Source organism: Xyrauchen texanus, chromosome 11, assembly GCF_025860055.1.
Source record: "Xyrauchen texanus isolate HMW12.3.18 chromosome 11, RBS_HiC_50CHRs, whole genome shotgun sequence".
NCBI classification, from domain to species: Eukaryota; Metazoa; Chordata; class Actinopteri; order Cypriniformes; family Catostomidae; genus Xyrauchen; species Xyrauchen texanus.
Window position 1 is genome coordinate 44,055,562 of NC_068286.1, and position 72,089 is coordinate 44,127,650.

The 72,089-nt window shown below is 38.0% G+C and overlaps 1 protein-coding gene across 1 annotated transcript; it reads right to left on the reverse strand.

The window, feature by feature from the left end:
• Positions 1–22,467: 22,467 nt before the first annotated feature.
• Positions 22,468–56,222, reverse strand: ugt8 (UDP glycosyltransferase 8). The gene is made up of 6 exons (XM_052137396.1): positions 56,083–56,222; positions 46,334–47,160; positions 42,007–42,149; positions 37,234–37,310; positions 30,678–30,897; positions 22,468–26,915 (listed from the first exon to the last, which is right to left on the reverse strand). The coding sequence occupies exons 2-6, from the start codon at positions 47,156–47,158 to the stop codon at positions 26,555–26,557; spliced, it is 1,626 nt and encodes a 541-aa protein (XP_051993356.1). The 5' UTR covers positions 47,159–47,160; positions 56,083–56,222; the 3' UTR covers positions 22,468–26,554.
• Between the last annotated feature and the right edge of the window lie 15,867 nt (positions 56,223–72,089).

The following is a 72,089-nucleotide window of genomic DNA, read 5'->3' on the forward strand; positions in this document are numbered from 1 at the left end:
GTTAAATTGGGATTTCGGAGGTGGAGGAATCCTGGTGGTGTTGCATCAAACCCAACTTGACTTCCATGATCCAGAGACCGGACCATTTTGTAGTACAGAAGCAGAACACGCACCTATATGCTGGGGCGCGTGCAATTTTGTGCTGCTCTCGAATCTGCTGCCTCTATCAGCTTCCACAACAGACTAGAGTGAAGCATAATGAACTTTAAATATTTTTGAGCAAGAATACTCGCTAAATATAAATGGATGTGTCATATGGATAAAAAAAAAAACATTGGAGATTACAAGAAACGAAACGGAATGGATTGACAAACAAGGATTTATATACAGTATATATATATAATATAAAAGGTGCCGGAACACTGTTCAAGATCTTTTCGGCCGAATATAACCCCTGGACATTACACCTGAAAAATGGCACTCAAGTGTGCCCAATGTGGCCAACAGCATTTACCACTTTGGCCACTGGGGGCAGTGTTTCGATTTCAGCTAAATTTCTAGCCTACTGTTTCCGATTTCACTGTGAGATCCTGTGTGATGGAGGTTGATGGGTTGAGGGGGATGGGTGTGTGTGTGTGTGTGTGTGTGTGTGTGTGTGTGTGTGTGTTGAGGGCGTTTCCCTACTAATGTTCACATTAAATCTACAACCACTGGTATAATGGCAGGTTCCATTGTGACAACCTGCAACATGTGATAACATGCAACGTGTGTTCAATGAACAGTAACTTTTTTCCTGGTCAAGGAAATGTGCAGAAATTGACTTTCAAAAAGAAACCTACTGTGAGAAATAGGCTATTCAATGGAGTAAAACCTGGCAACTATTCCAGGTGTCACCTGTATGTAGCCCATGGGTTGAAAATAATCACCACAGGATACAAAAATATCTTTTGGGGTTTTATTCTGACCACTGTTAAACAAAGAAGAAGAAAAACAGCAGTCTGTGTTTTTGCTGGGTGGAGGGCGGGACCGGGTCGTGATTCCGCACACCCGGCCCCTAATCAGGCTAATCAAGCCTCAGAGAGGGATAAAGGCCGTCTGGAGATTGCAGTGCGACAGAGAGAGAGATTTACGGACAGCTGTCCGAAACATTTGTGTGTTTGTCTTTTTGTTTAATTTTCTTATTAAAATATTATTTATATTGTCAAGCCGGTTCTCGCCTCCTCCTTTCCATCAATCACTTTACACTTGTGCCAAAACCTGGGAAGGAGGAGGAATGCGCCGTAGTGGAGTTCTCGCCGCTACCAGCGACCCGAAAGGAGCAGCCGCGGCCATCCACCGGAGGATGGAGGAGCCCGGCCACCTGGAATCGGAGGAACGGCCGCCGACCACGAGGGGAGGAGGGTCTCCCAACCAACCGCCTGGAGTGGTTACCGCTGCCAGGGGCGGGGGAGACCCCTAAAGTCCACCAAAACATGGCGGGATGTTCCATGTGCCAGGGGCCAGAGGACTGCCTACGATCCACCCTGGGAGATGCGCCTGTTGTCCGGTAGAGGGTGGAGGACTGGCTGGGGACCCAGCTACGGCATATCAGAGAACCGGCTCCCCGGCCTGAGAGAAAGAGGGAGGAATGTGGCAGGGTGGAGGGCGGGGCCGGGTAGTTATTCCACACACAGGCTATTTAAGCCTCAGAGAGGGATAAAGGCCGACTGAAGACTGCAGTTGGACAGAGAGAGAGATTTACGGACAGCTGTCCAACAACTTTGTGTGTTGTCTTTTTGTTTAAGTTTCTTATTAAAATAGTATTAATATTGTCAAGCCTGCTCCTTTCCATTAATCCCTTTACAGATATATATTAAAAAAAGGAAATTATATACAAAAATGAAATACAATAAATGGAATATGGAAATGAAATACAGTAGAGGCTAATGTCAAATGAAAATACAAACAGTGCATTAGCCTACCCATATGCTTCAACAAATACAGTACTTAATACATGCTTATATAATTTACAGCATTGTATGCATGTAACACATGCTTAAATCACTTAAATCATAAATGCTTATTTTTTAACCAGACTTTACATGTATAACATTTTGAACAATAAAATTCAAGTTCACTTAATTGGAAAACACTCTGGGCTATAAATCATTAAATAAGATATGATTCATTCTAAATGTATATACACAGTCCTCGCATGTGTACAAAACGTGGTCAAACTCCACACATGCAATCCATATGCATCCTTCAAAAAATTATCCGTAACATACACTAAATTTTAACATACGGCTCTTCTGAATTCATATTTAATGCAACTTATAAGCATTTAAAATGTGATATTTTCCCAAGAATTCTCATCCGATGAACAAAACTGGGCGCTCTCTTGCGCAATGTATGTTTTCACGTTTCTAACCAGCACATATGCCATAAAGCAGAGGTCACAAAAATAAGGTTCTTAAAGGGCCACGTCCAATTTATAACTAGGGTTAAATTACATTCTCCACTTGGGTACATACTGTATACAAGAATAAATTTTTGTTGAGATGTTTTTTTTTTTACTTGACCATGTCATATTGGTGCATAGTGCTGATGAAGGACATTCCTTGTTTGCAGTTTGAACAGGGAGGACATAGCTGTTGTTTACAGAAGATAAACGTGTTTCCGTGGCACATTTGTTTTACTGGGGGTTATGGCTCTCTTGTTTGTTTGTTTTTGATATGTACTCTTTGTCTTTGTTGGCACTGGTTTGTGTTTATATTTGTATTAGTGGAGTTTATACGTGTGTGTGTGTGCGTGCGGGTGTGTGTTTGTGTGAGTGTAAGTACGTTGCTTTGTCCATAAAAAGATGTGAGTGTGTGTGTGTGTGTGTGTGTGTGTGTGTGAGGGTGTGTTTGTGAGTGTGTGTGTGTGTCTGTGTGTGTGTGTGTGTGTGTGTGTGTGTGTGTGTGTGTGTGTGTGTGTGTGTGTGTGTCACTGCTGATAAGATTTCAGTAGCTGCGGCCATCTTTTCATCCTTGTTCCCTCCCCTCTCTTTTGACCAATGTAGCTCCTGTCTTAGCCTCCACCTCCAACAACACACATTAATTTCACACATATACACACTAGAACAAGCTGCTGACTCTCTTCACAGACACAGCATCATACACACACACCACACACACTTATTTATGACCTGATGTGACAGATGGATCAATAGTTTAATATCACTGTTTGTGGAGTGCAGTGCCTCTGACAACCAGGCAGGCTACTAAATACACACACTGAAAGACAGACACACACACACACACAAACACGCACACACAGTCCTTAGAAGCACAGTCCATTTTAGTGATAAGAGCTCTGCTATCCGACCCGAGACCGGCGGAACTGACAATCTGTTTCGGGCCAGGTTCGGATCAGTTTTTCAAGTATATCTTCAGGTTTGGGCTGGGCTTGGGTTTGTAAATTATAAAAAATTATACGTGTGAACAGATGAGTTCACACATATGGGCTATATTCATGGCAAATGTGTTTTTGCATGCATCTACTGTATATTGTTTTTGCACTGTTCAAACATGCTTTGGATGATGTCTTTAACCATTGTGCCGTGTCTTGCTATATTTTGACCATGCTTTCACACTGGCAGTTTAGTTCGAAACAGAGCGCGGTTCGCATGAAAAATGGGTAATGTGAAAGATGTCACGCGGACCGGTGAGTGCACCGTGGTACCGAATCCGAGACTACCTGCTGGAGGTGGACTGAGTTCGGTTGCAATGGAACTGTAGCACGATTTGTGTGAATGCGAAAGCGACTCGGGTGCGCACTCGTTCAGGAAGTAAAGTAACCTGCACGTGCGTTTTAGCCAATGAAGACATTATTAGTTTCGACAACACACTAGGATCCACACATTCCTGAAAGTCCCCAAAAAGTAATGATACCACAATGACATACAAGTACAATCAACACTATAAATACTGTCTGTCTGTCTGTCTGTCTGTCTGTCTGTCTGTCTATCTTTCAACGTTATAAATACTATATATAAATACTATTATAGGTTATAAATATAGGGTATAATAGGAGATGACAGTGGTGATATCTTGCGTGCAAGCAAGTCAGTGTGAACAAAGTTGCAAAAGAAACAAATCTGTCTCCTCAAAAAATGGCATTTGCGAGGTTAACACTGACATTAAAACAGTGTTTTAGGCCTAAGAAAAACTATTTATTAACAGTATATTTTCTATCATAACAAATGCTTGATTGACTGATGATTGACTGAAGCTCAGTTGTTATGCTTTCAAATGATATCACAAATTATAAAAATAGAAAATAAATCACATATTCTTATCAGACATTCTTAAAAATTCTTTAAAACTGTCATATTGTGAAGAGAGTCTGATTAGATTTAGATTGAGTCCCTCCCACTTTTCAGAGCGTTCCTATGCCTATGTTTGAAAGGACAATTCCTAAAATGTGTCCCTCAAGGTAAAACGCACACACAGGCAAATAAAACACATAATGAAATACTTACACACGCTATTGCTTTAGTGCCATCTGTTTGGTGGGCAAACAATTGCAATAAAGAATTGACGTACACTGGCTCTCCAACATGACAACCACATGCACAGTCCATCAGTGTGCATTAGGAGTAACAGCCAAAAACCTGAAGCTCCAGTGCTGAATGCTGGATCCCTGAACCAAAAACCACTGATCTCTCAGAAGACTTCAAACTGAAATAGATGTTATCTCAGGCATGCTCACTGGTCATTCATTATAATAGAGACAGATGCTATACCATCTTTCATCATTGATGACGTCTGGTCGTGTGAAATGACTAGATGACACATTTAGTTAAGTGGGTCGTCACATTTGAATGCTAAATTCATTTCATGATTTACAGCAGATTTTGCACTTGGGGTATGTGAGTTCTACATGAATGCATTGTGGAAGACAATATTGTGTTTTTACAGCATTATCTCAAAACCAGGAAAGAAATGTATATATATCTCATATGAGGCTTATTTGTCTTCTTGTTTAATGTTTTGTTTAGCCTGTTTTACAGCCAATCAGATCCCAGCCTCATCCAGGTTATTGATTGCTTGCGTGCCCTCATCCTCCAAGGCTGTTCCTTTAATAGACTACAGAGGGCTGTAAATATTATTGCTTACTGTGTGCCTGGCTCACCGCAAATGCAATCACTGTTTTATGACAAATACAAAAACCAGTGAGCCAGCAGATCAGAAGTTATCTGAGGTAAGCTTAAAAGAGAGGTTCTATTCTTTTAATGTGTCAACCTTTTTCCCCTTTCCTTTTCGTTTTCACTGGTTTTCATTAAGGCAGGTTTATTTGAATCTGCTGAGAGCCTCTTTTCTTCTACCTGACCTTTTTTTAGAGCACACCTGAATTTCTCTCTAATGAAAATAACAGGGAGAGAAGTTTTATGGTCATTTATATGTTAAGCCTTTTGTGTTTAAAAGTTGACATTTTAAGCTCATTACTATAGTATTACATCAGAAGTATTGTCTTCTTTCTTATGAAATCACATACACAGTTATGATATTATGCAGGGAGAATGCAATGGCAGCCATAGTGCGCCAGTATGCTCACCACACACCTGTTATTGTTGGAGAGGAGAGAGTAGAGTTATAAAGCCAATTAGTGGATGGGGATTATTAGGAGGACGTGATTGAGATGGTGAATGGGGGAAATTTAGCCAGGACACTGGGGTTACACCACTACTCCTTACAAGAAGTGCTCTAGGATTTTTAATGACCACAGAGAGTCAGGACCTCAGTTTAACCGAAGGACGGTGCCTTTTTACAGTATAATCTTCCCGTCACAATACTGTGGCATTAGGACCCACACAGACCGCAGGGGGTGCTCACAGTAAGGATGTGGGGTTGATCAATAGTATACTCTCCATACTATTCAAATACACACCTACACATGCACTCTTGGATCAACCTGTTTGGCACCTATATTAATCTGTGGTTCCATTATTCTCTTTTCAAAGAGAGAGAGAAACACTCTCTCCTATAAAACATATAGAACCAAGAACCAACCCCCCACCCCCTAGATCCAGGTCTAGTGCATTTTTAACTTAACTTGTTACTGCTTAAATAATGAATTATCTGTTTTTAATATTTCAGTAATAAGCTGTAATGTCATTACAGTATGTATCAAATATTAATAGACAGTGGACCCCCCCACCCTTAACCCCGCCACAATAAAACACATTACAGTCACACCCACACTGCTCTTTATGAAGATTTGATTGACATGGTATCCTCAGCTGGGGGATGTCAGAGGCTAAGCACTCTTCTGCTCAATTCTGCATTCTTATTACATCTCTCCATCCTTCTGTCAGAGTTGAAGTGTGCCAAGAGAAGTTTAGGCAGTGTGCTTTCAGAGAACCACATTCTAAGTAGGTTAAATTACCGCCAAACTTCAGAATTGTATGTTTTTACAGTAATGGCTGATATTATATAGGCCCACCTAGGTAAGATACATACTGACTACTTACTTTTAAAATACTTAATTTTAATTGTTACAACTGGGTTGTTAGTAAAAAACTATATTTGGAGCATATCCTTGTGCGACCGGCGTCCTCCTGCGTGGACTGTGTGTTTTGTCTTTGCTATACGCTATGCTTAATTTAATTTCATTCAAACTGACTGATCTCAGTTTATTTTCCTAAAGGCACATTTTTTTATGAAGATATATGGAGTTAGGAAAATAAGGTGCATTTCAACTGTTCTGAGACCAGTGCAGCAAGACACACACTGGAGGTTAAGTCATTCACTAAGCAGGTGGCAAGGGAGCATCCTATAGCTTTCCTATACAGCTAAGTGCATTCACTCCTAAAATCAGACTAAAAGTTCAGTTTCATGCTGCAGATGATGTTTGGATCACTCAACATGTTTGGCAGACATGGGACAATGATAATTAGTACATACATTAACATGGTTGGCAGTGATTGGATGATGCTGGCAATTACTTTTTTGTGTGCAAAGAGAGAACATTGAGATTTTGATGCCTAAGTAGAAAAAAACATAGTAACATAAAAGTCAAATCAAGTCAAATAATTTGTATTTTAATTGTTTTTTATTTGTGCTTTTCCTGATACACAGCAGCTTTACTCTAATGTCTGTGATATCTCAAAAACATGAATAACCAATGCTCTTGGAAACATAATAAACAATTTGATTTTAAAAACAATTGTCTTTCTATAGTTTGGAATTATTTCAAATTTCATAACTTACTCCCGCTGTCCCCATATGAAGACAACAGTTGTTTAGGAAAACCTTTTGCTTTAATTATTAATATTTTAAATAAAACAATTAAAAAAAAATGACACATGAGAAATGCACACAGCGGTCACACTCAAAATGCATATTTTTTCAGGAATGGTTCACGTAAATATAAACATTATGTCATTATTTACTCACCATCACGTTGTTTCAAACCCTAATGTTGTGATTTTGTCCATGGACAAAAAAAGTGAATTTTTAAATTCATTTTCATGCAGCATTTTAATACACAAATAATGTTTTTTTTTTATATATAAAAGAACCATAAAAGTAGTCCATATGGCTTGTTAGTTATACTTTATTAGTATTTAATGTGTAATAATTAAGAGCAAACTTAACTTATGTAATTATGTAATAACATTATGTTTGCTATAGTAATAAATAATAGTAACATTTAATCATGTTGATTTAAGTTACTTCTGGCTTATACACATTAAACTATATTCCAAGTCTTTTGAAGCCATACAATAGTACTTTTTTTGAGGAACAAACCAAAATGTAGGTTTCTATTCACTGAAAACAAGAGCATATGGTTTTGGAACAACAAAAGGGTAAACAAATAATGACAGAATTTTCATTGTTGGTGTATGTATGTAAATGATCTTGGCCACACCCACAGCAACTGATTTCCTTGTCCTTATTTCACCTCTGTAATCAGCTACAAATGAAAGATGAAACCTACGAAATAAGAAACTATTATCCCGTTCTAACAATGGGTGGGAGCAGCATTTATACTATATTTCTTCCATACTACAGTTTCATTTATATTCATTGGCATGGTGTGAGGCAGTAATTGTTGCCAGAATACATCATGCCCATTCAGGCAAAATTGTCGCCTATTAGAGCAAGGAACTATGCATGACCAGTGGCTCTGCTATTAAGATGCAAATGACAGAATGAAAGAATCAGTCAAATAGATTCTAAAGTGAATTTCTAATATTCTATAATATTGCTCTCCAGTTCTGGAACCATTACCCAGGGTTCCATTGTCTCTTCGCTCGAGGTAAACTGATAGGGGACGAAATTGACTGTGACACTTCTGATGATGCGGTGGTTTGGAAACATGACTGTCAATCAATCAGTAAGAAATATTTAGGTAAATGAGGTGCTCAAGAACAAACATACATATTTGAATAAATAATAATGCATAGTTTTCAAGCAAGAGCTGTGCTTGCTGTCTCCACAAACTTAAAACACCAATCAACAGCAAAGTAAACTGCACCTAGATATTTCTTAACCAATGGGCGTTATTAAGGGTTTTTTCACCTGTAATTGCACAAAAATGTTGATCATAGGTGATTGACATTTGGGAATTGTTTCTTTAAATGTAAAACACTTACTAATCTTTGAAAGGCCAGTTTATTTGAAAGATGTTTGTTCATCCAGTATGTTTCAAACACACAGTGGCCTCAAAAAGTCACGCTTAAAAATGTGTGAATGTCATTTCATTAGATTTCAAAATGTAAAACCAAGTGGCAGTCATTTTGTTTAATCACTCTTTTTAGATTCATCAGTATCTGTAGCCCTGGGCCACATCCACAGCAACAGTTTTCATCGTCCTTATTTCACCCGTGTAATCAGCTGTAAATCATCTGAATGCTCAAAGGTCAAACCCCATCATTTGGAGATTGTGTATGCAAAATACTTACCAATTTTTGAAAGGCTAGTTTATTTGAAATGTGTTGTTGCAGTATGCTTCAGATAGTCAGTGATGCCCAAAATTATTTTGGATACTTCCATTACACTTAAAAAATTCTGAATGTCATTACATTAGATAACAAAATGGCATCCAATTGGCATTTATTTTATATGAAGGTAACACAAGCACAGATTTCATGTAAAACATTTCAGAATTAAGGAAGTATTTGGACACTTACTGGTTGTCAAACTTTGGGGAACATATCCATATTTAATGTGATGGACTACTGTACACCTTTGGTTACTCTGCCAGTGTGATACCTACGTAAAGATGAGGAAAACTGACTTTATCCACTAAAAAATGAACTTGAGACCAGTTGGTTAAAAGTAATTGCAAAAATGGCTCATTAAAGTTAAATAAGTAAAAAAATAATGTTTTAGCTATTTGTTTGCAAAAGACATTGGTTTGATAATTTGTTATTTATGCAATGTAATTCATATTTAGGTGATTTTAGCAGACTGATCACAATGTGAATTCAGCATCAACAGGTGGAAAGATCGGTCATGGTGCTTGACTAAATTCGTAGCTGGAGATGTATGCGCAGTGTACTTCTAGCGGGAAGAATAGCAGCTGTACATCATCGCACCATTAGCTGGGTAATTCCCAGCCAATCACATGTAAGCCATTGCTTTATAAGTCTGCTCACAATCTATCACATTGCTGTTTCGGTGTGCTAACACTGCAACCTCCACCACCCCACCACCAGTTGAGCCTCCTATCTCCGGCAGGATATGATGGTTCCGATTACAACTTCTTCGGACCGCCAGTCGGGGCCTACACCAAAGAGAGACATTACCTTTCTGTTTTATATTCATCAAATAAATGTAATCTTAAAAGTCTGCAAGTCTTCCTAATAGAAGTGTTGTTGATGTGAAATGTCCACAGGGTGGTTCCAAAAGTGCGATTTAGTTTTAGATGTAAATTATGTAATGGAACCAACAGGAATGCATATTTAATAACCCTTTCCCCTAACCCTAAACCAAATTGTCAGTGAGGTAAAAATGTCATTTTAGATACGAAACTGCAACATTTGAATTGCACTCACCATTGTTGATCTAAACACCATTACTTCCTGGTTTCCATGGGATCAGAACTCATATCTCGGAGATTGCTTGTGTAGAACACTATCAATTGCGCCACAGGGAAATGTGAACAGCTTAAATGAGGTAAAAAATGTCTGATAAGAGATTGCACTTGTCAGTAATTCTGATCAGCTTGCTGATTTCATGTAAGACCATGTTGCTATTAGTGCCAAACGCCTTTGCTGTATATTTAATCAGAATCACTATAATCAGTACAGGAGCAGGCAATGTTAAACCAGCAGTCATATCACCATGTATCTCAAGACAGGTTTCCCACTGAAGCTAAGCATGGCTGAGCCTGGGCAGTACTTAGATGGGAGACCTTCTGGGGGAAACTAAGATTGCTGCTGTAAGAGGTATTAGGGAGGCCAGCAGGAGGTGCTCACCCTGCAGTCTGTGTGGGTCCTAAGGCCCCAGTATAGTGACGGGGACACTATTGGATGAGACATTAAACTGAGGTCCTGACTCTCTGTGGTCATTCAAAATCCTAGAGCACTTCTCTTAAAGAGTAGAGGTGTAACCCTGGTGTAACCCTGGTGTAACCCTGGTGTAACCCTGGTGTAACCCTGGTGTAACCCTGGTGTAACCCTGGTGTAACCCTGGTGTCCTGGCTAAATTCCCCCACTGGCTCTTCTCAGTCATAGCCTCCTAATAATCCCCATCCACTAATTGGCTCTATAACTCCACTCTCTCCTCTCCATTAATAGCTAGTGTGTGGTGAGCATACTGGAGCACTATGGCTGCCTTCACATCCAGGTGGATACTGCGTGATGGTTGATGAATGTAATATTCATTCATTAAATGGCAAGATGCAAGGTTTAAAATAGCACTACTATCACTTTCAAAACATTTATGCATTTAAATTTGAAAATGGCAACATTAGAGGGTTAAAAATGGGAACCTTCCAAAGTCAAGAGACACCCATAGGCCCATAGAGGTGACTCACATTACATTAGTATACTGAACCTAAAGCCTGAGGGATATACTTACAACCCACCTTCAACCCTGTGCTCTCAGGTTTCGTGAAACTGAATACAAGTATGAAAAGACTATTCAAGCTTAAGCCATTTCCTCTTATCTTCTCTGATCTCAGCACTAGAGTTATGGGTAGTGATACATCCACTGTGGACATGTTGTGTTCTCAAAATGACTGCCTGGTATCATCTAAGAATTGAGGCTTGTCTTCTGGCAGACCAGGATTATGACAGTATGAATCTGTCCTCAGTCCAATATATTTTAAAAGGACATCTCGCACCAAGTGACAAATGAGGATAGGCTCTGCAAGCAGGGTTTAAACAGCATCACAGTAAAGGTTAGGGGAGAAACATCTATCAAACGCTGACTCAATGTTAGAAGTCCATATATGGATGACAGTGATGGAGAAGGGGAGTAAGACTATCATCAAGAGATAGAAAAATCCTTGTTTTTTTTTTTAGTTTGTTTTTTCAGGACAACATAAATGCAGAGGAGAAGAGTCAGTTTAGGATCAGAGAAGTACAAGGAAGAAAATACAGATTTGGATTACTGAGAGTTAAAAAAACAGAAAGACAAAGGGAGTGTGTCAGGCTCAAATGACATTTGAGAAAGCTGGAGATTATGACACATCATGGGGCATAAAAGACAGCTTGTCATTTAAACAGATAGCTTTTTATACATTCATCCTTCCACCACCAAGACTTTGGCAGATTTTCAAGTTTGAATCTGCCATTTTTTTCTCAATGTTTCATCTGCAGATCAATCCAAAAACTCTATAAACTACAGCACAGCCCATAGAAGAGGATGTACATCTATGCCTAGTAGCTTCATCAATCCCATCAAAAATCAAAGATGGCGCTGTTGTAAATACGTTCTATAGTTAGGGGCAAAGCAAATATTATGTAGTAATACCTTACATTGCCCCTAACCCTGACCAAAACAGCGTTCTTTTACTTTCTTCTTTGCTAATGTAGTATCTCACTCTCTAGAGATCAAAAGGCATGTGAGGGCGATGATTCTGCACAATATGTGATCTCAAAATCACATTACTGTACCACGTTTTTGCAAAAATTATTTTAACTTAGCAAGTGAATCACAGTGCATTTCTGGTGAATTGAACACTAGAGGCATAATAACAATGATGACTTGTATTCCCTTACGGCCCAAAGGACCGTGGTACGAGTCTTGAAGAGCATGTGCGTTGACACTTGAGCCAAAAATTTGAATTTTTATTGTTGAGGATAACCCCTAGAGATGAAACATCTCGTTTTCGAGGGGGTCCTCAAAAAATGTAGAAGCCAACCCGATCTCATGGAAAGTCATACATAATTTACAAGTTGGCCATTTCGTATGGTCTCGCACGATGTTGGTCCCATAAACTAGTACGACTTCATCACGTGCAAATTCTCGGATGTCGAATGCGGAAGCGCGAGTTTCACGCACAAGGCATTAAGAACATACTTATTAATTTTATGCTTTTACCCAAACCCCTTATCTAAATTTAACCATTCAGTAGAGTGTGTAAACATGATAGGAAGCTGTTGTGTGTGACAGAAGCAAGTAATTGTCATCCAGCGACACAGCAAAACGATGTCCAGCGATGTCACTGGAATTCAAACAAGTGCAGTTGCATGATATCATACGAATTAGCCAAATTTTTAAAAGTCGCACGAATCCTAACGATTTCGCCTTGAGAGTGTGTTGGGAGAAGCACAACAAAATGACGTGGTTGCTTAAGCAATTGCGTTTTTCATGTCACACTTTGCTTTTATGACACTATCTAAAGTTTAGGGTAGTGGGGTAGGTTTTGTTGATTTAAAACTTGAGTATTAACTTTAAACAACTCATCAGTGCTACATAGTGGACGCTTCTCCTCTTATTTGCCATGACTCGTGTAAATGCTGGATTACACTACATGACTTTAATACAGATTTTGGGCCAGTTAGACAGTTTGACAGATTTCACAGAAAATTGCACAGTATTCAGTGGGTCCCGACTTTTGGGTACCGATATCTTGCCCTCTGACTATGTATCTCATAGCGTATGAAGCTCTACAACTCTACAAATCTCATGGTGAGCAGCCAACTGAAATCAAGCAGAGGGACATCTCAAGAAACTGAGATGTCAAACAAGCACCTGAAGTGGAGTTTAAAGCCACTCACCTCCAACTCACATTATAGTCTATAGAGACCATACTGGAAGCGTCGTCTTACCTAAGGCTACAGTGTAACCAGTGGTTACTGGTGGGCAGTGGTTGTTCAGCCGTTGAGGCTCTGAGTTACTGACCAGAAGGTTGGGGGTTCAAGCCCCAGCACCACCAAGATGCCACTGTTGGGTGACCAAAATAAAGGCTTCTAAGGCTTCTTACACAGGCACCGGACTGTAAAAACTTGCAAGCAGCAATTCTTCTATTGATAGTGTCCAAATGCCTTTAATCAAATCAGTTAGGACAACTGGGTGAGCGCTTTGTCACTTAATTATTATTTATTAACCAGAATGATAAGGTTTACAATGTGCCCCCACTTCTCACTTCTCACACATACATTTATTTCAGATCGATCCTACCCCTAAATGTAGTAAATAGAAAAATTAAAAAAGGGGAAGAAAAAAAGTCAATCATATATCAACATCTATAAAAATTGTAAATGAGTCAGTAAAAACCCTTCTAACAACTGTTTATTTTTGAGATTAGAGAGAGAAAGGTGAAAAGAGATGCTGGTAGGCTGATGGAGGTCAAGAGATGGGCTCGAGGAGAGATGGAGTTGGCAGAGATAACATCTGAACCTTTCAGCTGAGGGAGCCCGAAGCAAGGGTTGATAGAGGTGCTGAGATAAAATCAAACCTCCCTCGTGCCTACTACTAAAGGAGAGCAAGACAGACTGTGTTTGAGAGAGAGAGCGGGACAGAGAGAGAAAGAGATAGGAAAAGAGAGAGTGTGAAGGAGAGAGAGGTCATATTCAGCAGTCGTCTTTCCCTTCCAGACACCTCCAGACTTTATCATCAGCCAAATAGAATGGCCTGTGGTCAAGGGAGAGAGAGGGAGAGAGAGAGAGAATGAATCATGATTCTCATAACACTACCTGAAACATACATATAATTCACACCCTTTAGAAATAGTGAACCTAAAGGGATAGTTCACATAAAAAATGAAACTTCTGTCACTCACCCTCTCTGTAACCATTCGCTTTTATTGCATCTTTATTTCGTACAATGAAATTGAATTGTGACAGGGGATGTCATTCTGCCTAACATCTCCTTTTTTGTTCCACAGAATAAAGAAATCATATAGAGTGAGCTCATGATGACAGATTAGACTATTACAAATGTATAGCTATTAGACTTACAAATGATATACAATACTGTGCAAAAGTTTTAGGCACTTTTGAAAAATGTTTTATAGTGAGGACATCTACTGTATATAGACAGTCTAAATAGTTTTCTTTTAACAATTGACATCATTCAAAGTCCAGAAACCATAAAAAATAGCTAAATCAATATTTGGTGTGACGACCTTTGCCTTCAAAACCAACATAAACACACAGATCCACCTGGACACAGTTTTTCTTGGTTGTTGGCAGATAGGATGTTCCAAGCATCTTAAAGAACTTGCCACAGTTCTTCAATCTATTTAGGATGTCTCGATTGCTTCTGTCTCTTCATGTAATCCAAGACTAACTCAATGAGGTTGAGATCCGGGCTCTGTGTGGGCCATGCCATCTGTTGTATTACTCCTTGTTCGTCTAATCAATTCTATTTTCAAAGGGAATGTTTACATCTAAAATGGATATTTCCTACTGATACACTAAAAGTAGAATATATCAAATAACTGTTTTAAGACAAATACCGTTTTTGTGAAAAATTGTGAAAGCACTGTTTGCTATCAAGGCTTGTGCAATAAAATCGCTTTATAGCCTAGCCTTTATTGTGCAATGTTTTATCCCATATTTCAACTCCTGTCATGATGTATAAAGCCAGTAAACTCTGTAACTTTAAAACTGTTAGGATTAACTTCTGTGTATGTGCTACCAAAACCAAAAATAAATTTTCCAGTGGGTGGATTTTTCTCGATGTGAACGGTCCCTTTCTTGTATACTTTTTATGTTGTTGATTATGTTGTTAAGTAAGCAAAGCTTAACAGTATTTATACTTCTGTCAGGAAGACTTGAAGACTTTTAAGATGACATTTATTTGATGAATATAAAACAGAAAAGTAATGTCCCTCTTTGGCGTAGGCCCCATCTGGCGGTCCGAATAAGTTGTACTCGGAACAGTCATATTCTGCCGGAGATAGGAGGCAGGGGCGAGGTGCCTACCCTGTGCAGGACGGGACTCAACTGGTGGTGGTGGGGTGGTGGAGGTTGCCGTGTTAGTACACTAAAACAGCAATGTGATAGATTGTGAGCAGACTTATAAAGCAATGGCTTACATGTGATTGGCTAGGAGTTACCCAGCTAATGGTGCGATGATGTACAGCTGCTAGTCTTCCCGCTAGAACTACGCTGTGCATACATACAATCTTTTAAAACCAGTATTTACAAAGTACTTTATAGACATGCATTGAATAATATACAGATTAAAAAATGAAAATAAGAGAGCTAAATCAAATTAAAAGAATACAAATAGAATAAAAAAATAAGAGAGCAAAATACATGTAAGAATGAAAAAATGAAATGCATAAAAAAATTCAAAGAATATTCCTAAAACGTATTAAATATGGAAGAAAATGTAATTATGGCAACACATATCCAGAGGCTCTTCTACCATAAATGTGATCCCACAGCTAAAAGTACCATTTTAAAACTTTACCGCTCAAATAACTCACATTATGAATAAAAGAATGAAAATATGTGCTGTAAACCCTTTAGATCATGCAGTTTAACATGTAAAAAAACATTTTTGTGTGTTATTACAAAATGAGAAACAAATCAAGAGTATTTTCAAAAAGTATGTTGCAGTTGCTCTCAATTGAGCTTAAATTGTAAATTGTATGGACTTGAAACATTCCTATAAATTGCACCAGAGCAGTTGTAAGCTGCCACTGAAATGTGATTTATTAACAATTGTGTACAAGAGGAGTTAGGAGTTAATCCTTATAGCTATGAGTTTGTGTGTATACTGGCTCCTGTGTCCTTCCCCTCACAGATTTTATTGAACAGTATCTCATTCTCAGTCATCTTCCTTTCTCTTGCCATCTCTGTCATCTTGTGGAAATATCCACTCCCTAAATCAACTATTTATTTCTGTCTTGATGAGTTCACCATACCCTAAAATGAAATGAAAGGGAAGGGACAACAAGCCTGCAGAATTGTGGCTGGGATAATAACAGCCAGGACAACATTTGGCTGACCATGTTCTCTGGTTCTCCTCCAACTCCCTTTTGTGTGTGTGAATGTGTGACGCCTAGTGTGGTTCCAACTCATTTCAGTGTTAAACCTCCCAGTGTGTGTGTTTGTGTGTGTGTTTGTGTGTGTGAATGTCATGTTTAAGCTGTTTTCAGTCCTAAATCTCACTAAGACGACTACTGCTGGATATGAAGAATTTAATCTTTCAATCTACGCACAACCTGTAAATTTAAGTCACAAACACCCACACACACCTTGTTTTGATGACTTGACTATGACTCAGCTTTTTTTTATTTGATTATATCTATGTGGGACAGGTTTTGTCAACATAGTGGGGACAAACGTTGTTGGCAAAAATAATAAGACCTGAAATCAGCAACATTATGCCCACAGAAAAAAATCTTTGTGTGTTTGTACATATATAATTTATATATATATATATATATATATATATATATATATATATATATATATATATATATATATATATATATATATATATACACTGGCGACCAAAGCTTTTGCTCTTATTGAGAGAAATTGGTACTTTTATTCACCAAATACTCATTCAGCTGACCACAATGTATAGTCAGGACATTAATAATGTAAATGTAAAAATTACTATATAAATGTTCAGAACTTCTTAAACCACTTCAAAGAGTTCTCATAAAAAAATCCTCCACTTGCAGCAATGACAGCTTTGCAGATCCTTGTTATTCTAGCGGTCAGTTTGTCCAGATACTCAGGTGACATTTCACCCCACACTTCCTGTCTTGTTGGGCACTTCTCACACACCTTACAGTCTAGCTCAGGGGTGCCCACAATTTTTTGTGTGATGATCTACTTTTAAATGACCAACTCAAGATCTACCAATTAAAAAAAAGCACAGTTTCATTTAAAATAAGAAAATGCTTGTTGGGACTACTGCATGTATCCCTACATGGAATTCATCTTCTAATTAAAATATATATAACAATGTTCAATGTTGATATCATTCAGTTTTAAAACTAAACGCAAAACACCTACAGCACAATAGATTACAATAGCCAGGGCATTTACCTTATTCTGATGACTTGCCCAGGAATCAGACAGTTTTGCCTAATCCGGGCAGTAGTATCGCAATTTCACGCTCTGTTCTCAGAAGTCCTTGGAAGGCGCGTATGCGCAAACCTAGTTGTCATGGCAACTGAATAAACAAAACCTTGCCTGGTCAATATTTACTCGTCAAATGCAAGTCAGACAGAAACTAAAAGAAGGAAAGACATTATATTTATTTTTATAAAAATTTTACGAAAGTACATTTACATTTTGTGCGATCTACCAGCATTGCCTTTGCGATCGACTGGTAGATCGTGATCGAAGTATTGGGCACCCCTGGTCTAGCTGATCACACAAAAGCTCAATGGGGTTTAGATCCATAACACTCTTTTCCAATTATCTGTTGTCCAATGTCTGTGTTTCTTTGCCCACTCTAACCTTTTCTTTTTGTTTTTCTGTTTCAAAAGTGTCTTTTTCTTTGCCATTCTTCCCATAAGGCCTCCTGAGTCTTCTCTTTACTGTTGTACATGAAACTGGTGTTGAGTGGGTAGAATTCAATGAAGCTGTCAGCTGAGGACATGTGAGGCCTCTATTTCTCAAACTAGAGACTCTGATGTACTTATCCTCTTGTTTAGTTGTACATCTGGTCTTCCACATCCCTTTCTGTTTAGAGACAGTTGTCCTTTGTCTTTGAAGACTGTAGTGTACACCTTTGTATGAAATCTTCAGTTGTTTGGGCAATTTCAAGCATTGTATATCCTTCATTCCTCAAACAAATGATTGACTGATTAGTTTCTAGAGAAAACTGTTTCTTTTTTGCCATTTTTGACCTAATATTGACCTTAAGGCATGCCAGTCTATTGCATACTGTGGCAACCCAAAAACAAACATGATGTTAAGCTTCATTTAATGAATCAAACCACTTTCAACTGTGTTTGATAAAATGGCAAGCTATTTTCTAGTACCAAATTAGCAATTTATCATGATTACTCAAGGATAAGGTGTAGGAGGGATGACTGCTGTCTAGATTTGATCAAAAATGACTTTTTTCAAATAGTGATGGTGCTGTTTTACATCAGTAATGTCCTGACTACACTTTGTGATCAGTTGAATTCCACTTTGGTGAATTAAAGTACCAATTTTATTCCGAAACAGCAAACCCTGTTTATTATTCCAAACTTTTGGTCGCCAATGTGTGTGTTTGTGTGTATGTACACTCACCTAAAGGATTATTAGGAACACCTGTTCAATTTCCCATTAATGCAATTATCTAATCAACCAATCACATGGAAGTTGCTTCAATGCATTTAGGGGTGTGGTCCTGGTCAAGACAATCTCCTGAACTCCAAACTGAATGTCAGAATGGGAAAGAAAGGTGATTTAAGCAATTTTGAGCGTGGCATGGTTGTTGGTGCCAGACGGGCCGGTCTGAGTATTTCACAATCTGCTCAGTTACTGGGATTTTCACGCACAACCATTTCTAGGGTTTACAAAGAATGGTGTGAAAAGGGAAAAACATCCAGTATGCGGCAGTCCTGTGGGCTGAAAATGCTTTGTTGATGCTAGAGGTCAGAGGAGAATGGGCCGACTGATTCAAGCTGATAGAAGAGCAACTTTGCCTGAAATAACCACTCGTTACAACCGAGGTATGCAGCAAAGCATTTGTGAAGCCACAACACGCACAACCTTGAGGCGGATGGGCTACAACAGCAGAAGACCCCACCGGGTACCACTCATCTCCACTACAAATAGGAAAAAGAGGCTACAATTTGCAAGAGCTTACCAAAATTGGACAGTTGAAGACTGGAAAAATGTTGCCTGGTCTGATGAGTCTCGATTTCTGTTGAGACATTCAGATGGTAGAGTCAGAATTTGGCGTAAACAGAATGAGAACATGGATCCATCATGCCTTGTTACCACTGTGCAGGCTGGTGGTGGTGGTGTAATGGTGGGGGATGTTTTCTTGGCACACTTTAGGCCCCTTAGTGCCAATTGGGCATCGCTTAAATGCCACGGCCTACCTGAGCATTGTTTCTGACCATGTCCATCCCTTTATGGCCACCATGTACCCATCCTCTGATGGCTACTTCCAGCAGTATAATGCACCATGTCACAAAGCTCGAATCATTTCAAATTGGTTTCTTGAACATGACAATGAGTTCACTGTACTAAAATGGCCCCCACAGTCACCAGATCTCAACCCAATAGAGCATCTTTGGGATGTGGTGGAACGGGAGCTTCGTGCCCTGGATGTGCATCCCACAAATCTCCATCAACTGCAAGATGCTATCCTATCAATATGGGCCAACATTTCTAAAGAATGCTTTCAGCACCTTGTTGAATCAATGCCACGTAAAATTAAGGCAGTTCTGAAGGTGAAAGGGGGTCAAACACAGTATTAGTATGGTGTTCCTAATAATCCTTTAGGTGAGTGTATATATATATATATATAAACAATGGGGAAAAAGTCGATTGAAAGTCTGAACTATTATACAATAACAAACTTGTGTGTTTGTTTAGGTAAATTCATGTTTTTCTACACCATAATCATGATTTTATTTGCTCTGCCTCTAGCAGTAATGTGTATGTATTTTCAATAGGGTCATTTGAGCGAATATAATATTTGAGTGAATAGAAGCTAATTATATGGTGTGTAATTGATAGTGTGTGAACAATTTTGTGCGTGCGTGCCACGTCTGCTGTTCTTGCCCCCTAACCTCAAGTCTGCTTCTAACATCAGTCTAGTCAAAAGGTGAGATGTGTTGCAGAATCTACTAGACATGGAGCAAAAGGTCTCTCAATTTAAAGAAAGCAGTGTCATGCGATGGCAAAGCCAACTACATGTGTTAGATACACAATATGTAATCTATTGCCTGAAATGAAAAGAAAACAATTATATTTAACTGCATAGCATAAATAAAGGAGACAGATCTCTATCTGTCTCACACACACTCATGCTCATCATTGCAGAGGTTTACGTCAGAAAGGCTTGGACTAATTCAGCAATGACGACATGAGAGCACTAAATAAGTTATTGAATGGAGATCTGCTTTAGTGAATAGAGCAAATTAAATTAAACAAGTTTAAACGTGTCCAGCTTCATCTCTAATCACTGTCTAAAGTGGTTGCGTTTGACAAGGTTGGAAACACAAACCGTATTTCTGATGATGGTCTAAGATAGGCCTATTTATATATCAACATTGCCACCTTCTGATCACAAGCAAATACTACACCTGTTGTTAGGTTTCTTCTGTGTTCCCCTCTTCGTTCTGTAGTAAATGGCATGTTGAATTTAAACTCTACACTGAAAAAAGAAAATTAATTTTTTTAATCAATCCATATTAAAGAATTAGATCACACAAAAATGAAATTCTCTCATCATTTACTCTCCCTCATGACATCCCAGATGTGTATGACTTTCTTTCTTCTGCAGAACACAAATTAAGATTTTTAGAAGAAAATTTCAGCTCTGTAGGTCCGTACAATGCAAGTGAATGGGTGCTAACATTTTGAAGCTCCAAAAATCACGTAAGTCAGCATAAAAGTAATCCATATGACTCCAGTGGTTAAATCCATAAATTAATATTAATATTTAAGTTCTTTTTTTTTTTTTTTTTACAAAAAAATCTCCACTTTCACTTTCAAATTCTTCTTCTTGTGTTTTGACCATTTGCATTCTTCATGCATTTTTCCACGTACTGGGCAGGGGGGAGAATTTATAGTAACAAAGGACTTACCCACACCTATCATATTGCTTCTGAAGATATGGATTTAACCATATGGATTACTATTTTGGAGCTTAAAAATTTTGATTCCCATTCACTTGCATTGTATGGACCTACAGAGCTGAAATATTCTTCTAAAAATATTTGTTTGTGTTCTGCAAAGAAAGAAAGTTATACACATCTGGGATGTCATGAGGGTGAGAAAATGATGAGAGAATTGTAATTTTTGGGTGAACTATCACTTTTAAGGTGCATTAAGTGATGGTTGTCGCAAGCAATGCAATATTTTGCATGCACCAGTCAAACAACTGCCATTAAGTAGAATGGAAACATTAACGGTAAGCTCTTAGGTTTATGAACCTCCTTGATCCTGAAGGACGGAGAGCATTTCTGACGGGCTTGGAAGTGCGTGACTTTTTTTCCCGCTGTTTACAGAGCAAAGATCTGTCATAAGAGACGGACCAAATTTCTCAGTACACCTATTGTAGTGATATCCGTCAGGGACATTTAAGTGTGCTATTCCAAAAAATCACTTGAAGCACTTTTAGGTCCACGACAAATGGGTCATCTAACTTTTCGTTCCTCAATATCAAATTATCAAAATGTCATTTCCTTTATAGTCCTATTGTTTATAGAACCAACATGTATAATATATATAAAAAAAAGGTTTACTTTTATATAATGCTGCAAACAGATACAGTGCTTGCATAATACACATTAGAATGCACTTCGTGCTGCTCCCCCTAGTGGACAAAAAACCTTCAAGGGGGACTCATGATGGTTATATACACATTATATACACATTACAATATGATAACTTCATATAAATGCTGAAATGAGTCAAAATGGGGCAGGGGCACCCTGGGGCGGGTGTGGCTCAGGTGGTAGAGCGGGTTGGCGGTTCGATTCCCGGCCCACACGACTCCCCATGCCGAAGTGTCCTTGGGCAAGACACTGAACCCCAAGTTGCTCTCAATGGCAGGCCTTGCATGGCAGCTCTGCCATCATTGGTGTGTGAATGTGTGTCTGAATGGGTGAATGCATCACAGTGTAAAGTGCTTTGAATATTGTTAAGGTTAAAAAGGCGCTATATAAGTGCAGACCATTTACCCACTGATAAAAATGTCATCACTGGCCCTGTAGCTTTAAGTGACCCCCTGAATAATACGCACCCTTTCAGTACATCACACTCTAAACTGTCATTAAATAATTAAGAGATAAGATAGACAGGATAAAATGTCAGCCTATCTCTTAATCAACACACACACAAAAACACACACTCACTCACCTTAAGGATACACACCTATCTAGTGTGACAGAGTGCTGAAAACTTAAGGCTGACACCTGATACCTGCCAATCAACCACAGAACGGAGTGTAGTATTACACTCCCCCATCTCCTCCAGCAATCAGCGATTAAGCAAAAAAGCTGTTTTTATTGCTCAGAATGCATCAGATTATTTTGATCAACGCATTATAAAACATTCTTTACATTCAGTCATTTGCAGCAACAAGATTCCACCAAGGTTTGCAAAATGAGGTTGTGTTCTTCAATTACAACAGGATCCATGTTGAGAACGGAACAATTGTTTTGCATTGATGTCATCTTATATCAATAGGGTCTTGGCAAGATGGTAACTAATCTCGTGAATCAATGAACTGTCCACTTAGTAAAGAGATTGTCTGACTGACATGTAATGTGACCAGCCAGTTAGATAGTTTTGTTTGTACTTGCCTTTTAGGGCTTGGACTTGTTTTAGAGATGGGATTGGCCGACAATAATCCTTCATAATAATCAAAAGTAAATCAATCAATTTTATTATTATTATTATTACCATTTTGAAAAATAGTAATTTGAAACAGCAGGCGACAAAGACAGTAACATTCAACATATGTGAAAAATAGGCATATGATATTAGCATTCTAACATAACTGCACATGTTAGATTAACATTGTCAGGCATACACACACACAGCACTACAAAAAGACAGATCATTTAGCGATGCCAGGTTTTCAAGGCTCCTCATGACATTTCATCACAGTATAGCAGTGAGTGACCGAAGTCTGGCAATTTGATAGCAACATGTACAAGAATTTCTCAGAATGAGGGTTGCCATCATGACCCATCAATGAGGTCATGGGAAAACAAAAAAACGAGTCAAACCACTTCAGGGTAGTGGAGCTTTCAGACTAGGCTCACTGAAGTTCCTTTGGTGTTCAGGTTAACTTACATGACAATCAAGGAAGAATCATCAGAAAGCAGGCATTAGCAAACAAAATATGTAATGTTTATTTAACATTAGTATTTTTGTTTGTCTTTATATGTACATGACAACACTTACACACGTGAAAGACACTTTGAAATCATTATGAAATAAAAAAAAACAATTACGTCTACAAGAAACAAGGAACTGGTCAAGAAAAAGAAAATGAGCGGCAATGAAAGGAATTAATGTTGGTGAACTAGCATTGGAATGAAAATCAGTATATAAAGTAAAAGCTAGACACAAACAGGCTCAAGCAACCCCATTCAAGCTTATACAAATCCACATCAACATACTGTAGGAAATCACTTGCTTACAATCACTTAAAACCACACACACACACACACACACACACACACACACACACACACACACACAGTCTTTAATGTTAGAGCCCATTTGCAGCCTGTTCCTCTGTTGTTAACCATCTAATATTAATACTGAAAAATCATACAAAACAAACAAAATAAAAACAATTCTAATCTTTAAAGTGTGTGAGCGTACGTCACTGTTTCACCAGTCATAGCTTTGATGCATTTGCAGCCAGGTGCAATTTCAAGTATGGACAGTCTTCAACGCTGCTTGGCTGTACAAATGCATTAAACCTCGTAGTAAAAAGAGTTTCATATCATTATGCCTTCAATGAATCTTCCTTATGCTTGTTATGGTTTTGAATTGTGGCGTTGGTACTTTTCTATGCCATTGACTGTTTTGTATCTGGGATCTGACCGACAGACAAAAAAAAATGTATGAATAGTGGTGAAACTTGATAGTGCAGTTGTGATGTATTATAACACACTTTACAAGAACTGATAACATCTACAGTACAATCTCTTTATAATGCAACACAAAATGCCTACTGGCTCAAATATAAAGTGGGGTCCAAATTCTCCACAATGAGAGTCCAACAGTCTAGGATTTCAAATTTCACTTGAACATGAAAAATAATAGCTTTAGAATTTTGAAATATATAGGCCTTAAGTTGTATGTAAACTGGATTAGAAATGTCATTTCTAAGTCACTACTAAGTTGTATACACATTTGTGATACTGACCATGGTAACTCCTCCTTTGTATTGTAATGTAAGGTCAGCAAACCCAAGCATTCAATAACATCACAATGACGCTCATTGGAGCATTTTCAAATCTTGCTGGGATAACATGGATCATTAGGTTTTCCATAAAGCTGTCGAGTCCATCCCAGCACTTGTGCAAGGGGTCATTAAAGCAAAAGGGGACATACCGAATACTAAGAAATTCTGAAATTCAACTTAATTAAATGCAACATTTCATCTGATAATGTAAATATTAAATTAGACAAATGTAATATACAGACTTATGGACCCTGCTGTGTGTTATAAAGTGTTGACGCAGGTGTTGACGTCATATCCTTAACAGTGTACTATAACTGTTAAACTCTAAAGAGTTAGAACCCAGCATCCTAAAATCACATTGTCCAAGTGTGATAGGCCTTCATCTACAACAGCTAACAATTCCTTCTATAGGTAATTTTACACAAGTTCATATTCTTATAATCCTTTTATAAGACGTTAAAATCCTTTCAAAACATGTTGTCATACGTAAGAATTTCACTGGAAGGTACCAATTGGTGATCAAATTTGATAAAAAACAATTTCCATTAATCAAGTGTCAGTTTCAAATGTTTTGGTGCATTTAAACAATCATACACTACCAATGTGAGACTGTTATTGGTAACACTGCAGTCCAACATTCAGTTGTAAAATCAGCATATGATTCTCTTATCAGATTGCCCAATGGCAATGTTTTAAATAAAACCTCTGTGTGAGAATGCACTTTAACGCACAAAAACTTGGCAGAGGTTCTGTCTATTGCCATAGACTATCAAAGCACCTGATTTGAGGCGTTCATTATGGTAAAAGAAAAGTTAAACAACCAAATGTTAGAGTGAAATGTTACCAGAAATGTTGCTTTTCACAGAACTTCCTTTGATGAAAATGGATCACATTTAAAAGACCCAGTAGAGCACCATGGGTAATGTTAGTTACAGTACCTAAATACTCCAGGTCACACCAGGTCTATTGATGTGTGGGAAGGTGGTAGGGCATGTTAGCAAACTAACATGTTAGTTACTTTGATTTCAACACACCTCTGATACGCATTCGATTGACAAATAGTCTAGTGTCTCCAGGTCAGTTAACAAAAAGTTGTAGTCTCTTTGGGACATTTTGAGACACGAATGCATCCCCTCACACTGTTTAGAAAAATGTAAAGGTCCTCTTAATAAAATAAACCATACAGTAAAGAATTAATTAAGAAATGTACTGAGAAAGGGTTCAAACTTCAAAACCTAAACATCCATGAAGCAAAACAATATTACAGGTAAAATGGCATAACTATACAAATAGGACTCACGTGTGAAGAGAAACGTCTAAAGAAAAACTACAGTTGATAATGTTAGCTGAGAACAACAAAACAAAGAAACTAATGGGGAAAAGTGGCAAGGATAATCTAGGAATGTTAGTCAACCAACCCGCATCCCACATTTATCATAAATGGAAGCAGGATTTCTACTTTTAACAGCTATTCTCGTTGAATTTCCTAGCAGCATTAACAGCTAACTAGAAGCTAGTGACGATTTTATTGCTTACAAGCAATTCAGTTTTAAGTTAGCAACATGTGCTAGACTTCAAAGATTAGAGCAAGGCCGGCAACATAAAAATTAGCGAATTTGCAGCTAGCATTGTTAGCCTCAGGCGAATGGCTGAAAATGAAAACAAAGTGTGGACGGAGTGTGAGACATAAATACAGAACATAAATTAAAATTCAGTGCACAACATTAGACAGTGCTCTGCGCACCAAATAAGTATGTAATTTTCCCAAAAATTAATTATAGTTGCATAAATAAATAGATGTAAATCTCTGTATTTGGATGTGTAGTAAAACCTGATGCCCCACAGTCATCAAATCTAACGCTCACTTCACAAGGAAAAACTCAATATTCAGGAGTTATCCATATATGCTTTCTGCTTTCGTTCCTTTCTTTGGCTTCCCACTTCCAGAAGCTGGTTATTCTAGTTGGTTTGTTTCTTTGTTTACTGACCCATGTGTTTATTTCCTGGATAGGCCCTGTTCTAAGTAAAGAGTAGTTACTTTCTTTAGTAAAGCGTTAGTTTTATTTATCCTACTGTTCTGTTGTCGTCGTTGTTGTTGTTGTTTGTTTGCTTTTTCACTTTAGTTTCTTCTCCATACTTTTAACTTGGCCATTTCTTTTGTGATTTCCGTTTGGAATTCCATTATGACAGTGCCCGTTAACCTTCTCCACTGGAGTTGAACCAAGCCCCAGCCATGACTGGATGAACTTGCCTATTCGGTATAGGCAGTAACAGATGAGAACCAGGCACACTCCTATCACCACAGCAACGTCCAATAAGAAGTACTGGTAGGTGGAGATCTCGTATACTGCAGAGCGGAGGTGTTTAGCGCCATGGTGACGGAGTATATAGCTAATCCAGTAAACCGCTCGATTTACAGGATGACCAGGTTGATCTTTATGAATCTGAGACAACAACTGTGCTTGCTCACGATACCTTAATAGAGAGAGAGAGAGAGAGAGAGAGAGAGGAACTGTTTCAGAACATGAACATCTAATACACAGGGTTCCTGTCTAGATCAATTAATTTCCAAGACATTTGCAGTTGTTCAAGGATTTTTTTTAAAGCTGCACAACGGAAGATTTTTTTGGTTAAGTGAGTACATACAGTAAAAAAATCTGTTCAAACAGTGTTCTTGTCTTACCCCAATTGACTAAAGTAAGCCTACAACATTGATTTATACAGCAATTTCAGGATTATGCCATTCATCATCAGGCATAAATCATTACAATCATTCCCTATGCAAGTTGTTTACTTGCTATAATGCTAACATGCGAAAAAGATACATATTTAAGTACTTTTGAACTTCTGGTCGGCAGCAGTATAAGCGTTCATGTCACGAGAGGGCTTAGTTAATGCGGCCTCTCGTCTTACCTATTCGCGTTGGCATGTTACGGACGTAATCTCACGTTTTTCTCTCAATTAAGATATCCAGGATAAGCACACAAACACACCATTGTGAAAAGCATACAGATACAAATACAGATCTAAACCAAAACCAATGAAGATTTCGTACAGCATTCCTCCAACTCAGTTGTAAACAGCGCTGCTCTTCCATGTGTGTCGCACGAGCGTCTTTCTTGCGTGAACATGCCAACGCGATTACATCATACGCACATATCGCTGCTGACTGGAAGCGATGATTTATAGTTAAAAAGTACTTAAATATTGATCTTTTTCTCACCGAATTCAACCGTGACGCTTTATAAGACATTAATTTAACCGCTGGAGTCGTATGAATGATGTTTATGCAGACTGCATCTGTGTTCAGATGAAGAAAGAAAGTCAGACACATCTGGGATGGCATGAGGGTAAGTAATTTATTGATTATTGTGTGAACTTACCCTTTAAACATGTTTTCTGTCCAGGTTGTTGAAGCTTATATTGGTTGCCATGGTTTGTTTACCATTCGCAAAGTGTGTATAGGTTTTCCGATGGTTTCAGGATAATTTAAAACTACATTTAAAAGCCACAATAGGCTACAGTAAGTACAAGGTAGGTGGTGGTGGCATAGTGGGCTAAAGCACATAACTGTTAATCAGAAGGTCGCTGGTTCGTTCCCCACAGCCACCACCATTGTGTCCTTGAGCAAGGCACTTAACTCCAGGTTGCTCCGGGGGATTGTCCCTGTAATAAGTGCACTGTAAGTCACTTTGGATAAAAGCGTCTGCCAAATGCATAAATGTAAATGTAATGAGCCAGATTCGTAACAGTTTTTAAAGATATACAGCACATGTACATATACATTTTTTAGCGTTTATCTCTCCTATTTATCTTTACTACCACAGAAACAATTAAGGAAACTGCTTATTATTGTAACTATTATATTGCATATTATTTTACTGTATGTTTAATAAAGTACATTTCACCATCATCATAACTGAATACTCTTTTTGTGTTTGTATTTTCCATTTTTTTGTGGATGGATTGTGCAGCATTTTAAGCACATGGACAAGGCGGTTAACTCTGCTTGAGCACGAAATACGCCAGCCTCCATTGTTGAAGGAGTGGAGTAGATACTGGTCTTAGTACCAAGGGGCGGTGCTAGGCGTGGGCATCCAGGGCTTACACCACAAATATTTTTCATCATTAATCATCATGTAGTGTTGTCAAAAGTACCACTGCTTTGTAACAAGTTGATCATAAAATATAAATATATTTTAATATTAAGTAATATATGTATAAATGGAGAGTGGTCTTTTACATTATCAATACAGTCATATTTAAAAATGTACTATATAAATGACACCTCACAGATGTAACATTTAATTCACTTTTATTATGAAGTGTATTTATATTCTGATATTTCATCAATGCCACATTAGTAGGCTGTTCAATACAGGTCTGGGCTAAGCCCTGAATATTCACTGACTGTAGAACCACCCCTGCTTAGCACCAAAAAAACTGTCTAGCTTTTAAGAAATGTTTTTAAGTAACCTTGGTTTTATGTATGCTCTAAAACATGATATATTTGCATATTTTTACACCTTTGCTAATAAAAAACATCATTTTAGAACGGCATTCCTGCTTCCTGGTGTGATTCTCCTTGTGACTACCTTGGTCCCTGTCAAAAAGGTTTCAACCATAGATGTCGACAGAAAGCCCAAAAGTTCCGTAGTGCAGCTTTAAAAATCATTTATAGAGATTGCCGAGGCAGCTTTTGGGTCAATTTACAAGTAAGGTACCAATCGAAAAAATTCTCTCATCATTTACTCACCCTCATGCCATCCCAGATGTGTCTGACTTTCTTTCTTCTTCATAACACAAATGAAGATTTTCAGAAGAATATCTCAGCTCAGTAGTTCCATACAATGCAAGTGAATGGTGACCAGAAATTTGAAAGTCCACAAATGACATAAAGGAGGCAGAAAAGTAATCCATAAGACTCCAGTGGTTTAATCCATGTCTTCTGAAGCAATACGATAGGTGTGGGTGAGAAACAGATCAATATCTCCACCTTTACCAGCCACAACCAGTAGGTGGCTGAATGTAAAAGTGAAAGTTAAAGTGTAGATTTAAATTTACAAAAGTATCTGTTTCTCACCTACACCTTTCATATTGCTTCAGAAGATAGGATTTAACTACTGGAGTAATATGGATTACTTTTATGCTGCCTTTTGGACTTTTAAAATTCTGGTCACCATTCACTTGCACTGTGAGGAACAAAACGGCTGAAATTGTATTTTAAAAATATGTATTTTTCGGAAGAAAGAAAGTCATACACATCTGTGATGACATGAGGGTGAGTAAATGATGAGAGAATTTTCATGTTTGGGTGAACTATCCCTTTAAAATATTGAATTAAGTATGCGTACAGTATTAGTATACAAATGCCTCCAATCAAACCCTTAACAGACAGAATGTTATCATAATAGCTTGTAGGCAAGTTTTACTCTTCAAAAGCACTTACATAGAACAGTAACTTGTCAATGAAATATTTCAGAGCAAATAAAAACAATATATATATTAACTTTTCCAGATTTCCATGATGTTTCCAAACCTCTAGTCACAATTATAAAATTCCCTGATATTTTCAGGTTTCCCTAAATGTGGGAACCACAACTAATCTCTAGAAAGTTTGCCTTGTTATACTGGCTACAAGATGGCACTCTAACATAGCTTCACTTCCTACACTCTTCTTTGTCCAACTCTATGATTCTAATTTGAACATCTAATGGTTTGGAGTGCCATGCTTACCTGCCATAAGCAATCTAAGCATGGATCTGTTCTTCACAATTCAGTGAATGCCAAATCAGTTATGCAATGAATCAGTTAGCAGACTGATCCAGCAGATGACACACTAGCAACTTGGTTATACTCTTAATCCAACCTAAAGACCTAAAATGCAGCTCAGCTTCTAGAATAAATAATTATCTGGATTGTTTCTAAATGTATTCATGGTTTAGGCTGCATTCCACTTTGAAAAACTATCGATCTGCAAATATTGCTTATTGCGGGGTCTTCAACACAAGTCTTGTTTATCATTAAACCTGAGTAACCCCAATTCAACAGCCATTAATCATTAACCCGCCTCTGTGCAAGAGTTTGGGTTTGGATTTCTATTACCTGTTTCTTAACAGAGAAGTGTGTGTGATAGTGTGTGCAGGCATAATCAATTTCTAGATTATTTTGTCTTTCAGTTATTAACTACCTGTTTTTTACGGGCATGTTTTTGTATTTTTTGTATACATATTTTACCTTGTGTCTGTAATGACATTAACCATGGCAGTATAAAGGTCTTCCTCGCTCATTCTTTTCCACTCCAGCATTATTCCCATGCCTTTGGCCTGAACCCGCGTCATGGTGTCATAGTGATCTCCAAACAGTGGAACACCCACCACGGGCACACCGTGATACATGGCCTCATAAATACTGTTCAAGCCCCCGTGGCTCAAGAAGGCCCGTGTGTTTCTATGGCCTGTTGGAAACCAAAAACATTATATTTATAATTATTGAACCAACAATTATTTATAATAAATAATTTAACATTATTAACATTGATTTTGAAAGAGACCACAATAACCTCAAGTTAAATCATACATGGGTCTTCTTTAACATGGTTACATCAAATATGTAATTATATGTAACTACAGTGCTGTTTCTATACAACAAACTATCTAAATTCGCTTTAAAAAAAATTGCCTAAACAGTATTAAAATCTATTAAAATTGTAAAAATAAGTGCTGCTTGCCTGTGTAAAACTTTCTACCACATTGCAAGGGTCTTTTTGGTGGTTGCTAGGGCATTGCTGGATAGTTGCTGGCCTAAAAGAGTCAAAAGAGCCTGCAAGATATTCTGGTGCCTAGATATGGGCAATAGTAGGATGCTTGTCTTAGCAAACGCCACTAACTACAACTGCCGTAGTTCAAATACAAATACAGCAGATTCACTTACTCTTCTAATAGATTTATTTATTTTTTATTTAATCTCACTACCGTTAGTTTTACAATAGTTAAAACATGTAAATATATACAGTGCATCCGGAAAGTATTCACAGGACTTAACTTTTTCCACATTTTGTTATGTTACAGCCTTATTCCAAAATTTATTAAATTAATAATTTCCCTCAAAATTCTACAAACAATACCCCATAATGACAATGTGAAAGAAATTTGTTTGAAATCTTTGCAAATTTATTAAAAATAAAAAATTAAAAAAAAATTTAAATTACATGTACATAAGTATTCACAGCCTTTGCCATAACACTCAAAATTGAGCTCAGGTGCGTCCTGTTTCCACTGATCATCCATGGGATGTTTCTACAACTTGATTAGAGTCCACCTGTGGTAAATTCAGTTGATTGGACATGATCTGGAAAGGCACACACCTGTCTATATAAGGTCCCACAGTTAACAGTGCATGTCAGAGCACAAACCAAGCCATGAAGTCCAAGGAATTGTCTGTAGACTCCGAGACAGGATTGTATCGAGGCACAGATCTGGGGAAGGGTACAAAAGAAATGTCTGCAGCATTGAAGGTCCCAATGAGCACAGTGGCCTCCATCATCCGTAAATGGAAGAATTTTAGAACCACCAGGACTCTTCCTAGAGCTGGTCGCCCGGCCAAACTGAGCGATCAGGGGAGAAGGGCCTTAGTCAGGGATATGACCAAGAACCTGATGGTCACTCTGACAGAGCTCCAGTGTTTCTCTGTGGAGGGAGGAGAACCTTCCAGAAGAACAACCATCTCTGCAGCACTCCACCAATCAGGCCTGTATGGTAGCGCGGCCAGACGGAAGCCACTCCTCAGTAAAAGGCACATGACAGCCCGGCTGGAGTTTGCCAAAAGGTACCTGAAGGACTCTCAGTCCATGAGAATCTGATGAAACAAATATTGAACTCTTTGGCCTGAATGGCAAGCATCATTTCCGGAGGAAACCAGGCACCACTCATCTCCTGGCCAATACCATCCCTACAGTGAAGCATGGTGGTGGCAGCATCATGCTGTGGGGATGTTCTTCAGCGGCAGGAACTGAGAGACTAGTCAGGATCGAGGAAAAGATGAATGCAGCAATGTACAGAGACATCCTTGATGAAAACATGCTCCAGAGCGCTCTGGACCTCAGACTGGGGCGAAGGTTCATCTTCTAACATGACAACAACCCTAAGCACACAGCCAAGATAACAAAGGCGTGCCTACGGGACAACTCTGTGAATGTCCTTGAGTGGCCCAGCCATAGCCCAGACTTGAACCCGATTGAACATCTCTGGAGAGATCTGAAAATGACTGTGCACCGACGCTCCCCATCCAACCTGATGGAGCTTGAGAGGTCCTGCAAAGAAGAATGGGAGAAACTGCCCAAAAATAGGTGTGCCAAGCTTGTAGCATCATACACAAAAAGACTTGAGACTGTAATTGGTGCCAAAGGTGCTTCAACAAAGTATTGAGCAAAGGCTGTGAATAATTATGTATGTTTTTTTTTTTTTTTTTCAAACAAACTTCTTTCACGTTGTCATTATGGGGTATTGTTTGTAGAATTTTGAAGTGCTGTGAATACTTTCCAGATGCACTGAATATATATATATATATATATATATATATATATATATATATATATATATATATATACATATATAATGAAAGAATTTAAGAGACGAATTAGAGCCTATGCACACTATTTATACAGTAAGCAAAAGAATCTAAAGAAAACATTATTACTTTTAATTATTGAATTTGCTTGGTTTATTATAGTAAAAGACTCTGCAAGAAATAAAAAGGAAGGTTTTATTATTTCAGTTGCTTCTGTCTGAACATGTGGCACTCCTTTATACTCTGAAAACCATTCCTACCTGTGTATACTGACACTCCTTACTCAGAACGGGTGAGTCACAATGAACGAAGTGTGTTATTGACCCTCTCAAAGTGTTTAGTTGTACATTAGCCCATCCAGTCCCCTCATACCTCTTTAAAAATACATTTCAAGACACATAGGGAAATCAAAGGGACATTTCCATAATTGAGTATATTTGTCTAAGATTTCTCACGGCTGGGGTGTGTATCACACTATCACTGGTAACAATACGAGGCATGATTATTTCCTTTTTTGTATAAAATGACATTCAGTTAATCATTCCAAAAAGCTGGCTGTGCAGGGTTGCCACTTTTGAAGTTTTAAAATAAGGGGCACTTAAATATGGGGATTGGTGGGGGGGATCATGGCCCCTAACCACATCCTCAACAGTTTTAGCAATAAAAATACATTATTAATAAAAAATGTATATCCTTTCTTATATGCTGTTTTGAGACGGTCCCTTACACACCATAGGCACATTTTCCAACTTAAATCAATGTTAAATTGGTGATCTGAATGATTTCACCATGGCACCAACTGACCAGCTTGAATATGGGACAAATCACATCCCGTATTGATTCAATATGGGACACATAATTTTATCTTTAAATACGGGACGATCCCTTATTTTACGGAATGGTGGCAACCCTATGTGTGTGAGTGTTACAGGCTCAGAGATTAAATAGATGGCAAACAGACACACACCTGCACACACATTCTGACAATGTTGAAATTGGGTCATTGATCCTGAAGTTCAGTATTGGAAGTTCAACCTTAAACTCGTATACTAGTTAGGGCTGCACAATACTGTGTATAAGATTTTTTAAATAGTATTAAGTAATTACTTTGCACTTTTTTCATTTATTGTTTCCTAAAAATATTCTCATTAGAGTAGTTTTGCAATCCCTATACTGTAAACTTTACTAAGATTTCTCACGACTGGGGTGTGTATCATACTCTCACTGGTAACAATACGAGGCGTGATTATTTCCTTTTTTGTATAAAATGACATTCAGTTAATCATTCTAAAAAGCTGGCTGTGCAGGTACAACTGTGCAGGTATTGTAAGTACAACTCTTACAATAGGACCAGCTGGATAGTGGTAGTATTGACTCATAAGAAATTGGAATATAAAAATTATTCAATTCAGGCTTTATTGGCAGAGAGATACAGTGAGCATCAGGTTGCTTCCATCCTTACATTTTCAAAGACAGTGGTTCATAAGAACAAGGTCAAGCAGCAGACATTGGGGACAACAAAGCTATAGACCGACAGAGGGCAAAACGACACTCCGCTGAACGGGATGACCGCCAACTCATTTGAATGTCCCTCAAAAACTGTAGGATGACATCAAGTGACCAACAAAAAGAATGGCAAAAACAGCTGGGGTGAAGTGTACGGTGAGGACGGTTAGAAAAACAGGCTCTTAGGGGTACGGCTGAAGTCATGCAAAAACCTTCATCAATGAGAAGCAAAGAAGAGCCAGACTGAGGTTTGCAAAGACCACAAGTGCTAGACCGTAGAGGACAGGAGTAAGGTCATCTTCTCCGATGAGTCCAATTTTCAGCTTTGCTCAACACCTGGTCGTCTAATGGTTAAACAGACACCTGGAGAGGCTTACAAGCCACAGTGTCTCAGACCCACTGTGAAATTTGGTGGATAATTGGTGATGATATGGGGGTGCTTCAGCGAGGCTGGAAAAAGCACATTCATCTTATGAAGGATGCTTGAATAAAGCCACATGCAAGGTTATCCTGGAGGAAAACGTTCTTCCTTCTGCTCTGACAATGTTCCCCAACTTTGAGGATTGTTTTTTTCCAGCAGGACAATGCTCCATGCCACACAGCCAGGTCAATCAAGGTGTGGATGGAGGACCACCGGATCAAGACCCTGACATGGACAGCCCAATCTCCAGACCTGAACCCCATTGAAAACCTCTGGAATGTGATCAAGAGGGAGATGGATGGTAACAAGCCATCAAACAGAGCCGAGCTGCTTGAATTTTTGCACCAGGAGTGGCATAAAGTCACCCAACAGCAATGTGAAAGACTGGTAGAGAGCATGCTATGATGAAAGCTGTGATTGAAAATCAGGGTTATCCACCAAATATTGGTTTCTTAACTCTTCCCAAGTTAAAACATTAGTGTTGTTGTGTCAAAACTCATTTTCTTTGCATTATTTGAGGTCTGAAAACTTTGCAACTTATTTTGACCAGTTGCCATTTTCTGCAAATAAATGCTCTAAATGACAATATTTTTATTTGGAATTTGGGAGAAATGTTCTCAGTACTTTATAGAATAAACCAAAAATGTTAATTTTACTCAAACACATACCTATAAATAGTAAATCCAGAGAAACTGGAAATGTGAGGGATAATCCATGCATTAAACGATTTTTAAATGCACAACGTGGAGGCGAAAAACCACCCGAAGGCGAAGTAGAGGACAACAGAGACATTATTCTCAGAGATGCAGAAACGAGCAGTGTGGAGGATAAGAGCTCTCCCTCACACACACACACACACACACACACACACACACACAGTTCATATCCATTCCTACACTGAAAAAATTATAATTCCTAATTTGTCTAATTGTGCCTCCGCGAACTGCATTTAAAATAGTTGAACACACCTAGCCGTGGATTATCCAGTTCATACCATGGTCACTTGCCAGAATTGACTGGTTATAACTGTAATATATTTTTTGCAGCGCAAAACTTTTGGTTACTTTTATCTAAGGGCCGTTAGATCTGCAGCTCGCCTGTTCTAAATCAGATGCAGAGAAAAAGTAGTGTGACCACACATACATTAAAACATATTGGTTAAAATAATGGTTCCTTTATTGGAAAAAATACAATAGAATATAACTATTATATCAACATATAATGCTTTATAGCTATACTAACCAGCCCTATAACCAGCTATACTAAACTCTTTTGGTCCAGCTCTATTTGCAACAAGTAGGGCAATAAGGAATGTATGTGTTTGTGCATGTTAAACAACTAAAGTCCTCCTTCAACAATGAAATGCTAGATGTCTACTTCTGTATAGCAGTCTTTGTCCTTATCGCTTGAATAGCAGGGGCCTGTACCATGAAGCCAGATTAGGTGGCTAGCCAGGTAAGATTTAGTTTAATTTGCATCAACCCTAGGTTTCAGGTACCATGAAAGTGGGTAGCCTATAACAGGGTGTTCATTGCCACTGTAACTACGCTCCATGGCTGTTTCTGAGCATAAGGGGCCCTAAACGAAATCCTCGGATTGGTTTGGTTCAGCTAGTTTCACGGTACAGGCCCTAGGAATGGCTAATAGCTGTTAGAATAGACTAAAATAATGGAAGACCAAAGCACATGATGTGTCGTCTTTGTCATCAGCGTACAGGAAGTATAGTGGACAGTCAGAAAGACAGTGACAGAGAGAACAGAAAGAGTGAGACTGAAAGGTCCTCTGTGACCTCAACCCCGTGGTGCACAATGAAACAAAAACTCATTCACACAAATAAACACATGAGCAAGTGTCCTCTAATACGACAGAGGCATTATTCTAAGAGATGCAGAAAAGAGCAGTGTGGATGATAAGTGCGCCCTCTCTCTCTCTCTCTCTCTCTACACACACACACACACACACACACACACACACACAGTTTATATCCATTCCTACACTGAAAAAATTATAATTCCTAATTTGTGTAATTTTCTGTGAAATGTTCATGCTTTTCTGGTGTAAAGCATAAATCTAACAATATTCATTGATATGGTATATGCTTAAACAAAAACAAAAAATACAAAATATATATATTCTATGAATGCAATTCTGCATCTGAAGTAAATGTATCTTGTTTGGAGGATGTTTAGATATTTTCATTAGAAAACAAGACAAATATATTGATAAAGAATATTATTTTCCTAGAGTAAAAAACAGAAAATTAACTTTTGGATATACTGTATATCCAAAATGACTTACCCAACAGGTCATTCTGTGGCATCCACTCCACAAGTTTAGTATTGTTGCCAAGATTGAATGGAGTAACTCCAGAGAACCTGCAAATAGATTTGATAAAGTAAGATAAACAAATCTCATTACTGAATTATATTTTAAAAAAATTGTTTAAAACTTTAAAAGTGATTTAAAGGTACAGTATATATATTTGTCAATGTTAAAATACTTTCTCTAATCTCAGATATGGCTCAGTCATGCAGAAACTATTAGCAAGCCATTAATAGGTAGTTCCCCCCAAAAGTGCAAACCATGTGGCTCTGTGGCCCTTTAAAAACATTCCTCTGTTGGTTTGAGCATCCCGACCAGCCTGATATATTAATATTGCAGTCAGACTCTCTGTTTGTCCAACTAATAGAAGACTAACTCATCAAAGACTTGGACTTTATGCAATTCCATTTGGTGACACTAGTGGTGCAGAAAGTATACCAGTGGCACAGGTATGCTGGAAAGAAAAAATTATTGACAGACAGAAAGCCAGAGAGAGAGAATCCGGAGACAAAAAACTAAAATGTATTTAAAGGAGCACTCTGTAATTTTTTCCTCATTAAAACTTTTATTATCTTATCTGAGGTCCGCTGATAATGTTATTGATGGCTTTTTTTCTTTCTCCAAGACACTCTGTTTCTGGCCCTCTGACTAAATGCTCAGCTTTGCCCTCAGCTCCTCCTTTAAACTTCAATGTAAATGTCCACTGTTCTGATTGGCTAACATCGTGCAGCCCCTCAAATACAGCCATATTTGAAACTCAATCGGAAGAGAATGAACAACCCCACAATATTATAAATCTAAATTTCAGGGATTACACATAACGCACATCCAACACATTGAATTCGCATATATTAAACTGTACATCTCAAGTACAACTGTTAACACTCACACCCTGTTTACACCAGACACGAGAGGCGTGACATCAAAAGCAATAGAACCCATTATAATCAATGATGCTGTCTACCATGGAAGCCTCAGTAGCAGCTCGTCATGCTAACAGTAAACAGATCCATTCCATTTTGCGCTGGTGCTACTACTACAAACAACAAAAATAAATGGTTTCGAAAGATCGTGTCGATGCGCCCGGTGTAAACAGCATCAAGCCGTTGCTTCGCGTCAACAAACATACCCGGTATAAAGCTTTCACCACCATAAACTGTTTACTTATGTTTTTGATTGGTCCAAGAGTTTTCAGCTGCACCATATCCTTCAATGGCAATTCCATCATTTTATGACTGGCATTAATGCTGATATCAGTCGACAAAACATGCAATCCACACTAAAATACGCAGATTACATATCCACATTATGCACATACATAGTCCAAAGCACTCTGAAGATGCATGCATCCAGTTTCCAGTATCCTGCACTGAGGTGCACATCATCAGAGACACATCAAAACGGTCTAAGACATCTATCTAGTGAGTATTCACATACACCAAAAATGAGAAATTAAAATAGAACAGATGGATGAACTAACAGTTTGTTGAGCAGTTTATGCACAAAACAACAAGAGGCAGAGCAGTAGGCCTATATTCTGCTCTCTCTTGCTCTCTTTACAAACTGAGCCCCAGGGACAGTGTGTGGGGCCAAGGGTGCAATGATGTGAAGTAGGCATGTTGTTGCTGTAGAGGGAGTCATGAATTAATGAGTACCCTTTGTGACATGACTAATATACAGATGTAGAGAAGGAGGCATTTTGGTAGCTTGGTTTCAATAAATACATTTAGTTAGCGTGCAATCACAACTGATTTTACTAATGAATCATGACATTTTGGGTGAAACTTGATTTTACCCATAAGGTATTACTGCTATTAGATACTAGAATGGAGCCAGACCTGAATGTGACTTAAAAGCAGTGAATCTGTACCTTAAAAACATTACAATATAAATATTGTTTTATACATTAATCGTTTTTCCACTTGCGGATGTTAGTGGATGGCCCCAAAGGTGGCTTTTGTCAGATTTAGCTCACTTCTTGGGACAAATTTGTCCCCAAACTATTGTCCACACACAGAGAGAGCCTTGGAGGCCAACGTGTGCATTACCTTATGACAAACAATCTACAGTTACTAGGAGACAGAGTATATGAGTGGAGTGAAGCGGCAACAATTTCCCCTCTGCGCTCAAAGCATTCTTTAATCACTCTGCTCCAGCTCCACTCCAGGATGTCCATTTCCCGCTCCTCGCTCCACGCTACTGGATTAGAGAAACCCCGCTCCATGTTCGTTCCATGGCAAAATTAGCGCCTAACCACCTCTCCACTGTAAAGTTATTTCAGTATGCTTTTTGACATCACAATCTCCCATGAAGAAGGTGTATTAATTGAAAAATAAATACACAATACTAGAAGATAAGCTATAGTTTGCTTTATTAGAACAATAACATTAGCCCAAGACTATATTAAATCATTTTTATAACTTACTTTTGAAACATATCGGCAGCATTCTCTGGGTTTCATCAATTATATAAATTGCTAGATGCAAAAAATAAATAAATACATTCTCAGAATGTTCTATACTTTTTTTAATCAAAACTGGATGAGACTGTCAAAACTATATGTCTAATGCAGAGTTCACTTTTAGAAATACTAGCGTTTTTAAATCTTCCTCTATTCACATTTGCTGAGCTTCATCTGCAAATGTATAATGCATAAATTAGCCTACGGCACTAAAATAAACTTAGATGGCAATCGATTAAAGTCAAACTACACAATATTAACATGTTGATTAGATCAGTTGGTGTTTTACGTCGTTAAAAGTTCAATTCTATTTAATATGGGACATAATAGCTTACAATTAAGATTGAGATGCATTAGATTCGAATGTTGATAAGATTAATCAAAATATTTAATAGGACGGGGGCCTGGGTAGCTCAGTGGCTACCACTCCTGGAGTTCACGAGTTCGAATCCAGGGCGTGCTGAATGACTCCAGCCAGGTCTCCTAAGCAACCAAATTGTCCCGGTTGCTAGGGAGGGTAGAGTCACACGGGGTAACCTCCTCGTGATCGCTATAATGTGGTTCGCTCTCGGTGGGGCGCGTGGCGAGTTGTGCGTAGATGATCTGAGCCAAGTGATAAGATGCGTGGGTTGACGGTCTCAGATGCGGAGGCAGCTGAGATTCGTCCTGCGCCACTCAGAGTGAGGCGAGTCACTACGCCACCACGAGGACTTGGGTGGGTAATGGGCATTCCAAATTGGATATAACCAAAAAATTATTGTAATATTTAATAGGGGATATATGTATTACTGACCTTTAGATTTTCTCTCCACATGTGAACGGATTATCATCGTGTTATTTGGACACGTCTTTTAGGATTTCACAACAAACATTTAATCATGGCAATCACCTCCCCGCTCGTGTTCACCTTCACATCCCATCATTAATTGTCACTATATGGCAGTTGACGTAAGAATAAAGAGACGAGACACAAGCATGTAGTTAAGTCAAGCTTTACAGCTTAACTCAATAATAGGGAGTGTGAAAATAGCGAAAGTAACCTTCGCGCTGGAGGTCGAACATTACCAAGTGCTGCTAGATTTTAAATTAGTATTTAAAATTTTAAAAGTATCACATGCTTTCTGGTTATATCAGAAATTCCATCATGCCATAGTGTTTAACACAGCTTAACACGTGGTGCATTATTGCATTAAGGTCTGTTAACAGGTGTTTATACTCTGCTAGTACACTTGATAGCGGCCAGAGTCTGTAATTACCATCACTACACTGTGTGTGTGTGTGTGTGTGTGTGTGTGTGTGTGTGTGTGTGTGTGTGTGTGTGTGTGTGTGTGTGTGTGTGTGTGTGTGTGTGTGTGTGTGTGTGGTTTACGAGGACATTTCTTTAGGTTACAAACTGGTAATTACAAGTTTATTATGCTATAAATGTGGTTTATGAGGACATTTCTAGTGTCACCATAATTCAAATCACTTTTATGGTCAGAGTATGGTCATATGTTCTTTTCAAAGAGTCTATCTGCTTGGTTGTCTATCTACAGTATAAATTTATCGAGTGTGTGTATGTCTGAGTGTGTGTCGGTCTGTGTGTGTGTGTGTGTGTGTGTGTGTGTGTGTGTGTTGCCAGAGCTAACAGTCTACTCATTAATGAAGTCTTGCCTAGGCACATTTGCATGAACACAAGAGAGTAACTGAGGCTATATGACCTGGCAACAGGAACCATGACAATATCACTTGCTGAGACAACAAAAGGTATATTCATATTCATGCTCCTTCATATATGAAAATAAAAAAGAGAGAAAGAGAAATTACCAAATTTTTTAAACAAATGTACACTAGGCATACACTAAAAAGCTAAATTTATCAAAAGGGAAATTTAAAGTTTACGTGCATTTGTTCCCCCTCTATTAATCAAACCATACCCTCTCAAAATCTAAATAGTTTTTCATAAATGTTGTTTTATACTGTATAAAGACAGAGCATCTTGAGGTATTCCAGTGGTAACACTTCTTTCTCAAATCTATCGGTATTTGCAATTACTTCTGTAACCTTCATTAAATGAACATCCACCAGTATTAAATTACTGCATTATCTATTACTCCATTATCTACAACAGTAGCCTAAAACAATGGTAAAATAGCATTGCACTACATACTCACTGCAAAGACTTTGCAAAACGTTACTGATATACTCTACCTCATGGAACGGTCTGTGCACCAGAACCGGACACTATTTCATAAGATGTTGGTTAAATGGATGGATCAGTGAATAAATGAATGAATGAATGGCAGTACCTCCAGATGACTCTCTGGGGTAGACGGCTCAAGGCTCCTGCAAGTTTCTGAGCAATGTCATCTGACAGATACTTCACTCCTGCACCAAACGACACCACAACGAAACCATGTTCATCTGTGTCCTTCACCCAGGCTTCAAACTCCTGTACACACAGGTCAAGCAAATACATATATAACAATATTAAAGTTCAACAACCCATCTATGCTATTTGCAAGAGTGTGTCCAGACACTTTAACAAAAGATAATAAAGAAAAATCGATTTAACATTATATGGAAATCAAAACACAAGCCAAACATTTCAAAGGATTACATATGTTTATTGGTATTATTTAACAATTATTTGGTAGCACTTTAAAATAAGGTTCCATTTGTTAACATTAATATATCAACATTAGTTAACAACATTAGTTAGAATGAACTAACAATGAGCAATACATATTAAGCATTTATTAATCTTAGTTCATGTTAATTAAAAACATAAACTAATAAATTTTTAAAATCAGAAGTTGTATTAGTTAACATTAGGTAATGCACCATGAACTAACATGAACAATGATTAATACATTGATGATCTAAAGCACAGAAGCAAGTCCTCCTCTGAATGGAAAAAGAAGCTAAATTAAAGTGGCCAAGTCAAAGTCATGACTTGATCCAATTGAGATGCTGTGGCAGGACCTTAAACGGGCAGTTCAAGGTCATGTGTGGTTGAACTAAAGCAGTTCTGCAAAGGAGAGTGGGCCAAAATTCCACCACAGCGTTGTGAAAGACTGATCTCCAGTTATCGGAAGCGTTTGGTTCCAGTTGTTGCTACTAAAGGTGGCACAACCAGCTATTAAGTTTAAGGGGGAGTTTGTTTTTCACATGGATGATATAGGTGTTGGAGAACTTTTTTCTTCCATAAAAAAATATATATTTGAAAACTGTATTTTGTGTTTACTCAGGTTGACTTTGTTTTATGTTATATCTCGTTTAGTATGAAAAATACACAAAAAATCAGGAAGGGGGAAACTTTTTCACAACACTCTATATATATATACACACACACACACACACACACACACACACATGGCAGCCAAAAGAGTTTGCTCTTATGGAAAGAAATTGGTACTTTTATTCACCAAAGTGACATTCAACTGATCACAATGTATAGTCAGGACATTAATAACGTGAACAATTACTATTACAATTTGAAAGAAATGCTCAGAACTTCTTAAACTACTTCAAAATGTTCTCGTCAAAACATCCTCCATGTGCAGCAATGACAGCTTTGCAGATCCTTGTCATTCTAGCTGTCAGTTTGTCCAGATACTCAGGTGACATTTCACCCCACACTTCCTGTAGCACTTGCCATAGATGTGTCTGTCTTGTCGGGCACTTCTCATGCACCTTACAGTCTAGCTGATCCCACAAAAGCTCAATGGGGTTAAGATCCATAACACTCTTTTCCAATTATCTGTTGTCCAATGTCTGTGTTTCTTTGCCCACTCTAACCTTTTCTTTTAATTTTTCTGTTTCAAAAGTGGCTTTTTCTTTGCAATTCTTCCCATAAGGCCTCATGAGTCTTCTCTTTACTGTTGTACATGAAACTGGTGTTGAGCGGGTAGAATTCAATGAAGCTGTCAGCGGAGGACATGTGAGGCGTCTATTGCGACTCTGTTGTACTTATCCTCTTGTTTATTTGTACATCTGGCCTTCCACATCCCTTTCTGTCCTTGTTAGAGACAGTTGTCCTTTGTCTTTGAAGACTGTAGTTACACCTTTGTATGAAATCTTCAGTTGTTTGGGCAAGTTCAAGCATTGTATAGCCTTCATTCATCAAAACAATGATTGACTGACGAGTTTCTAGACAAAGCTGTTTTTTTGTTGTTGCCATTTTTGACCTAATATTGACCTTAAGACATGCCAGTCTATTGCATACTGTGGCAACAACAAAAAAAACACACCAACACAATGTTAAGCTTCATTTAATGAACATAATATCTTTCAGCAGTGTTTTTGATATAATGGCAAGTGATTTTCTTGAACCAAATTAGCAATTTAGCATGATTACTCAAGGATAAGATGTTGGGGTGATGCTGCTGTCTAGATTTGATCCAAAATTACTTTTTCAAATAGTGATGGTGCTGTTTTTTTACATCGTTAATGTCCTGACTATACTTTGTGATCAGTTGAATGCCACTTTGGTGAATTAAATTACCGATCAAAGAATTTGTTACTACTAACTGTGCCTGTATAAACACTTGGTTTATGAGGTTGCACTGGTGTAAACATACAAGGAAAAAGCTGAGGAATGTAATACATTATCTGAGCATCAGTGTTCAACAGTACCTTGATATATAAAGTGTGCCCAAGTTATAAGGGACATTCCACCCCATTCATTTTCTTTTTAATCCAAATTTAATTCTAACGTGAACAAGTGAAAATAAAAATTTTCCTTAACTATATGGTTCATATATGACATGGGTTTAAGGCGTGGATATTTAATAGTTATTGAAGCCTCAAACTACTTTACCTTTTGTTGACACGTACTGCATGTTTAGAAATCCCTCAACTGGAAAAAATCAGATTTCTCAAAACCTGTTTTACCTACAGTATCTTGTGAACCACTGCCTAAATGCAGTTTTAATAATAAACTCAATGATAAAAATGTCAAGGAGTGTGTTTTTAAACCTGTGAAATTAAGACTTTAGACTAAGTGATTTAGTCTGAGCGGGAAGATATACATATCACACAGGGTAGACTGCAGAATCTTTTACATTTGATTTAGAAGAGTAATTTTAATTTTAATTTAGTTGTTTTAATACTGCACTCATAGTTCTAGTAATAAGAGCCAAGGGTTTCCATTTGTTTAGCATGGACTTAATGAAGAGCTATTTTGTTTAGTTGAGCCTAATACTGTCTCAGGCCACTTAAGAATGCTAGCTTTGTTTGTTCATAATTTGGGGATTTAGCTTTAGATGAGTATGTTAAGACATTGTGTTTGAATTTATATTTGAGATTTTTTCTATTTGGAATTTTTTGAATGATTGAGGCTTTGTGTTAGCATCTTAGCAGGCATGAAAGTATGACTGAGGCCTATTACAATATTAACAATGCTAGGCTATTCTGTAGATTTTAGTCTTAAAATGAAAATGCACAATGGATATTTTTTAGAATTGTGGCGCATTTGTTATCGCAATAAATTAATGGGATAAATGGAATTCTGTGATAACCTTTTAGGTTAGCATAGCCACAAAGTTATGCAAGAACTGCTTTCTCGCTGTCTGAGGGAGTCCAGCTGCATTCTGAACAGCCTGCATTGGCCTGGCACTGACTGTCCACTCCTCACACTGGTCTCAGTGTCCTTCATACATACCCAACAATGGGCACATTTACACACACACACACGTATACGCACACACCCTGTATTGGCAAACACGCTATTAGCATTATGGCTCCATGGCATACAATGAGGCCCTTTGGGACAATGGTATTTCAAAAGTGCAAGCCTAGGTTTAGAACACCCACTCCTATTCAACGCACAGATCAGCGCAATCAATAAGAACAGCCTTTGTGAGCGTAACACCCTGTAGCGTCATAATGGCAAAACCAAAAGACTTGATATAATTGTGACCATGGAATGAAATTGCACAAAATGACCTTAATATATTGGACATTTTCTTAATTTTTATAGCCACGTGTTTATTTTCACCACATGCTGGATTTGTTAGTTCATTACATTACGCACACTCTATTGTTGAGTAGATAAAAAATGTTGGTGTATAAATTGATCCGAATACACAGTTCATAAAATTGCTTTCAGAACGTCTTGGCCGAATTAGTCGCAGTGATGGGCAAGGATAATCGACTAGTCCACCAACTGTCATCTTCCAACCGTTTTTGAGAAGTTGGTTTACATGCAGATGGATGTCTTTAGCTGTTTTTTTAACACCTCACACTATAACGGCTGCATTTTTATTATGACATGTCAAGTTAAACAGTTAAACTTTAAAAACGGGTCTTGAGACTCCTTTATTCTGTTCCATTCTGATGTGATCTGTCCAGCTGTATTTGAACACAAGAACATGCCCTAAATGAACGTCTCCTAATAAACGTGTCTGACTGATGTCTGATACACGTGACAAAGCATAATTATACAGGGCTTCCTTGAATGAAAGACTAGACATTCAGACAACCCATGACTATTTGATAATGAAAATACTGTATGACGTTTTGCACATGTCTAATTAGTAAGCAATAAAAAGTGTAACGGCTCTAACAACATTGGGAATAATGAAACAATGTTAATCAAATGTATTAAAAAAGGATATAAAAGCGGTTTCTCACCTGTGTCAATGGGCTGGGTGGTTTGGTGAGGATGCCCCCTACATAAACAACATGTGGGAGAGTGGGTCTTGGGAACTCCAAAGCCATGTCAGTACACAACATCCAGAGTTGACTGTTCTGAACCAGATCATGCATGGACACTGTTGGCTGGACGTTGTATTTTCTCATTATGCGATCATACTTTGGTAGCACCAGGAACTGTACACCAAATCTGGAAACGAGGTACACTGCTGTGTTAGCTACCCGCTGCAACAATGGCATACGGTCTGTTAGTAGTGAGTTAAATTCAGGGACATAAGATAGGGGTGCTGGTGCCCCAACTTCCGCAGGGTACCACAGTCCTGTGCTGAACACTGCGTACTGGACACCCAGGATGTGAGCTATGACAAAGCCACACATCTCATTGGGGTCAACAAGTAAAAGGTCAAATTGTTCACGTTTTAACTGTTCCATGACGGAAGCACTCCCAACAACGGCATCACAATTTTGAGAATAGTGATCCAAGATGTCAAAAAGCTCCAGTGCTGTAAAACGACCTGAGAAGATGTTGCGGACTTTTGATTGGAGAAAGTCATCAGCAGAGGTGCTGTTGAAGATTCCAGGGTAGCGCTGGAGACGATAATGGTTGGATGGTGGGATCTCACGACCTTCAGAGGCTAGAAAGACTGTTTCATGGCCATCGGCGTGGAGAGCAGAAGCCAGGGTCTTAAAAATATACAAATGGCTCTCAAACATAATAGGAGGAACCACCACGATCTTAGCTGCCCAGGAGAAACTTGTCATTAAACACCACAGCAATGTGGCAAGCACGTAGAAAGACTTCATGACTGCAGAAAGAAAGAAAAGAAATTATTAGTGATACTGTTGTTTATTGTTAACCCATTTACCAACTACTACTACTTTTTTCTGTTTTGTTTTTTGTAGTCCCAATGAAACCTTTTGACAGGTTTCATAGAGATATATATAAAATGTCACTTGATTCATTGCTCAAATTAGCACCCTCTAAGTTGCACTTTCTGACATGTAATATCCTTTCCTCAACTTCATAAATGTCCATTCCTGTAGCTCAACTGTAAAGCATGGCACCACAATGCTAAGGTCATGAGATAAGAATACACAAACTAATGAAATGCACCTTAAATGTTCTTTAGAGCCATGCTCTCACTACACAACTGTCAGACTACATGAATCGCTGTACTGCTCACATTACACAACAAGGTTTCTTGTCATAGCAACGCACATACTACACAACAGAAAACCCTTTTGGGCATGAACAACGAACACCCCCATTCCACCTTTTGGGTAGAGTGAGGCCCTTGGAGATAATTTCCCCCAGGGCCTTTGCAAGTCATAATCCATCCCTTATAATATCATACACACTTGAAAATATCGCAGCGTCTGTGACAGCTCAAGACGACTTAGATTGCGTCGCTGAACTGCTCATACTTAAAGGGTTAGTTCACCCAAAAATGAACATTCTCTCATTTACTCACCCTCATGCCATCCCAGATGTGTCTGACGTTCTTTCATCTGCTGAACACAAACCATTTTTTAATAAGAATATCTCAGCTCTTTAGGACCATACAATGCAAGTGAATGGGTGCCAACATTTTGAAGCTCCAACATCCACATAAGGGCTATATAAAGTACTCCACATGACTCTAGTGGTTAAATCCATGTCTTCTGAAGAGATATGATAGGTGTGAGTGAGAAAAAGATCAAAATGTAAGTCCTTTTTCATTCACTTTCTCCTCCTTCAGTTTATGGTGAGTCACATTCTTCATACATATCGCCACCTACTGGGCAGGGAGGAGAATTTATGATAGTAAATTACTTAAATATTGATATGATTCTCACCCACACCTATCATATTGTGTCTAAACACCACTGGAGTCATATGGATTACATTTATGATGCCTTTATGTGGATTTTAGAGTTACAACTTTTTGGCACCCATTAACTTCCATTGTATGGACCTACAGTGCTGAGATATTCTTCTAAAAATGTGTGTTCAGTAGAAGAAAGAAAGTCATACACATCTGGGATGGCATGAGGTTGAGTAAATCATGACAGAATTGTAATTTTTGGGTGAACTATCACTTCGCAGACCATAGCGAGCACCGATTTGTCTGCGATTCAGGGGTTTTGTTGCAGACAAAGGATTTTTCAGACAGCAAAATCCGCCCAAAAATTGTGTAGAGTGGCTTTAGTCGTTTTGGAAAACAAATTCTGCCAAATGGATAAATGTAAATTATATTGTTCAATGAGCTAAAGACTTTTTTGTCTTGTTTTCCATTTAAAATTGTCTATAAATTCTTAAAACAAGATACATTTATTTGAAAAGCAACATATAAGATATTTAGACTTGCTTTAAGGGAATGTATCAGAGTATATAAGAGTATTTTGTATAGAAGTGTATTTTTTCACTTGGTTATACTTGCAGTGCAGTAAAGACAAAATATTCTTATTTTCAAGATCTTTTCTCTAAAAGCAAGTATAAAAAAGCATTTTGTTGCAGTGTATAATGGGGTGAAGACTTCCTCTCTCACCTTTCTGTTCACTTCAATCCATCTTTAACTCACAATAATAACAAACTCTCTCTTATTAATAATGCTGCGTAATGCCAATTTTCTTCAAGATAATAAACATACAGTGATGCATATATTATGGTTCAATAAGTCACGAGCCATCACGTTATAATCTAGCTGCAGCAAGCATGCATGCTTGAGGTATAAGTGTTCCCACTACAGAGTGTACGTCAGCCAGGTGCAGTTTCAATCTCTCCCCGTTAGATCAGGACATTGTGCAACTCATAGAAGTGGTGCTGACTGCACAGAGAAATGCCAGCTTCGGAGTTTGTAGTTATTTAAATTACCAGCTTCCTTATTATTTTAACTTAAAGCTATGATGCATTAAATATAACTGAATTAAAGATGTAACGCCGGGGTGTTTCCTTTAAAGATGCTCGACACGCAAATTTTGCTTCAGCGGAATGGCAGCTCCAGCTCCACTTATTCCACAATGAGAGTGCTTCTGTATTTATCTTCTGTATTGTAGTTTCATATGATCGCATGTTACGTTAAATGAGATCAAACGACTATTCGGCAACTAAAAGATTTGTCGACAATTTGTTCTTATTTTATTGTCGACATTGCCGTTATGAGCTCTGACTATTCAACTGAATGAAAGCTTCATAACAAATTCTTTACAAGGTCATAAAAGTGCAAATCCCCCAAATTAAAATGACAGAGCATTTGAACCGAATACAAAGTGACTGATTCAACATGCAGGGCCAGATGCACCCTGTGTGTGTGTCACAGAAAATGTGCGTCACGACTGAAGTCACATGTGTGGGCCTATCACACTGTAGATTGTTCCTCTGATATTACTGATATAATGAACAAAGTTCACAGCTCGTTTTGCAAACATGCACACACAAGTCACCTATACACAGACGTTTTACAGCAAAAAGCCGATTTGGTTCCAAGTACACAGAGGTATTTATGATTTGTGTGTACTTCGCCCAATTCCTATTTGTTTTTCAAAACTGATCTTTAGGACAGACTGTCCGTGCTGTCATTTTGTATGTGAAATTAGATCCATAATTGTCTGTCCATTAGACAGTGAAGTTAATCTCTCTTACATCTGTATCAATTGCCTTAGCAATGACAGCACAATGCCAAGAGACATTCATCTACAACAACTAAGAGTAGCCGTTAGTGTGTAAAAAGTGGATGTGTTTCCTCCGCTCATGTGCATCATGTGATCACGCTGCAATGCTGAACTCATGAGGCGCATGAGACAACTTGCATCAGATGCATTACTGTAATCTACATATGATTCATACATTCAGTATTCACTGCATAGCGAATGCCTTACAGTACACTATATGGGAAAAGAGTGTGGAAAAATAAATGCGTTTGGAGTTCGCTGTCGGCACTATCATGTTGACACACTCTACTGATTGGTTAAGAATAGATAAGGGGATTGGGTAAGGGCATAATACTAATAACAATGTCCTCAACGACTTATGCGTGGAACTCATGCTTACTTCGGCATTAGACATCCGTGAAATAGCACGTGATGAAGTCGTACGAGTTTATGCGTACAACATTGTGCGAGACCAAACGAAATAGCCAACTTGTAAATTATGTACGAATTTTCATGATCGGTTTGGGGCCATCCTATCTCTGGAGCATGCAGGTGTGCGAACGTCACCCAGACTTCCCTGGATACCGTGCTTTAGAGCACAACCCACGTGACCCATGTTATTCTACAGAGAATGTTCTAGTTTTAAGCAAAACAGAGCATGGACAGCAAAAAAGCATGTAATTAGCTTTTGTATGTGGTTTGAAATCCAATTTAAATTAGATTTTGGGACATCCATTTTAGTCTAAATGGTCAGATCGGGTTTGAGATTTCTTTCCTCAAATGGCACACATACTGTACGACGTCATACAAACAGTAATGCATAAAAGAAACGAGTGCAGTCGCATGATGTCGTACGAATTAGCCAAATTTAGAAAGGTTGCACGAAACCTGCCGATTTCGCATTGAGAGTGTGTTGGAAAGCCCAGAGCGGATTACGCGAGTAGTTTTGCAATAGTTTGCTTCAATCACAACCCGCTAGGATGAGTCTTTCAGTTAAGAAGCCTATTTAGCGCTTATGAAGAGGCAAACGTGACATAAATCTCATGCAATTTGCTATCTGGTCCAAATTTTCACTTATGTGGCTGCCGAAAAATTTTCAATCCAGGAAAAACCCTGTTAATGGAAAAAAAATCACATAAAAATATCCTATTTTTTTCCACACATAAAAGTGACTCTTATCGGATTTGAAAATGTCAATGTGACTTCAATTAAAAAAATTTATCTGTACCAAGTGTGTGGGACAAAATCAACTAGGGGCCTGATTCAGCTGTGGTGTGAACATCGCCCTGGAGTCTAAGTCAGATAAATAAATAAATAAATAAAATAACTAATTTAACACTGATTCTCAGGAAATTGCTGCATGTCTAAGCAGCCAAGGTCTTTAATAACATATTATAAACAGTCCCTAAGGCTTTGTTGTTCTCCTTTGTCATCTAAGCTTCTCTTCAGTCTCACACCGTAATTAACGAACATAATTTACAAAAGGTCATAAGTAGAGGGAACCAAAAAGCAGGTGTAAGACATTGGGGGAGGGAGGAGTTGGAAAGAGGAGAAAGACAAAGATCAAGAGGCAAGCACACAAAGACCATGAGAAAGTAAGAAATAAAGGCTCTATAGGTAAAAAAACACCCTGTGTCAGTTATGTTTATAAACAGGCAGCATCATTTCTAACAATTCTGCCCTCATTTCGGCATTCACCCAAATGAAATGTGTCCCTTTGCTCTATCCCCAATTACTCAAACAACAGTTTTGTATGGAAAATTCCTCTCTAAAAACAAAAGCCATGTCTCCGTCAAGGTAAAAGTGGAAGCAGTGAATGGCGAATTTGCTTTAATATTTACAAAACTCTCCATCCCAAAAATATACAAATTTTGCACAACACTGGTGTGCAAAATTTACATCCCTCGTCTTCAGTCATTTAAATGCTCCTTAACAGCCTATTACAGTTGCTTTTTTTGGTGGATATGAGTCTGGTAGATCGAAATCCTCTGTTATATTTAGTAGCCCCAGTTTCACAGTTCATGCGCGACACCTGGCCATTTAAGCACCACGCGGCCACCGTCCGTAACCATAGCAACAGCTCCAGTACCCACACAGGCACAAGAATTTTCACATTTAGGCTAACAAAATCTTAGGAATAACTCTGTTATATTATATATTTATACATTACATATATTAATTTTGCCATGTGTAAATAAAGCACTTGACAGTTTTAACCGTGGATTCAAATTTTTTGTGGTTAAATTAACCGTGACATTTTAAATCGTGGTTAATAGTGAAACCGTATTATAGCGGCATCCCATGCCAAACCACCACCTGTAATAGGGCCGTCTTCAGGGGGGCGACAACCAGGAATGTTGTTCCAGGCCCTGTGACAAAGGGAAGCTATAGGTCCTCTTCAGTATAGACAATTCATTGGGTAACAGGGACACACCCTTACATATGTTGTCCCAGGTTGCTGTGAAATATAGTGATGATCGGCCTGTAAATAACAAACAGGTGTTTAGAGGGGTTCAGTCGTAGTGAATTAAGCCTGAGCCAAATCTACTTGCTTCAGTGAAGTTGAATAAAAAATTAAGAGGGGCCCTTAAAAGCCAGCTGTTGAGCTACATTTCCTGATTGTCTTGCTTTTAAATTGATGGCTGTAGTATCTAATGTGACTCCTCCATCATATGGCTCTCTCCGTTTCAGGTGGGCTATCACTATTACAGGTTTTCTTTTTATACCAGACTGTTGACGGTTGCCATGGTAACCCTGCCTGAGTCAAGCTGAGCCTTAGCAACGTCATAGCTTGGGTTACTCATGGAAGGTTCAGGTTTCCCAGCCATTAGAAAGGAGAATCATTCGCTATTAAACACACACAAAACGCTGAAATAAAACTGATCATATGATAACTGTTGTCTGAAATGGAAAAAATCTGTTTAAAAAAAAAAAAAAAAAAAAAAGGAGTTAAATTATCTTGCACAGAAGAAATAAAGTAATAAGGGTTTGGAATGACATGAGGGTGACTAAATAATGACAGATCTTTCCATTTTGTGTGAACTATTCCTTTAAAAACAAAAATCTATACATACAGACAGAACAAGCTCTTGAGAGAAACACTGCATTTACCATTCAAATAGTGCATCAGATAAAGTCACATGTCCAAACACTTGCTTTCTCGGTGTAGGAGAGAGGTTATCTACACAAGCAGGAACAACTTAATGATATCATCATGCCATTTCACATGCCTTCAAGACAGTCAGGTGACACATGTTGATGACTGATACTTGGCTAATGAATACCCATTCAAACAACTTTAACTGAAATGGTTCCAACAATCCCATTTTTTTTAATCTTCATGAGATTAAAAAATCTTCATGAATAAATAACTATATTACTAAATGCAACCTTACTAAATGGCATCAGTTCATCAGTTTTGTCAAACTTGAAAACTTAAAAGTTGAGGTGTGATAAAAGAGTAAATGGAGTGTGTTGGGAATGTACTGTAGGTGTGTCTCCAACCACTCATGTGGATTTCATTGTCTCCGCTGCTTATAAAATGATGCTTTTTAGATGTATCAGATAAGAATCAAGAAATATTAAGACATCGTATGTTGATGCGTTTTTATTTTGTTTTATTTCTGACATTAAATCAATCGATAATAGGTAAACCATTCATAAATTGACCAGTAGTGAACTATCCGTGACAGTTCCTTAAATTAGAAAACAAATGAACACTCTCTAAATCTCTTTCCCTGTTTCTAACTCTCTATGGTCACACAGCTACATCCTACAAAAGTCCAGTGACAACCTCAGCTCATTTCAGGACCACACATCGTAGAAAGGCCATGATGATGATGATGATGATGATAACATATCCCTATCCAAGACGTCCACTAAAGACACTGCATACCTGGAAATAATGACGCTATAGTGAGGATAAGTGACTGCCAAATGGAAGCTTTGCGTGCGGTCTGCAAGTTCGAATGCACTTTCAATATGCAAAGAAATGCAAAACCTACTATGCCACATTCTTGTCAAGGATCTCTTGAAGTTAGTACTTCAAAACCAGCTCACTGTATTAAACTTAAATGAATAGTTCAGTGCAAAAAGAAAATTCTGTCATTTTTGACTCATCTCATGTTGTTTTAAAACGGTATGACTTGCATAAAACCCAAAAGGAGATGTTAAGCAGAATGATAGTGGACTGACAGCTTTAGTCCTCATTCACTTTCATTATACACTCTTATCCTATTATAAGAGTACTATTATACTGCTCTTTTTACCATGCACTCCATTTTTTTATTTTTTTATTTAAACATTTTAAATTCATAACAAATTAACATTAAATGGAATTGTTTACATTTTAACTAAATTCAATTAATAAGACTTAAAATATATATTTTTTTATTTTATTTGAATAAAAATTTTACATTTTTTTAAATAAAATAATTGCTCAATTCAATTTGATGTATTTTTGTAATGAAATTCAAATGTGTTCATCTTATTTAAAAAATTAGTATATGGAAAAAAGAGCGGTTTCAACGTTCTTTAAAATGTCTCCTCTTGTTTCCGCTGAAGTCAGGTTTGAAGGTGAGGGTGAGTAAATGATGACACATTTTTTCTGGTGAACTGACGCTTAAATATCATGAAAATAAGATTGGACAGAGAGAATAAAATTTTGCCCAAAAAAGTATATACATAATAAAAATTTAAACACAGCAGGAACAACAGTTTCCAGTGATTACGTCATTGCCGATGAATTGCATAACATACAAATATGTAAACATGCACATGGGTATGCATGACGGCAGAGACTGTAAGGTGGAGCCCAAACAAAAACTAAAGCTCATGGACCAAAAAAACTTTAAACTGGCCTAACTGGATCTTCCTCCCCCGCTGCAATTATGAACATATTGTATTTACTACGTGCCTTTTAAATCAGGCTAGCACATTGCTTTGACAAGATTTTTCTAATGAAAATGCTATGGTGCGACTTTTCATTAATTACCAGTAAAAAAATAAATTAAATAATATAAGTGCTCTAAATAGGACGGACTTTCACTGTCATTTCACCACTAGACCTAGCAGTGAAATGGGGACTTGAGGATGTAATTCACATATTTGGATTAAATTAATTTAGAGAAAAAGTGTAAAAATGTATAAGGCATAATATAAGCAGACACACGCGCGCGCGCACGACACACACACACACACACACACACACACACACACACACACACACAATTGCATTCACCAAGGTTGGCCTTTCTCAGGTGGCATGAACTGAATAATTACATCCTGCCCTTGAGCAACTGGCATAGTTTTCTTTTAACCCAAAATGAATCAAATAAGAAACCAAGCACATTTTGAATACTTGTTTAAGTCCAATCTGTTTAGTTGATGTTGTTAGGAAAGACATATAATCTCACAGGTTAGATGGCCAAGTAATTCAGAAATCATAACTACAATAGCTAGCTATGGCCCTTCAATGCAATTTTTTATTTATTTTTTTCAATATAACAGTAGGAAACAGTAGAAAAACAGCAGAGACTCTGAGAAGTTGGATCTATCAGCATTAAGCTTATCTCTTTAACTAGGTTTCTTAGAGTTGAAAGTCAGTCTTAGTGTATAAGATGCCCCCTGCTAAACTATCGGTTGCCCATATTACCGCCAGTAAAATGTTGATGATGATGATTATGATGATGATAGGGGCCTTAAATCTTTGATCATGTCCCAAACACACATAAACCTACAGCATGCCAATTTATTTCTCAAGCTCCGCATGTGGCCCTTATTATCAAGGTTACTACTTATTATAGTCATCAAGTGACAGGACATTCATGCTACTTAATGATATGATATTAGATCATAGTTATAAAATGTTTTTATAAAAAAATACATTTTTAAACTCTATTAAGCAGGTCAGCTGAGTTTAGATGTACTGCCGTAATTTAAAAAAATTATAAATACAAAAAAAATTCAAAACTGAAATATCTTCCACCTCCGCATGCAAAATAGTATGAGAGTATGCATGGAAATTACTATGGCCAGGGTCGACACCTGTTGAGTGCGACAACTGTTTATAAAACCAAACGCCGCCCTTCGCTGCTTACCTGTATAGGTGGTCCCGGTCGATGCCTGAACGTATGCCAAATTCACGTCCCCTCGCTCTCATGAGCCTCTGACACTTTTACATAAATCCACAAATGGCCGGTTAAAGCTGCCCGTTTGTCACAACAGGCGAGGAGGCTATGACATGGGACGTTGTGTATCTGAACGCCAGGGAGGGCGGGACAATCACTGAAGGGAGTGGTCGAGTCAGTGCAGTGCAAACTCTAGCACAATAAAGAAATTCGGCCTTGCCTCTAATTCACTGCAAAGCTACGGGTGCGTTTGCTCTTTCGACACAGGCACTTATTTGCATTTGAGGTGCGTCCCCATAGCGCTTCTATTTAGGCCTACTATAAATTACGATGAAGTTTGTTAACCTGTGTGACTCACAGAGGACCGTTTACATCATCCCTGAAGATGCTAACATAGGCTCCTTAATTTCTTCTTTCTTAATTTGTACTTGTTAGATCAATGGGTCACTTACAGTTAAATGCATCATAGTTGTTTATACAGTTCTGTTCTGTAATGGCAGTGTCAAAGATGTTGTTGATCACTTGTTGGTAGTTAATTATATACTAAGCATTAGTTAATAACAGACCACTGATGTAATCTCAAACACTCACACAGTATCCAAAGCACACAAAAAATACAGAAAACATACAAAATAGACAGACTAATTTACCACTAAAAGTTAATCTAGTTCTTATGAAGATGGGCACAGTACAATACAGTCTTTGTGTGTCTATGTGAGTGTGTGTGTGTGTGTGGGTGAGAGAGAGAGAGAGAGAGAGAGAGAGAGAGCGAGAGAGAGAGAGAGAGAATATGTGGATTGTGTTTGAATCATTGATGATTCTCTCCAGTGAGTGCAGCTCATGTTTCTGTGCAGTGTTTCTGTGTGTTATGCAGTACCCCTACCCAACATATGTACACCAAGGCTCAAGACAAAAAATGCTACCGAAAAATGTCCCTGGTAGTTTTAATTCATCTGCTATCTATTATTATATATATTTAATTATTTTCTATTTTAAGTGTATATTGTTATGAGTTTAGTGCATCAGCAGACACGGTAGTGACCTGTAGCTTCCAGATTCCTGTAGAAAAAAGTGCTGTTGAATGTGTAGTAGATAATAGACCTTATTCATGCTAGCTCCAACTTTGATTGTTTAAAGTGAATGAAAATGAGGCTGTGACGGATAGACTTACTGTCTCTTCAATGGAACGAATGGTATAAAGCTCCTAGATCACATCTGATTTTCCACAACTTGTGTTGTCTGGAGTTCTTTGTATACTGAATGTTCTTGGACAGATATTTTATCAATGTTTTGTCTGCGGAACAATCCAGAAACTCTTTATACTGCAGTACAGCCCGTTGAAGAGACTGTAAGTCTATCCCTCACAGCCTCATTGTCATTCCCATTCAAAGTCAAAGGTGGTGCCAGCGTGAATAAGGTCTATATGAACTGGGTTGAAAATTGTTCTACTTAAAATGTTTTCTGAAAGACCGTTCATGATATATTGTACATTATTTACAGCTACTTTTGTATGTGATGTGTTCAATATAAGTACCGATTCAGTTTAAGTATATGAGATAAATTGACTCACACACTGTTTTTATATAGCTAGAAAAATATGCCTTTATAAATGGAAGAAATGCACATAAACATTGCTTTGGGGCAAATGTTGCCCCTTAATAAAAACAGATAAAACATTATAAAATCTATTTCTGACATTAGAATTAATTTAGACTTTAGAATAATAATTAATAAAAACAGTAGTAATCATCACCGCATATAGTTTAATTAAACAAACCAAAATGGACTGCTTCACATAAAATTAATGATTGCAGACCTTTGCATCTCCAAAAATCAAACATAGAAGTAATCTATAAGACTGCAGTGCTTAAATATAAGCAATATAATAGGTGTGGGTGAAAGAAAGTCCCTTTTTTACCTTAAATCTCCACTTTCACCTCTAAAAGTAAAAGTTAAAGATGAGATTTAGAGGAAAAAGGTCTGTTTCTTACCCACACTGACACTGTAAAAAAAAAATTGTAATGTAAACAGTAAAAGACTGTAAAAATGCTACAGTAACAAAAAATGTATTGGTTAACAGGTAGTTACCTTAAAATATACAGTAAAATTTTTAAATATATTTAAAAAGACAATACATTTTATTTTACTGTAAAATTTTGTAAAAATATTTTTTTCATGTAAAAAGTATGATTTTCTGTATAATTAACAGTACATTTTATATTATGTTTAATAAGAGAGTACTTTTTACAGTAAATTATTTTTAAAATTACAGTAAAAAAAAAACAATAATCGGGCGTTCCCAGAATTCCCTGTGTGACCCAGTTCATTTAATTATATTATGGGAATATGTTTCGTCTTATTTTTAATATCTGTTATGTACATTGGGGTGTTCTGTTTTATATTTGATGTAGTTTATTTAATGTTTATTGCATTATTTTAATTTGACATGTGTCACCCTGATGGTGTTTAGTGTTTATGTGAGTGACACCGAGCACTGTCTCTATTTTTGAACCTCATGTCATCATGTGCTTTTCTGTAAATACTACGGTTATTAACAATACATTATAAAGTGATGAGCAGATTTTTACAGTTTCAGAAGGTTAACATCAAGTTTATTATTTAAAAATATAAACAACGGTAATGCACTGTAAAATATACAGGTATCAAAATTCCATCCTGTAAATGTGGTTACCATATTTTTTATGGTGAATTTCTGGTGACCACAGCTGCCAGTAATTTGCAGGAAACAGGATTAGTATTATATATCTTCTGAAGATGTGGATTTAAACACTATAGTCATGTGGATTACTTTTAGGTTTCCTTCATGGGATTTTTCTTTTCTTATCTACAAAGGTCTGATCACCATCCACTCAGAGTCTTAAAGACCCCATGAAATGGCTTGATAAGTGCCGTTTTCTTTCCTTTATTGATGGATATACTATTGAAATAAGTGTACAGTGTACTACTGTAACCACTGGTGCCATGATGATTATAATTGCTGCTGGACTGTTTTACTGTTATTACTGGTTACTGATTACTCCATAAGAAACCACTGCAGGGGGGAAAACATTCATCTGCTTAGTGTGGTGTATCTGTTGTTCATCAGTTCTCTTCATAAATAAATAAATGTATAATCTGCTGTATACTCGTCCTGTAAACTCATGATTAAAAATGAAAATGTGAACGAAAATAAAAGCTATTATCATTAAAATATGAAAAATTCACAGCTAAATTTCAAACATTACAAGTAAACACGCTACTAAGATGGAGAGAAAACGTGGACAAGTTCTTGAAAAGGAGAAATATTGACGATGGTTAGCCTCTGTGTGATAGTGGTTTGCCGTAGAATACTTTAGTTGTAAAAAGTGTGCCGTGGCAGAAAAAAGGTTAGGAAACATTGCTCTCGATTGGTATCCTGATTTCACTCTTTTAAGCCACTTCATTTGGATCCAAAACTGGTTTGGACTCAGAATTTTTTATATATTTTAATTTGATTCTGATCAGGCCACTCAAAACAAACAGAGTGATTTTATAGCACCAAAAAGAGACAATGTTTGCACTTCAACCAATAAACCGCATACTTAGTGTTGCATAATAACCTGAGATAGGAGAAAGTATTTTAACATCAAAAACGTTTTTAAAAAAGTACAAACTTCAATTTTAATGTTGAGCAGTCTCAGATCCTTAGACCATGGTGGTTCCATTTAGATATAAATTCAGGATTAAAACTCTCTTTTATCTGTTTCACCAAATACCAGAACGTGTCATAAGAAACTGTGTTAAAGGTGAAATAGCAGAAAGATGTATGCCATAAAATACACGGCCAGCTCACGCATAATTCGTTTCTCACTTGTACAAACAGACATACAGGTGTGAAATGTAAATCTACACATGTATATTATACAGTGCATGAACTCTCATGCAGCATTTTTGGACTAAACACAAACAGAAGAATCTGACTCAGAACATTTCCCTGTTTCTGTGTGTGTTTGCTGTCGCTTGGCTGGTGTCATATGAGACACCTGAGACTGATATTAATACTTAATCCCCAACTGATACTGAGAGATAGAGAGAGGAGGGGTGGCTGGCATATTATAGTGCATAGTGCCACTGGAGGAAAAAAAGAGAATAAAAATATAATCTTGGTGTGTCAATAACAATCTAAAGGGATTTTTAGAGAACAGAAGTTGGGGAATGATTATATAAAGAATGTGGAAGAGAGAGTGAGTGAGTGAGAGAGAGGGGGAGAGAGAGAGAGAGAGAGAGAGAGAGAGAGAGAGAGAGAGAGAGTGGTTTACACAAGCTACTTAATCATTCACAGCCACCACGAAGAATAGCATTTCACTGTTATCACATTTAGAGACAGCCTTGTACAAAGTCTAGTTTGAAGTGCATAGAAATAAAAAAAAAAAAAGCAGAGAGAACTTTATCTGTGCTGCAGATGGATTTTTTTCTTACAATACTATGGGAAAATGTGTGTGCGTGTTTAAAATAAAAAATCAAATTCTCTAATTGCTGGCCAAATTTCATTGATTGCCAAAAATCAACTAATCAACAACTGGAAAACTATTGTCCAGTTTAAAAAAATCGATTTTCGATTTCAACATTTCGATCACTTTTCAGAAATAATCTTGCTATTTACACACAAGCACTTATATTTATGCAGAATTCTCTCTCAAGAATGGGAAATGAGGACACTCATACACACAAACAGCATGATGAACCTACTGTTCATGTTTTTACAAGATTAGGTTTTCTCAATCCATACATGTCCCCCACAATGCACATTTAGGTGTCTCACTAATCTCACTAGTGTAGTTCATAGTTTATTAAATCATTTACTCATTCACTCACTCATTCTCACCCACTTACACTCACTCAATCACATTCACTGACTCACTAACGTAATTATTTTACATTTACTTACTCACTATCTTACATTCATTTACTCACCCACTCACTTACTTATTCACCCACCCACCCAACCAATCACTCACTCACCCGCTCACCCACCCACTCACTCACTCACCCACCCACTCACTCACTCACCCACTCACTCACTCACTCACCCACAAACCCACCCACTCACTCACCCACCCACTCACTTAGTTACTCACCCACCCAACCAATCACTCACCTGCTCACCCACCCACTCACCCACTCATTCACCCACCCACTCACTCACTCACTCACTCACTAACTCACCCACTCACTCACCCACCCACTCACTCACCCACTCACTAACTCACCAACCCACCCACTCACTCACTCACTCACGCACTCACTCACTCACTAACTCACCCACTCACTCACCCACTCACTCACTCACCCACTCACTAACTCACCAACCCACCGACTCACTCACTCACCCACAAACCCACTCACTCACTCACTCACTCACTCACTCACCCACCCACTCACTCACTCACTCACTCACTCACCCACAAACCCACTCACTCACTCACTCACCCACTCACTAACTCACCAACCCACCCACTCACTCACTCACTCACTCACTCACTCACTCACCCACAAACCCACTCACTCACCCACTCACTAACTCACCAACCCACCCACTCACTCACTCACCCACCCACCCACTCACTCACTCACTCACTCACTCACTCACTCACTCACCCACAAACCCACTCACTCACTAACTCACCAACCCACCCACTCACTCACTCACTCACCCACCCACCCACTCACTCACTCACCCACTCACTCACTCACCCACTCTTAGGGTCAGCTCAACTGATATATCCCAAACCGGGTGCTTATTTTTAGAGTAAACAAAATTCAAACACACACACACACACAGAGACACTCAACTTGCCACTGTTGTTGAATAAACACCTGTAACATAGTTCAATGAAAAGTTACATGTATTCTTCCTAAAAAAACAAAAACATGTTTGCTTGACTGAGTAATGGTAAAGCTTCACATAAACATTCAAACGATATATATGGTGTGACTGGCAGCGGCCAATATACTCGTAGCTTCAGCTGGACTCTCTCCCACTCACTCTGAGGTCTGGCCCCTTTTACTTCCCCCACCTCTGCAAACAAAGAAACAGCACTTACCAGCAATTCATCTCAGGTGAAAACTCTTACTGCTTCCTCTCACTCCAGATGAACGCTTGACCATGCCCTCACCTCCACAACACCAAACCAGTGACTTAGCAAACATGGAGGAAGGCATGCCTGTGTGTGATTGCCATTATCAAAGTTTGATATGAACACACTTTAAACCGTGTTCATTTCTGATGTTGCTTGACTGTTATTACTATTGTCAACATTTGTTAAAGTCAATGTGTGATACATTTAGACAGCTTAAGGATGTAATGTCCCAAGCTGAACTAATATATGTTTTATAACATCCCGGGTATAAGTATAAAATCCTAAGAAACAGTATTTTCATAATTTTCAAGAAAAGGGACCGTACGAATGACACAATCCTTGACTGGAGTTGTCAATTACATTGCAAAATAACAAAGAACTTTTTCATAAACTACTTTATTGGCAGATTTTGGAATGACTGCACGGAGTGGGACTGAGAAACTCATAATTAATAAATCACTGCTTAAAATGAAGGCCAAAGAAATCAGAGTATATGAATATTTTATAACAGCATTTGGGAAGTGCAAGACTTAAATGTCCTTCTACTGGTTATAGCACCGACATAAACTAAATTCCTCTGCTAAGGGTGCATGTTCACTCACCTTAAAAATTACCCACAAAAATGAATTATATGAAGAGTTTCAAGTATGGGCATACGTTTACTACTATTTGTTTTAATTAATACAAATAAATGTTCTACTATTTGGTAGTTAGCTTTACAACACCATCTTCAAGAGGTGAAATTTGAAAACTGTATTGTACTGTCCATGGCGTGCCAGTAGAGGGCGACATTCTAAAGGAATAGGTCACCCAGAAATGAAAATTCTCTCATTATTTACTCACTCTCATGCTTTCCCAGGCGTGTATGACAAATTTGTAACTATAATCCATCACTTCACAATAGCGTGGAGATAACGTGGTCTCTCGTGTGAAGTATTTGCATTGCCATTGATACATGTCAATGTTCTCCACTCGGTTGAGACATCCAGGATGAGCACACCATTGAGATATCTGTATGTATCATTTAAAGGGATAGTTCACCCAAAAATTAAAATTCCCTCTTCATTTACTCACCCTCATGCCATCCCAGATGTGTATGACTTTCTTTCTTCTGCAGAACACAAATGAAGATTTTTAGAAGAATATTTCTGCCATGTATTTCCATACAATGCAAGTGAATGGGTGGCAAAATTTTGAATCTCTAAAATGCACATAAATGCACAGAATAAAAGTAATCCATATGACTCCAGCAGTGAAATCCAGACACTGAAGTGATATGATAAGCGTGGGTTAGAAACAGTTCAATATTTAAGTCCTTTTTTACTATCACTCTACACATTTACATTCACTTTGGCATTCTTCTTCTTTGTTTTTGGTGATTCATATTCTTTATGCATATCACCACCTACAGGGCAGGGAGGAGAATTTATGGTAAAAAAAAAAAACAAGAATTACATATTTTTGTTTCTCACACACACCTATTATATCGCTTCAGTCTATGGATTGCACCACTGGAGTCTTATGGATTACTTTTATGATGCCCGCATGTGCTTTTTGGAGCTTAAAGATTTGGCACCCATTCACTAACATTGTATGGATCTACAGAGCTGAGATATTCTTCCAAAATCTTCATTTGTGTTCTGCAGAAGAAAGAAAGTCATACACATCTGGGATGGTATATGGGTGAGTTAATGATTTTTGGGTGAAATATCCCTTTAACATTGACCAGCTACATACTGTGACCCCTAATTTTGTAGAGAATAATAATACAATGGAAAAACAATATGTCTAAACAAGTTAACATAACATCATATAGTGACTTTGAAGTGCATTAATCTGAATAAAAGTAAGAGAAAATACGTTTTTGAGAAAATGTATTTATTATAATGTAGTTATGTAAAAGAACCACTAGGGGTCACGTTTTCCCTTCTTACGAAAGGACCATGTCTGCCTTTCAGCATGCCATGATCATAATCTCTTTCGCGTGAGAGCAACCACACACACACACACACACACAAACACACACACACACACGTTGTGTTTCCATGTTTTATGGGGACTTTCCATAGACATAATGGTTTTTATACTTTACAAACTATATATTCTATCCCCTGACCCTACCCTTAAACCAACCCTCACTAAAAACTTTCTGCATTTAAAAAAAAACAAAATTTAGTATAAGCTGTTTTCCTCATGGGTCAAAAATGTCAGGTTTTACTATGTGATAAATACACGCTCACACACACACACACACACACACACACACACAAAACAAACACACTACCTGCTTTTTGATTATTTTGAAATGTTCTCTGTGTTTTATTTGTGCACTGATACACACACACACACCTAACCAGGGAGTATGAAATCATTACACTTCACTAAAAACTCAGTCGTGCCTAAGGCACAATGTGTCCACTGAAAACTCGATTTAATTAAAGATTTATTCATTTACTTTCTCTCTCTCTCTCTGCGAGCAGGTGTACAAGGACAAACCTGTCGTGCGAAAAAGAAAAATCCCTACTGAGATCTTGAACCCATCTTGCCTTACTCTTCCGGACCCTCACTCTGGCCTAATGTCTGTTGAGCCTGCTGGCTAAACTTGCTCTCCACTTTCCCTTTGACTTTCTCCTTCTCTCTCATTCTGTCTGCCTGTCAGTCATTCTGTTTTTCTCTTCCACTCTATTCTTTGGCTCAGTGCCCAAGATGGCACTTGTGAGCTTTGGCAATATGAGTGTGTGCATGCTTCTGGTTGTATGAGCGCTCATTAAAAATGAATGTGATCAGGTGAAGTGTGAGTGAGTCATATATACATATATACTGCAAAACTGTGTATTTGTCAAGAAAGAGAGGAGAGTGGTTTATCAATGGTATGAGCCAGTTTGTTATGTAGTATGAACCACGCAGACACTGAGCATAATTTCTAACTTAATCTTTATTTCTTCCCAGGTGCACAACAAACTTCTTCATCGTTAACTCAAGAGTGTATTCAGTACTGAAGTACTAGTGCCCTCTAATGGCTGAACTGTATAGACTGTCAATGACAAACTATGCAAAAAACAAAACATTTCACCTTCTTTTGAAGAAAGCACTAGTACTAAAATCCTAAAAGGAGCTCAAACAATCATGATATCAAAGAGTACATTATAGCATACTTCTAAGCCATCTATAACAGTACTCAAAACATTAACCAAAAATAAAAGATTTAATCTTTGCAGCTCACATGACCTAAGAAGGTCATGGTGGAATATTTTTTTTTTCATTATTCAAATGCAAACCTGCATCTTGCTGTTTGTGACGCATGGCTTTAAGATGAGCATCATGTTCAGCAGCAGAGCATCCTTAAACAATGATGTTATCTATATAGCATTGGAAACTGGGGGGACCTGTGAGGATGGTGGCCATATGTTTCTGCAATGCTGCTGGGGCAGAGGCAAGTCGGTAACAGACTCTTTTATAGTGGAATAAATCCTCACGGGTTATTAGAATGGGCAGAACTGTAGGTCTAACGACCCGTAGATAAAGTTAATGGTAATTTTTACCCTTCTTGAAAATTGCTAAACAAATGCAAGTGATCCTGGAATCAGGATCCCTTCTGTTATCTTCAGCAAGCTAACACTACACAACAGGTGTGGAATAAGTTAAACAGCCACAGATTTACTGTTCATCACTTCTTGTGAGTCGCGACAGACGAAGGTAATCGCACACACTCACTCTCTCTCTCTCTCTCTCTCTCAAACACACATCGTGTTCCTCGATTGACTTGTTAGCCCAACAATCAGCCCAAGTCATCGGTTCTAGTCCTAAAGTCACATTTTCGAATTAGTAACGGGGCTAAATATGCTAATAGATGTTGGCTTGTGCGCATCTTTTGAACTAGCATGACAGATTCTGGTCCGTAGCGTAAGAAAGTGACAGTCCTTAGTTTTTCCTAATTTTTTAAATTACTTGTTTGTTGAATTGTTGTATGAAAGCAATATCATACACTCAATCATGATGTACAGTTTGGCCCTTAAACAGCACAACTGTGAATACCTGTGGCACCTGCCTGATGTAGGGCCATACAGCACTCTTGCTCGTGCGATATTGCTTTAATATATATATACACCGATCAGTCACAACATTAAAACCATAAAAAAAAAAACCCATAAAAATGGCTTAATATTGTGTTGGTCCCCCTCGTGCCGCCAAAACAGTACCAACCCACATCTCAGAATAGCATTCTGAGACTATATTCTTCTCACCGCAATTGTACAGAGTGGTTATCTGAGTTACTGTAGACTTGGTCAGTTCAAACCAGTCTGGTCATTCTCTGTTGACCTCTCTCATCAACAAGGTGTTTCCATCCAGCAGAACTGCCACTCACTGGATGTTTTTTGTTTTTGGCACCATTCTGAGTAAATTCTAGAAACTGTTGTGTGTGAAAATCCCAGGAGATCAGCAGTTACAGAAATACTCAAACCAGCTCATCTGGCACCGACAATCATCCAGTTAATGTTCACATCAACCATCAGAATGGGGAAAATGTGATCTCAGTGATTTAATCCATAGCATGATTGTTGGTGCCAGATGGGCTGGTTTGAGTATTTCTGTAACTGCTGATCTCCTGGGATTTTCATGTCATACAAAGTCCAGTAAACATAAAAAGCTAATTCAATATTCAGTGTGACTACCTTTGCCTTTCAAACAGCACCAATTCTCCAAGGTACACCTGGACACCGTTTTTCCTGGTTGTTGGCAGATATGATGTTCCAAGTTTTTTGGAGAATTCACCGCAGTTCTTCTATCTCTTTAGGCTGTCTCAATTGCTTCTGTCTCTTTATATAATCTCAGACAGACACGATGTTCAGTGGAGGGCTCTGTGGGAGGCCATGATGTCTGTTGTAGGGCTCCCTGTTCTTCTATTCTATTACTTTTCTATTTAAAAAAGTAATGTTTGGGAGTCTAACATTTATATTTCCTATAGAAACACTAAAGTAGCAGATATAAATAACCATTTTAAGACAAATGCTTTTGTGAAACACTTTATGTGCCTAAGACTTTTGCACAGTACTGTATATATATATATATATAAACTGTATCTATAGTATATACAGATAGACAGACAGACAGACAGATAAATACATAGATAGATAGACAGACGGAGAGATAGATAGATAGATAGATAGATAGATAGATAGATAGATAGATAGATAGATAGATAGATAGATAGATAGATAGATAGATACAGACAGACAGACAGACAGACAGACAGACAGACAGACAGACAGATAGATAGATAGATAGATAGATAGATAGATAGATAGACAGACAGACAGACAGACAGACAGACAGACAGACAGACAGACAGACAGACAGACAGACAGACAGACAGACAGACAGATAGACAGATAGATAGATAGATAGATAGATAGATAGATAGATAGATAGATAGATAGATAGATAGATAGATAGATAGATAGACAGAAAGATACATAGACGGACGGGATAGATAGACAGATTCATAGACAGACGGACGGACGGACGGACTGACGGATGTGGACTTTTGAACCCTTGTGGTAGCTTCACACCTGGTATGATAAAACAGTCACTAGTCTAGTAAAAACTGCAACTCTATTCACAGGATATCTTTTATAATTTTTGTATTATCTTCAACAGTTAATGTTTTTATAAATAGTTATATAGATATAGATTAAATTGCTAACTAGTGCAAGCACTACATATAGAAATGATGTGTGCCTGTTTGTGTTAAGTCTGTGTTTGCAGACTTCGTCTTTCAGTCATCTGCTGCCATCTGTCCACATTCTCACATCTCTTATAAATGGAAAATAAATATGCATACATTAACACAAGGTTTGGAAACTGAGAAAAAAATTGCAGTGGCAGGTGAAAGAGATTATTTATGCAAAAACTGGATATGAAATCAGTCACTCACTTTCCCCTGATAGATTTTCTCAAAGAAACTATATTTGTCCCCCTTTTCCAACCTGCCAGCATACACATCATAAAGGTGTAATACAGAGTGGAAGTTGAGGTGTTTCATGTGAGTTTGGGCAGCAGGAAATCATTCTTACACACCATGTCTCTGGCCCAGTACTGCATTTTTAATCATGCTATAAATAATACACCATGACCAGAACACGTCTTTGTGTGTATACAGTTGTGCTCACAAATTTACGAAGAATCAGTAAGTTTAGCATTTTTAACAGTGATTCTGTGATTCTGCTGTGATTTTCTAGGAGTCAACACTCACTATTAAGAACCAAAGGTGTGAAACCTTTTGAATAGGATCAATTATTATTTCAGTTATTAATTTCTATTGTAGAATGTAACTATTTGTTATGTCAAAATGCTTAATCTGGACAGTAGTCTATTAAAAAAAATGAAAGCTATTTTTTTATAAACATCTTGCAGGTTCTTCAGAAGGGTACATAAATGTTTTAAGCTCATTTCCACGTCATTCTCCATCTTCTATGCAGGTGTCCCACAATAGTAGCTCTCACTACCGCTTTTCTTCCTTAAATATTTTATCGCTCTTAGTTAGAAGTTCCCCAGATTTACAATTACTTATTCATTTTTCACAATCCAAATAAACTCACCTCAAGTTCTGACAACAGAGTTTAAAAGAATAATATGCTCAGGCACACAGAAATGTGCTTTTAAGGACTCAGGCACACTCTGTAGCTTTAGCTGACTTATGTATGACCTAAGGCTAAAACTTTAATTATATTGGGAACATCTATATATTCATATTATATATCTAGGTAGCCATTAAATGGTGGAAGGTTTGTGGTTAACTTGATATTAGAACAGATCGCTCAGTTCCAAGTAGGGAATTCAGAAGTCCTGCAGGAAGTAGCCTGGAGTATGAAGAGGAGACATACCCGCTATTTTTAATTAGATTTTGGCACACAATGCATCTCTATTCACCCCTTCAAATCCAAACAGCAATGGGTAAGACTTGCACAAAGGTGTAATTGAACAATAACTCTATTTTGACGTGCACACAGGAAACAGGTGAGACATGGGGTGCTTCTGATTTCTTAAATTGGGCATACTCGTGTCATTGCTCCTCCCTGCTCGTGCACGGGCATCTGGAAACCGATCAAAGTCCTCATCATGAAGGATGTATCAACTCTCTAATTGGAAGCAGGGAAGCTTCCCGAGGCTGCTTAAGCACGGGGCCGCCACTGGGGTGGGGGTGTGTTCATGTGATATGAGCGTGAAGCGATCGTCTGTGTTCCACAACTGCTTTCAGGTCCTTGAATAACGCAGGGCTGGACTGGGAAGATAAATCGGCCTGGGATTTTACATGGCAACTGGCCCAAAACTTGCTGGCCTTTTCTACATATTGTCAATTATGCATAACGCGGCGGCTCATTTTATCTTATCGGGCCCATTCGGCACATTCCGTGGCCGACCTACCAGCCCGCTCGGTTCTACCGATGGCCAGTCCGCCCCTGATCGGCCCCAAAGTGTGGAGGCTCCCCTGGGAAAATGGACGGTATGTCAGATTACCAGTCCAGCCCTGCCCCCTAGGGAGACTGCGTAGTCTGCTTATAGGGAGCAGTAGTACTGCTTAAGCGAGGACGCACAGGAACATCTGATGCGGAAGACTTTTTGGTCAAAGCACCTGACGTATGCATAAATTCTCTTCCCCTTTGAAATCTGACACAACAATTTTAAGTCAGATTTCATTTGCTGCTTAAATAAACCACTGTTAAAGATACTTCAACAGTGCATCTTAAATAGGTTTTATTATGAAATTATCAATTAATCTGGTTTCTAGTGTTGGGTCTTTAAAAAAATCGAGTCCGAGTCCAAGAGGGGCCGAGTCGTACTCAAGACCGAGTCCATAATAGGCCGAGTCCGAACTCAACATCAATATTTTAAGCTCATTTTAACTTTCACAACTATAATGGACTCGATTAGTTTCCTGCTGAACAAACTTCAAGGTGGTTTCAGAATGAAAGTTTTAAGGTGTATGAAGACAAAGCTGGCCTTCAACACAATTCTTATTGCATTCTGTTAACATTTCAGTTATTTGTTGCTTTTTCCCTCCACACAAACATAAACTTAAGAAAGTGAAAGCAGAGTTATTGCTTTGAATTTTTATTTAATTTAATTTATCCTTTCAATTTAGATTACTTTAATCTAAAATAATCCCTATCTAAAGAAATAATGTATACTGAGATTTCTTTTTGTCTCTATCTGCCGACAGGTCAAATCACTAGTAATTAGCACTCGCTGAGAAGTTACATCTCACGACTTGACTGCAAACACTGGTAAAGCCCACTGATAATATTAGTACCATTTAACACGGACATGATTGTTAATCCACGGACAACGTGGGGCAGTTCTACGCACTGCTTGTGCACCTAAAACCCTGATGCGTCCATGTGTTATCGTTTAAATAAAAATAGAGGTATCATAGAAATATATTTAGTACTTGAAGAAGCTATTTGACAACAGATACTCTCATATATTTCACAAGACAAAACAGTAAGTGAATTTAAACAAATGATCCTGTTCAAAAATGTACATTCAATCATTGTTTACTCACCCCTGTGTTGTTATAACGCCATGTGATTTTCTTTCTTATTCTTAAGACAAAAGGAGAAATTGTGAAGTTAAAAACAATTGTGCTCAGTGATGTCACACAATGGCAGTTTTTGGTGAACCAAAATCTGATGTACGGAACCTAATGGTGAAACCGAAATCTGATGTACTATTAAGTGAAACTCTTGACCGACTATTGGTCTCTTGTGCACATTCATGAGACAGACTGCACGTGAGCTTTGGAGCTACTGGCACGAGAGCAAACCCTTTAATATAGTGTGTTGATTTATTTATGATTAATGTCTGTTTGTGTAATTATTGTTCATGAGTCCCTGCTTTGTCCAGAGCTGTAAAGCTGCCCACTTTTCTTAAAAAATATACTTTACATTCTTTGGGTTCCCAGCATCTTCTGCACATTTGAGTACTTCCCAATAGTGGTTAAATGATCTAGACATCCATACCAAAAACCGGGACTGTCCTCTGTAATAAACCGGACCTCAGGACACCCAATCTATGACCCAATCTAGATAATGTTGTCCCTTTGACCAAGTTGATATAGGTATCATTCAGTGAGGAGCATCACAGTCCGGCTGGAAGCTTATGGAAGTTAATTTTGGTGAACGCCATCCTGAGCCCATACTTCGGACAGTGCCTCATGAAGAATCCCATGTCTTTGAGTTTGCATCAATTCATCCTCTGTGAAGTCTGTCTTAGTAGACTGAAGTGAAGTCTGGCTGGCACATGCTGCAGTTGGTCATCATCACTCAGGCAGGACCGGAGATGGATCTGGCAGGCTCTTCTAACCTTGCTATATAATCCCGAGGTTTAGAAAGTGAAAGTAATAGAATAAAATTAGCGTAGATGCCATTCACTTTAAAGCAGCTTTAAAGAATAAGAGAAGGGTTTCTGGTTCCGGCAGACCTAACTAAACAGCATAACTATGAATTGAGTGATAAATTAGGTGTAACTGAATAGATCAGTCTTTAGTCTAGACTTAAACTGAGAGTGTGTGTCTGAGTTCTGACCCTGCTAGGAAGACTATTCCATAGTTTTGGAGCCATATATGAAAATGATCTCCCTCCTTTTGTGGATTTTGATATTCTCTGTATTGTTAACAGGCTGAGGTTATGCAATCGTAGTGAGCGTGATGGACAGAAGGTCACTTAAGTACTTTGGAGCTAGACCATTAAAAGCTTTGTATGTAATTAACAGAATTTTTAAATGAATACAAAATATAACAGGTAACCAATATTACGCCATAAAATGGGGCTGATATGATCATATTTATTGGTTCTAGTT

Coding starts and splice junctions, on each gene's coding strand:
- ugt8 (XM_052137396.1), bottom strand. CDS start 47,158: ATGAAGTCTTTCTACGTGCTTGCCACATTGCTGTGGTGTTTAATGACA. Junction 42,150..46,333: donor CACCCAGCCCATTGACACAG/GTGAGAAACCGC, acceptor CTGTGTGTACAG/GAGTTTGAAGCCTGGGTGAA. Junction 37,311..42,006: donor CCCCAGAGAGTCATCTGGAG/GTACTGCCATTC, acceptor ATCTATTTGCAG/GTTCTCTGGAGTTACTCCAT.